Source organism: Vicia villosa, linkage group LG2, assembly GCF_029867415.1.
Source record: "Vicia villosa cultivar HV-30 ecotype Madison, WI linkage group LG2, Vvil1.0, whole genome shotgun sequence".
Classification (NCBI taxonomy): Eukaryota; Viridiplantae; Streptophyta; class Magnoliopsida; order Fabales; family Fabaceae; genus Vicia; species Vicia villosa.
The window spans coordinates 1,466,549-1,538,637 of record NC_081181.1 but is presented as its reverse complement, the minus strand read 5'-3'; the positions used below and the strand labels follow the sequence as shown (position 1 = coordinate 1,538,637).

The following is a 72,089-nucleotide window of genomic DNA, read 5'->3' as shown; positions in this document are numbered from 1 at the left end:
ACCCTGGACCCTTGGGACAACCACGCGCGCGCTCACCATCTCAACCAACACACAATTCTGTTTTTTGTTTGCTTTAAGAAAATAATATATGAAACACAAACCCTGGGCTAACACGCGCGCGAAAATTCAAACTAACGAACCAGACGATGCCAGCTCATCGTCTTCAACCCCCAGACCTGTAAAATTCTGGACATTTAGCTACGATTTAGCTACGAGTTTTCTTCGTAGCCAACAAACCTGAAAAATAACGAAATAGGGCATACACTCATATAAACTTTTCGCGACCCCTTCAATCTTCTCGTCTAAACCCTGCGAACCCAATCCTGCATTCGTTTTGACCTAATTCTACCCCTAACATAAATCCCCAATTTGAACCCTAAAACCTTGCTCGGCCTTTAATGGCCGATCATATATATAATGCCCAGAAACCCAATTAATATTCCAGATTCGTTCACAGCAATTGCACAAAGTATGATATATAAACCAATTAACATATAAATGCGTGAATCATGCTAATCGACTCAAAGTTTAGAATCACTTACCTCGGCTTATAGGAGAATGTTCTGGGGGTGTTGAAGCAGAGAAACGATCCAGTCACCTTCAGAGACCTTCAAGGAAGCGTTTGCACCTTTTAATTCTTGTTGAAACCTCTTAATTCTCCAAAACCGAGTTTGAGTTTCTTAGTGAATTTTTTGGTTCTTTATGCCTTGCCTCTAATCTCAATGTCCAACCCTTATTCGTGTGTACCCTTTCCCCCTACTTATAGTGAATGAATTAGGTTTAAAAGAAAGTCCAAAATCTCTTGCATCCAATCTTGAAGTTTTGAGAAAATTGACTTTATTCTTGAATATAATCTTGCTATTTTTGTGCTTATCTTGTATTGATCTTTCTCCAATCAATGTGCACGAAAATTATATTGCATTTGGCCAATAATGTTGATTGGAATCAATCCATATGCACCTCTTTAGCAAAATATTTGATTTTCCCATTAATTAAATCATTTTAAATAAAATAAAAATCATATAAAAATCAAATAAAATGTTTAATTTTCGTGGCACATGGTTTTGATAACACTAATGACTTGTGGACCAAGATTGAATCATAATACCATAGGCCCATTTGCAAAAAATTCCAATTTGAACCTTCTTATTTCACATTTTGCCTCCAAAAATTAACCAACTTTGATCAAGCATATCTCACTCAATTTTTAAGCTATGAGGGAGTTCTAGGACTTTATGGAAACCTCAAGAGGTCCTCTATAAGCCACTTTGGAACATATTTTTCATTTGGGACTTTTATCTTGATCATATCCTCTTTGACAAAAAACTGCTTTTGGAGGATGCTTGAAAATGACCTATAATCTTTTGCATTGTACCTCTCAAATGAATCATTTCTAGCCTTAGCTTGTGAGAGACAAAATTGTAGAGAATCCAATTTCCTTCCAAATAGGCTTTGAGTGGGGAATTTTTTATGTTCCATGTGAAAGTTATGGCCAGTCAAAGTTGAGTTGACTTTCTCCTAGAGAAACCCTAATTTGAACCTTTTTGTACTTGTTCATCTCTGAGTTTCTACTGATAAATCATGATCAAATTTTGATCAAATGATGGATATACACTTCTATGCCTGATGTTTGATCAATGATCAGAGGTTTGGACCATGCTTTGATTGTGGTTGACTTTTAGGTTTAATCAGTTGACTATGAATCTTGGAGTTTATTTGAGCAGATAACTTTTAGAGTTGGGTCTTGAATTTTATCATAGAGGCATCTTAGATCATCATGGGCCATGGAGAACTTGATTAGGGATCTTGTCTTGTTAATTCCCTCGGGAGAGCACCAAACCCTAGCTTTAGGAGACTCTTGCTCAGGAGAATGACTGGATGAATCTCTTGAACTTTGAATCATTGTGATTGGAATATGGAAGGCAAATTTTGGGGTATGACAATGGGATGCTATTCATATAGGCTCTTTCGACATCAGTACTGGGACACTAATCTATACTTAGCTTGAATTGAGGGTTGTCGGAGTCAAAACTGGCTTCGAATTCGACATACCAAACTTTTCGAGAATCTTTCATAGATATGCCTCTTGAGATAAGCATAACTTTGACTTCTTTCTATCTCTACAAATGTCAATTCAAAGAATCCTGGAAGCAGCTCCCAGATCCTTCATATCGAACTCCTTATTAAGTTCATCCTTCACCCTCATTACATCTTCGACATTGTTGATTGCTATGAGAATATCATCCATATAAAGTAACAAAATAACAAATGAATTACCAGGTCAAAATCGGAAGTACACCCAATGGTTGAACTCACTTGTAATGAAACTTATGTGTGCCATGAACTTGTCGAATTTCCTATTCCACTGTCGAGGAGATTGTTTCAGTCCATATAAAGATCTCTTTAGCTTGCAAACATAATCTTCCTTCCCCTTTTCGAGATACCCTTCAGGTTGCCTCATCAGGATTGTTTCATCTAGATCACCATACAAGAATGCAGTCTTCACATCCATCTGTTCCAGTTCAAGGTCAAACTGTGCCACCATGGCAAGCAACATTCGAATGGACCTATGCTTCACAACAGGAGAAAACAAATCATTGAGGTCGACACCTTCTTTTTGAGTGAAACCCCTTGCGACCAACCTTGCCTTGTATCTTTTCGACGTCACTCATTTGATTCCTTCCTTAACTTTGAAAATCCATTTACAACAGGCTAACCTTGCCCTTAAGTATGATTATCATGAAGAGATTTCATCTCATCATCCATGGCCTTCAGCCACTCACTCTTATTTCGACTCCTCATAACTTCCTTATAATATCTAGGTTCATCATCAAGAACCTCACTGGTAGAGCTTGATGCATAAGCTATAAGATCTGCATACCCAACTCTCTGAGGTGGCTTGATGACTCTTCTCGACCTATCTCTTGCCAATAGGTAGTCATCGACAGTTTCCTTAACTTCCTCAGTATCTTCTACTTCTTCTTCGACTTCATCAGGGATAAGCAATTCAGCATCAACTTGCTTCACCTCAACAGGAATCTCTACCTGTTCCAGCTCTTCTGCACTTCGACCATCATCATCATCATCATCGGTTTTCTTGCAAGTCATCTCAGCTTCAGAATAGTGATACACCTCCTGTGACCTGGCTCTAGGCACCATAGCCTATAAGCTTTGATCCTTCAGGGTATCCCATGAACATGCATTTCAGAGCTCTAGGTTCGACCTTGTCTTGCCTAATGTGAGTATAGGCTACGCAGCCAAATACTCTCAGTCTGTCGAGATCTGATGGATGTCCTGACCAAACTTCTTCAGGTGCCTTTATATCTAACATTGTTGAAGGACATCTATTTATCAGATATGTTATTGTCAAAACAACCTCAGCCCAAAACACCTTCTTTAACCCAGAACTAGTCAACATGCATTTGACTCTCCCCAAAATAGTTCAATTGAACCTTTCAGCCAAACCATTCTGCTGTGGAGTACCTGCAGTAGTTCTGTGCCTTATAATACCATAGGCACCACAAAAACTGTTGAACGCCTCATTGCAAAATTCAAGACCATTATCGGTTCTCAACCTCTTGACCTTCCTGCCAGTCTGATTTTCGACCAGAGTCTTCCAACTTTTGAAATTCTCAAAAGTTCCATCCTTAGTCTTCTGGATGAATACCCATAACTTTATTGAATAATCATCAACTATGGATAGGAAATACCTCGCTCCAGAATGTGATGGACACCTTGCAGGCCCCCAAAAGATCAGCATGGATGTAATCAAGGGATCCATGTGTTCTTTGTTTGCCTTTGTTGAACTTCACTCTGCAAGATTTCCCAAGAACGCAGGGTTCACAACTTCAGCTTTTCGACTTTGTCTCCACCAAGCAGGTTTTGTTTCCCTAATTCGACCAGACCTCTTTCAGTAACATGGCCCAATCTCATGTGCCAGATTTCTGTCTTCGATAAAGGTTTCGTGGATGCAACATTTTTCAAACCACTTACAACTTTAGCCTCAAGGGTATACAAGCCTTGTTTCTTCACGCCTCTCAAGACTTCCTTCGACCCTTTCATGACTCTTAGGATGCTTTTCTCTCCTTGGAAAACATATCCTTTCTTATCGAATTCACCAAGAGAAAGAAAATTTCTCTTAAAACTAGGAACATACCTGACTTCAGTCAACAACATTATTGACTCATCATGAAGCTTGAATCTCACAAATCCAACACCTGCAAGATTTGTTGTTTCCCAGCAGTTCTGATCCACCATCTTGATCACATAATTCCTCGAACAAGTCTTTGTTTGGAGTCATGTCCCAAGTGCAAGCTGAATCCATAAGCCACTCCTTCCTAGAGTCACTGCTCGGAACCACAAGGACATCAGATGATTCGAAATCATCTTGAGCAATGGCTGCATTGCCATTATCCTTACCTCCATGATCTTTCAGGCGTTCAGGGCAAAACTTTCTTGTGTGACCCTCCTTCTTACAATGATAGCATCGAATACCAGATGCTTCGCTACTATAAGACTTCTGCTGACTTTTGCCTTTCTTCTTGTCGAACTTACCATCCTTTCGCAAGAATTTTCCTTTAACGGCCAAACCTTCACCAACAGTCGAGGGTTTATGCTCCTTTCATTCGTTCAGGTCCTTAGAATACAGGGCTGATTGAACTTCTTCAAAGGTCAGGGACTCCCTTCCATACAGAAGATTTTCTTTGAAGTGAGCATATGATCGAGGCAAAGCGCACAATAGTAAAAACGCTTGATCTTCATCATAGATCTTCACATCAATATTTTCAAGATCAAGAATCATCTTGTTGAACATATCCAACTGCTCAGCTAACACTTTGTCTTCAATCATCTTGAATGAGTACAAAGCTTGCTTCAGGTAGAGTTGATTTACCAGTGATTTGGTCATGTACAAACTTTCAAGTTTCGTCCATAACCCTGATATCATCGTCTTCTTTGATACTTGTCTAAGAACCTTATCACCAAGGCTCAACAAAATTGTGCTATGTGCTTTCTCGATCATAGTCGTCTTCTCTACTGTCGTTAATGCAGCGTTCATGGCTGCCTTTCCCTTCAACACTTCCAAGCAATCATGCTGAACCAGTAGGGCTTTCATCTTCAAGAGCACCGCACCAATTTGTTGTGAATTCAATGCCAAGAACAAAGTATAAAATAAGGAAGAAGAAAGAACAAGGAAGAAGAAGAAGAACACACAAATTGGTTAAAACTGCTATTATTTTACTTTCTCTTAGAAAACAAGATTACAAGTTTACAAGAATAACAAATAATCTCTCTCACCCTAAATTAGGATTTGCAGCATGCAATGATGAGAGACTAGTATGCTATTTATAGTAAAACCTAACATACTAACTAATGGGCTTTTTCCACAAGACCCATTAAACAAACTTAATAAACAAGCTAACTTAACAAATTAGGGTTTAAACAGTAAAACCTAATTTAACATGCTAACAACCCTAGCCTCTTCGACACCTGCATGCTAGAACCATCTTCGACTACTGTTAGGTGCCAAAGTGTGTTAATATTTAGTTTAATTAATGGCACCTTTCGACCGTTTTTATCGAATATTCGTACAATTCCCTGAAGTTTTAGATAATTATTTATAATTATTAATTTTAAGCTTTCTTTTAATGATAATATGTGTTTTAGTTGTGATCTTGTAGGTTTTAGCCATTTTTGAGAAGTTTGGAGCTTGTTTTGGCCTTCATTGGAGAGTGCTGGGCAGAAGATAGCGCGCGTCGTGCGGAGATATGGGCGCGTCGCGCCCTGGGCAAGATATTTTGGAGCTTCAAAACCAGAGAGTTGCGCGCGTCGCGCGCATTGGCGGTTTATATTTCTTAAGTGTATTGGCGCGAAGCGCGCTGGAGGGCGCGACGCGCCCTGGACAGAAAACTGTTTTACTATATAAGGAGTAATTCTGATATTTGATCTTCTTCTTGACATTCTTAAGAGCTCTTGGAACCCTAACTACTGTAGCAAGTGAAGAATTGGAGATTCGAAGCTTTGATTGTCGATTAATCGACGTAGATGCTTGTTGATCTTCATCCTTTCCTTCTTGAGCAAGCTACCATTTTCATGGATAGCTAAATCTCTTTTGTATCAAGATAAGATGTAATCTTCCTAGCCTTTGTTATGTTTTTCTTGTGAATATACTATGTATGAACAAGTGATGATCAATATAGATGGTTTAGTTTGTTTATTAAAGCTTTTCTTTGGTATAAGTGTTTGAGACATCAATGTTTGTATCTAGACTTAACTTTATCATCTATCAAACTATAAATTGCAGACATGGATTTAGCGTTTGATGTTTACTTAGTATCGGTTTTAAAAACGTTATTCGTATTGTTTAAACGGTGGAGAAATCGTCGGTTAAACAATACGGTAAATCTATCTATATCGTTGTTATATTGATCGTTACCGAGTTCATATACATATATTTATAAGGAGACATACAAATTTAGGTTGATGAAATCAAATCTTGATACATTTTCTTTAACTTAGAACTTTCATTAATTTACTCTTTGCTACTAAATTGATTGAATGAACTTTTGCAAACTCAAAACTAAAGTAACATTAACTCAAGACAAAATAGGCTATAGAACGGCGGTGATATCGCAATAATCCCTGTGGATACGATATAAACGAAAAGTACACCACAATACTCTTTCAACAAAATGGCGCCGTTGCCGGGGATTGTTGTTTAGATATTGCAAGCATTGCAATAGTTTGTTTTGTATTGAGTCTTATAATTAATATCTTGTTTCTAAATTTATTTTCCTTGTGTTTGTTAATTTGCTTGGTTAGTTTTTCAGATTACAGTTTATGCGAGGACGTATACCTGCAGATCAACTCCTTTTTGATCCTGAGATTGAGAGGACTGCTCGTAGAGAGAATAGCAAAACTCGTAGGAGGAGACAACTAGCTAGGGAAAGAAGACAACAACAAGAAGCATCTTCTTCTTCAATTCTGGTTGAAAACTTGGTTGAGGAAGAAATGGCTGCGGATCCTAATGTTCCAGCTCGAGGGCCTTGTGTTAATAGCCCTCGACTCAATGCACAATTTGCTCGTGATCAAGCCAATGGAAGAAACTCCGAGATGAAAACGGGGTTACTTCAATTACTTTATCAGAATCCTTTCACAGGAGCAGATCACGAGGATCCTTTTACTCATCTAACAAAGTTCTATGAGATCGCCGGAACCATTGGTGCTCCGGAAGCCGAAGAAGAACAGGTGTTCAGGAGACTCTTTCCTCATTCCTTAATTGGAAAATCTAAGGAATGGTACCTTGATCAACCAAATAATGTCATGACAAATTGGAACGAGTTAGAAGAGAAGTTCTTGGATCGGTTCTTTCCTCACAATAGGTTCATGGAAGCGAAAACTTCTATTGCGGTGTTCTCTCAAGGTTCGAATGAATCTCTCAATGAAGCATGGAGAGGTTCAAGTCCATGGTTAGAAAATGCAAAGGTCATGGGTTTGATGAATTGTCTCAAATCCATATCTTTAGGAATGGACTTCAACCTCAACCAAAAACTCTTTTAGATGCTACCGCGGGTGGTTCGTTGATGTCAAAAACAGCTGCTGAAGCAATTGCTATCATTGATAGGATGGCTTTGAATGATCATCAAGGGCAACACAACCGTAGTGCATCGCAAAGAAAACCAGGAGTTCTTGAATTGAATACTAGTGATGCAATACTTGCTCAAAACAAGTTATTGACACAACAAGTAGAATTGCTCACTCAACAAATGTCAAAACTCCCTCAACAAATCAAAGAGATACATGGGATCCCTTCTAAAAATCAACAGGTGATGTGTTGTGAATTGTGTAGGGGTGACCATCAAACTGGTTTTTGTCCTCCACTGGGTGAAGAGGTGAACTATGTTGCAAATCCGAATCAAGGCTATGGTGGGAGACAACAACAACCTTACAACAATAACCAAGGTTACCAACAAAGAGGTAATCAAGGTTATCAAGGATGGAGGCCGGATGCGGGTCCATCGAATCGTCAAAATACTTATCAAGGTGGTTACAATCAACAACCTCAACAAACAAAGCTTTCAATCGAGGACACTCTTAGCCAATTCATGCAATTGCAAATTGCAAGCCAAAAGAGTACGGATGCCGCCATAAAGAACCTTGAAACTCAAGTCGGGCAATTGTCAAAGCAACTTGCCGATCAAAACAATGGTCCTTTTCCGGCTACTACACAAGAAAATCCTCGTGAGCATTGTAAGTCAATTCTAACTCGTAGCGGTAGAAATATTGATATGGGTGTAGGAGAGATAGTTGAGGAAGAAATTGTTGAAAGTGAAAAAAATAGGGAGATTGAAGTAGAAAAAAATGTTGAGGGTGATGTAGTTGAAAATGAGAAAGAGAAAGAATTAGTGGAAAAAGAAACTCTTGAGAAAACTCAATTCATGTGAAGAAATTACCTTACCCTCCCGGTCCGTCAAAGAAAGAGGATGCGAAGCATTATGCTCGGTTCTTGGACATCTTTAGCAAGTTGCAAATCAATGTTCCTTTTTCCGAAGCATTAGAGCAAATGCCGATGTACTCTAAATTTATCAAAGACATCATCACTAAGAAGAGAAGATTCTTGGATCCGGAGGTAGTAACGGTGAGCTCTTGTTGTAATGCGTTAATTCAACGCACTACACCGATTAAATCAAATGATCCTGGGCGGGTAACCTTACCGGTGTCTATTGGAAATGTTCAAATAGGCAAAGGATTGGTGGATACTGGCTCTAGCATTAATTTGATCCCTTTGTCTATGGTGAGAAGGTTAGGAATTAATGACTTGAAGCCGACAAGAATGACACTATCATTAGCAGATAAGTCCACAGCTCATCCTCATGGAGTTGCGGAAGACTTGCTTGTCAAGGTTGACAAATTTTGGTTTCCTGTTGATTTTGTCGTCATAGACATGGAAGAAGATCCTGATATACCTTTGATCTTAGGAAGGCCTTTTATGAAGACGGCCCGAATGATGATAGATATTGATGATGGCTTAATGAAATTAAGGTACCAAGATGAAGAATTATGTCTTGATCTCTTTGAAGCCATCAAGCATCCGAGTGATGATGATGATTGTTTTAGAATCGATGCTACCGAAAGGGCTATTATGAAAGTGGAGAATCAAATGCACTTGTCGAACCCTCTTGAGAAAACTTTAATGGAAGCTCTTGAAGTCCTCACCAAAGATCAAGAGAAAGAAATTGAAGATTGCTTGAGAAATTTAGAGGCTTGTGATGAGATGAATCCATTTGAAACTCAAATTGAAGAGTTGAAAGATGAACCGAAAGTTGAAGAGCAAAAAGTGGAGTTGAATGTGTTACCTTCTCACTTGAAATACGTGTTTCTCGGTGACAATTCTACTAAGCCGGTTATCATTAATAGTGGTTTGTCTAACAAGGAAGAGCATCGATTGAAAGAAGTTTTGATAAAGAATCAAGAAGCAATAGGATGGGTTTTATCCGATTTGAAGGGTATTAGTCCGGCCTATTGTATGCATAAGATTATGTTAGAAGATGATTTTCGGCCCGTGGCACAACCTCAAAGGCGATTAAATCCAACCATGAAAGAAGTTGTTAGAAAAGAGGTTGTGAAGTTATTAGAGGCGGGGATGATTTATCCCATCTCCGATAGCGAATGGGTGAGTCTGGTGCATGTGGTTCCTAAGAAGGGTGGATTGACGGTTGTGAGAAATGAGAAGAACGAGTTGATTCCTTCGAGAGCGGTGACCGGGTGGCGTATGTGTATTGATTATAGGAGGTTGAACCAAGCAACAACAAGAAAAGATCACTTTCCATTACCTTTTATGGATCAAATGCTAGAGAGGTTAGCCGGAAGAAACTTCTATTGTTTCCTGGATGGTTATTCAGGATACAATCAAATATCAGTGAATCCGGCGGACCACGAGAAAACTGCCTTTACATGTCCTTTTGGCGTTTTTGCATACCGAAGAATGCCATTTGGACTATGTAATGCTCCCGCAACATTTCAAAGGTGCATGCAAGCTATCTTCTCAGATTTGATCGAGAAAAGCATCGAGGTGTTCATGGATGATTTTTCTGTGTACGGGTCGTCATTTGACTTGTGCTTGAAAAACCTTGATGTGGTGATGGAAAGATGTATTGAAACAAATTTGGTTCTCAACTGGGAGAAGTGCACTTTCATGGTAACGGATGGGATTGTTCTTGGCCACAAGGTATCTTCAAAGGGGCTTGAGGTCGATCCGGCAAAAATCGAGGTTATTGAAAAGCTTCCCCCACCGGTGAATGTGAAAGGCATAAGGAGCTTTTTGGGACATGCTGGGTTCTATAGAAGATTCATCAAGGATTTCTCCAAGGTCGCAAAGCCTTTGAGTAATTTTCTCAACAAAGGTATGGAATTTAATTTTGATGAATCATGTCTAAAAGCTTTCTTAGAACTCAAAGAGAATTTGACCACCACACCCATAATTGTCGCCCCTAATTGGTCGCTTGAGTTTGAACTCATGTGTGATGCTAGTGACTATGCGGTTGGTGCGGTCTTAGGCCAAAGGAAGAACAAACAATTCCATGCTATACATTATGCGAGCAAAGTTTTAAATGAGGCACAGGTTAACTATGCCACTACCGAAAAAGAATTGCTCGCAATTGTATTTGCATTGGAAAAGTTTCGTTCTTACCTCATTGGTTCTAAAGTGGTGTGTTATACTGATCATGCCGCAATCAAATATCTTCTCACCAAGCCTGATTCAAAACAGAGGCTTATTCGGTGGATTCTTTTGCTTCAAGAATTTGATCTTGAAGTAAGAGATAAGAAAGGTACAGAAAATTTGATTGCGGATCATTTATCTCGGTTAGTGAATACCGAGGTGACAAACAATGAAAAAGAAGTGAGGGAAGAATTCCCTGATGAAAAACTGTACATGGTACAAGAAGTTAGACCCTGGTTCGCAGATATGGCTAATCACAAAGCATCTGGCTGGATACCAGAGGATCTAACTTGGAATCAAAGAAAAAAGTTTTTGAACGATGCCAATTTTTATGTTTGGGATGAGCCTCACTTGTTTAAGTTGAGTAGTGACAATCTTTTGAGAAGATGTGTCGCGGGTGAGGAAACAAAAAGCATTTTATGGCATTGCCACAATTCGCCTTATGGTGGTCATTTCAATGGTTTGCGTACGGCCACAAAAGTCCTTCAATCGGGATTTTGGTGGCCTACTTTATTCAAAGATGCTTACCACCATGTTGCCTCATGCGACAGTTGTCAAAGAACTGGTGGAATTGGGAAAAGAGAGGAAATGCCCCTCCAAAGTATTTTAGAAGTAGAAGTATTTGATTGTTGGGGCATTGACTTTGTTGGACCATTCCCTTCCTCAATGTCAAATGAATACATCTTGGTAGCTGTGGATTATGTGTCTAAGTGGGTGGAAGCGATTGCTTCACCCAAAGCAGATGGTAAGACCGTGATCAAACTTCTGAAGAAAAATATATTTTCGCGGTTTGGCTCGCCAAGAGTGTTAATTAGTGATGGGGGATCTCATTTCTGTAATGCCCCGCTTGAGAAAGTGTTGGAGCAATATGGAGTAAAGCACAAGGTAGCTACTCCATATCACCCACAAACTAATGGGCAAGTTGAGAGGACCAATAGAGAGATTAAGAGAATTCTTGAGAAAACTGTGTCTAGCTCTAGGAAGGATTGGTCAATGAAACTTGATGAAACCTTGTGGGCATATCGGACCGCTTTCAAAGCACCGATCGGTCTTACACCATTCCAAATGGTGTATGGTAAAAGTTGTCACCTTCCCGTAGAATTAGAACATAAGGCATATTGGGCCTTGAAACTCTTAAATTTTGACCAAAAGTTGTGTGGGGAGAGAAGAAAAATCCAACTAAATGAGTTGGAAGAGATGAGATTGCATGCCTATAAGTCTAATTCAATTTACAAGGAAAAGACCAAATTCTATCATGATAGTAAGATTCGAATTAAGGACTTTCAGGTAGGGCAATTAGTTTTACTCTTCAATTCTCGGTTAAGACTTTTTCCGGGAAAGTTGAAGTCAAAATGGTCCGGACCGTTTTTGGTCAAAGATGTGAGAAGCCAAAGGGCTATTGTGATAGAGGACCAAAAATCAAACCAAGAGTGGGTAGTTAATGGTCAGAGGTTGAAGGTTTATCGAGGAAGCGATTTTAATCGTGAAACTTGTGTTTTATCGTTTGGCGATCCTTGATTGCCTTTGACCGTCGAACTGACCGACGTTAAACAAAGCGCTCTTGGGAGGCACCCCAAGTTGTATATATTCACTTGTATTTGTGTTATTTTTGCAGGTGGAATTTTTGAGTTGTCGTCGAGCCAGAAACGATCTACCGGTATTTTTGGGCGTGCTGAAACAATGCAGTTTTTCTGCTGTTTCTGGTGTAGCGCGCGCTAGGTGAATTCAAGAACCCCTTCCTGGCAGAGATGAGGGCGCGTCGCGCCAATTCTGCGCGCGTCGCGCGCTGTACATATTTTTGAAAAAAAAAATGGTTTGGGCCCACCCATGCTGGGCCCGACCCGGTTTCGTTGGCAGAAGAGTTAGTAGGGTTTTTGGAGGTCTTTGCCTCCATTCAAACCCTTTTTCCTCTTTGTGTCAAGAAAGTTCAAACAAAACACCACCTTGTTCTTGCATTATACTGCATTCCCTCACTATTTTCGTTGCTTAATTGTCATCATCATCAAAGGTATGTTCTCTCTTCCCTTCTATTTCCATTAATTTAAGTTTTAGAAGTTTAGGTTTTTAGATTTAGGAATTTTTGATAGATTTTGAAAAACTAGGGTAGAAAACAACCATTTGCTGTATCTTTTGCCTGCTGGAACCCTTAGAAGGGAGGAGAAGCGAGTTCTTCTCTTCTGTTTTGCAGAAAAATGAAGTTTTATTCTGGGTTTCGCAGAGCGCGCGTCGCGCCCTGTTCAGCGCGCGTCGCGCCCTGGGTTCATTTTTGAAATTTTTTTATGTTGTTTGGGGTGTAGATAGGGTCTGTTTGATGATTGATGATGACTGTGGCTTGAATTGTGCTGTTAATTTTGAGCATATGCTAACTTTGTTTCAATTGTTGTGTGTTTTTGTTTGAATTATAATTGTGCAGGAATGGCACCTTTTTTGAAGAGAAAGAAGACTGGTTCTGGTGAGGGATCTTCCTCACAATCTGGCAGGTTTGATCGGACGAAGTTTCAAGGTCCGGAGCAAGAGGCGAGGTACCATGAGCTCGAAAGCCGAGTTGTGTGGAGTGAACGCACTGTGGTTCCTATTGACCACGGCCACTTCCAAAGGGCGTGGACTGCTTTGTCTGAAACATGCTGGGACAAGTTGTTCACTCCACCACAATTCTATCAGGTGGAGATTGTTAGAGAGTTCTATGCAAATGCCTTGCCTCCGAGCAGTTGGGTAGGTACTGAAGCTTACCCGTTTAGAACATGGGTGAGAGGTAAGGCCATTGACTTTAGCAAAGAGGCAATTTTTGATTTTCTGGATAACCCTCTTGCTTTGGTAGAAGAGTGTGAGTACCATCCCAGGTTGAATAGAGGAAACTGGGATGTGGAGAGTATTAGGGAAAAGATTTGCAGGCCAGGTTTCACCTATACTCTGACGAAGGCTGGGCTACCTAAGACTTTTACCCGTAGTCAGTTGACGGATGAGGCTCAGTTGGTGACCTCGGTGGTCCTTTATAACATAAGGCCACGAAGTCACACTTCCTCCATCACCATTGATATTGCAGGTCTGGTTCAGGGTATCTTAAATGGTGATAACATTGATGTGTCTAGGATAGTGGCAAATGAGCTGAAAAGGGTCGCCCTGAATGGGACTCTTCATGGATATGGGGTAAAATGTAGGTTGATTTTTCCTGGTTTAATAATGGGTTTGTGCAGGAAAGCTGGTCTCCGGTTTCCATCTGGGGGTATGATTCCCATGGATGGTGTTATCGATGATGTTTTTGCTAACAAGTACTGTTTGCCTGGAGGTCGTCCTTTTGGTGCTCCTGCTAATGCACCTGACCTTCCCGACGCAGCTCGAGCTGTTCCTGTTGTTGCTGCACCGCCTGCTGGTTCTCAGTATGGTGAGGCAAGTGACTGGAACTATCAGATGCACATGGCGCATCAGAGAGCGTTTATGTTTATGCAGGATTCTATCCGGCAGCTTTCTCTGCAGCAGCCTGTTGGTTCCAGGGAGGATTTGTCTGCATATGCTTCATGGCCTGAGGGAAGGCCAGATCCTGAGGAGGGGATGGCTGATGAGGAGGACACTTCTGATGAGGAGTAGATTTTTATGCTTTCTTGTTTTTATGTTTTATTGTTTTTAGTTTTATGTTAGAACTTGTTAGTTATTTTGTTTTAATTTTGTTCCATCCTTTGGATGAGGTACTTTGAAAGGCTAAGTTTACGCCTTTGGATAGTTAACACCGGTTTGGTGTGGTTTTTTTTATTTTATATAAGTTCAGTTTACTTTATTTATCGCATTTATTTATTTTTTTTAGTATTTATATTTAAGATATAATTAATTTTGATAAGTTGTCCTGATGGTTAATTAGTTGGAACATGAATTTTTGTTGTCACGATGAAGTTGTCCTTTCGTTTCAATGGCCGTGAGATATGACACTTCTTTGTTAACCAAGCCAAGCTACAACCCGAAAGTCCTTAGTGACTCATGCTTATATACTTTTTATTTATTCTGTGCTTAGACGAGTTCATAATTAATTCGGTATGTTTGCGTCATTGTCTGGTGAGTGTTAGGATCCTCCATTTTTGTTCTCTCAATAGAGAAGTACGTAGGTGTGATTCATTCTTGAACTTCTTTTGCTTGTGGAATTTTTGACATAAAATTTGTATATAGGATTAGCATTGTTATCATGGTACTTTGATGGAAAATGGTAAGGATTGATCTTTTTGTACTGTTGGAATTTGAACCACTCAATTGTTCTTGTTTCTGCCTGGTTGTTTCATTTGTGAAATTTTGTGTTCTTGGTAATTTATCATTGTTTTGTTTGAGGACAAACAAGAGTTTAAGTTGGGGAGAGTTGTTAGGTGCCAAATTGTGTTAATATTTAGTTTAATTAATGGCACCTTTCGACCGTTTTTATCGGATATTCGTACAATTCCCTGAAGTTTTAGATAATTATTTATAATTATTAATTTTAAGCTTTCTTTTAATGATAATATGTGTTTTAGTTGTGATCTTGTAGGTTTTAGCCATTTTTGGGAAGTTTGGAGCTTGTTTTGGCCTTCATTGGAGAGTGCTGGGCAGAAGATAGCGCGCGCCGCGCGGAGATATGGGCGCGTCGCGCCCTGGGCAAGATATTTTGGAGCTTCAAAACCAGAGAGTTGCGCGCGTCGCGCGCATTGGCGGTTTATATTTCTTAAGTGTATTGGCGCGAAGCGCGCTGAAGGGCGCGACGCGCCCTGGACAGAAAACTGTTTTATTATATAAGGAGTAATTCTGATATTTGATCTTCTTCTTGACATTCTTAAGAGCTCTTGGAACCCTAACTACTGTAGCAAGTGAAGAATTGGAGATTCGAAGCTTTGATTGTCGATTAATCGACGTAGATGCTTGTTGATCTTCATCCTTTCCTTCTTGAGCAAGCTACCATTTTCATGGATAGCTAAATCTCTTTTGTATCAAGATAAGATGTAATCTTCCTAGCCTTTGTTATGTTTTTCTTGTGAATATACTATGTATGAACAAGTGATGATCAATATAGATGGTTTAGTTTGTTTATTAAAGCTTTTCTTTGGTATAAGTGTTTGAGACATCAATGTTTGTATCTAGACTTAACTTTATCATCTATCAAACTATAAATTGCAGACATGGATTTAGCGTTTGATGTTTACTTAGTATCGGTTTTAAAAACGTTATTCGTATTGTTTAAACTGTGAAGAAATCGTCGGTTAAACAATACGGTAAATCTAACTATATCGTTGCGGACACGGACGATATAGGCGTCGATACGTAATTATATTGATCGTTACTGAGTTCATATACATATATTTATAAGGAGACATACAAATTTAGGTTGATGAAATCAAATCTTGATACATTTTCTTTAACTTAGAACTTTCATTAATTTACTCTTTGCTACTAAATTGATTGAATGAACTTTTGCAAACTCAAAACTAAAGTAACATTAACTCAAGACAAAATAGGCTATAGAACGGCGGTGATATCGCAATAATCCCAATGGATACGATATAAACGAAAAGTACACCACAATACTCTTTCAACAACTACAGCATGCACACTTCGACACCAGTATGTGAACAAACTTTGACTTCATGCTTAACCCTGTCGAACTATCGAACCAAGAAGCTACCCTTCGACCATACTAGAGTTCAATCCAATATCTCACAATGAACATAGAAATTACTTATTAATTATTTCTTGGCTCCAATTTGATTTTTATTCCACTTAAAGTAGGAGGTTCAGTAACAAAACTCTTATCATCCCTATTGATAGAAATAAGATGTGAGTGATCCGCCGATGCGTCAATATACACAATAATAGTTCTTTTATTATTGAACTTTTGAATAGGGAGATCTGATCTCTTTTGCATCTTAGACATGTATCTCTTCTTTGCTTTTCCTCACTTTTGAACTTATAATAACTTGACACCACATGACTATCAAATTTTTTAGATGTATTAACTACTATAAATAACGCATCTAACATCGGACGCGAAATATGTTTTACCTCGACGTTAGAAGAGAGGTAAATAAGGTCGCTATAAATAGTAAAGACTTATCACTATGTGTTTAAAACCTCAAGGTCTAATTTTATTAGCTCATAGGTTTGAACCTCAGCTTCTGCACTTTTATTATTTACAAAACCTAGCGCCTTTTTATCTCGACTTATTAAGAAAATCGAGTGGTTATTAGTTTTTTTAATAAAACTCGTTAAATTGTATACAAAGAACATTAATAAAATAATTTGTTTAAAAACTACAATTTTTATTGAGAATTACACGAAAAAATTAATTCTCCATGAAGAACATATGTTGGATTTTCAATCCTTTGATATTCTGGAGAAGATCAAATGCATGGGAAACTCTTTTCACCAACTAAAAAAAAATGTATTCTCTATGGCTTTTGCTTGCATTTGTTTCTGATATGAAAAAAAGGGTTAGATAAATAAATAATTTTATGCTTAAGAACACAAACCTTAAACCTAAATTTGATGTTGGATCTTCAAATATTTGATAATCTAGGGAATATCAAATGATGGTTGCAAAATATTATCTATGGCTTTTACTTGTGTAACGCCCCGAATTTGATTAATTATTTAATTAAATTGATTAAGGAATTATTTGTTAGAATTAGTTGAAGTCAGATTTATCGGTATTATCCTAAAGGCGTAATTGGATTAAAATGTCGATTTGAGCAGTTAGGTTGTGGTCGGATTAGTCGAAGAAATACAATTGCGAGTTAGTATTATTTAAGTTATGGATAGATGGTAGATGTGGAATAATATTTGAAATAATATTCGGTTATGTTGTATGATTACTTATTTATGTGTGTTATTTGACTTAATTGAGCAATTAGTGGAATATTATGACTTGGGCCTAAGTGAAAGGAATATAACACAAGAGATTGGATTATGGGTTAAGCCCAATTAAGAAAAGAAGAATAGTAAGAATTAGGGTTTTAGAGGTTTGACCTCATAACTCACTGTGTGAGAAAGAAGAGAAAGAAGGGAAGGAATAGGAAAGCTAGGGCATGAAGAGGAAAGACTCCATTGGTAAAGATTTTGATAAGGTAAGGGTGGGGTTCTTACTCTCTAAGGGTTGGCATGATGATGTTTATGGTGGGTTAGATTATATGTTATTCTCTACGGATGTGTAATTCTAAAATTGTTAGGTTTGAGTTAAATCAATTGGGTAATGTTGTATGTATAGATGGAAATGATATGTTATAATGCTTCTTATCATGATTCTATGTGTGGGTTTTGAATTATAGTATGTTTGGTGGAAAGAATGTGAAAAACTAACTTTTGGGATTTGGGTGAAATTTATAGATTTGGATGATTAATGAGGTTTTGATGAATATAGTGGTCCTTATGTGTGGTATATATTATATGCATGTGAATTTCGTGGGCAATTTTGAGCTAGAACATGGATTTGGGTGTTGGGATGAGAAGGGGGTTATGTTGAGCTCGTGCAGGGGGATGTTTCTGCATTACGTTCGCGGCGCGAACATAGGGTGGCGGCGCGAACTGAGTATTTTGGAAATGGTAGGCTACTGACTTGTGGTTCGCGGCACGACTGCAGGGTGGCGGCGCAAACTGTAGGCAGATTTAGGAAAATTCAAATATGTGTAACTCTTGATTCGTGACTCCGTTTAATGCGCCGTTTGAAGCGTTGCAAAGCTAACGCAGTGAACTATAACATGATGAAAAAAAATGATCCATAGGATTTAGTTTCCTATTATGTTTATTAGGATTAAGTGATGAACTATGTTGTGTTAACCTATGAAGTATGCTCGTCGCGATGAATTGACATAAGTATGTTGAAGTATGACCTGATGTATGATTTTCTTATAATGATACAATTTTATTGAGATGATGATATTTGCCTTGCTTATGATGAGATAAAGATGTATGTGATGACATGCATAATTGATAAAGATGTTGTATGCTATATGCGATTAATTGTGCGTATTTGATATGTATGAGTCGACTATGATGCCATGTGATGAATTAACAATATATATGTCTTTATTAGGAAGTCGAATATAACGTGTTATGATGATTACTTGAATTACAGAATACGATGGATATATTGATGTTTTTGGTAACATGATGAATTGTTGGTTTTGTAACATGTTGATGTTTGTTGTTGTTGTTGTTACAATATGTTGAATTGTTGTTGCTGCTATAACCTGATGAATTTGTCGTTTTGTTGTTGTAGACCCTATGGTCTTGTTGATAAGTTGTGTTGTAATGTGCTGTGAATTGGATTAATGTTTTATGATGATATGACATACCGACGTGATTGTGAAGTGATGCATTCTGATGAATGATGATGATTTTGTTGTTGTTGAAGTTCGACATTATATTCATAATGTTCGATGGTGATTTAGATGATGTTGTGACATATTGCTTATGTGTTTTGTGGATGTGTGTCATTGTGTCGCATCCATTGCATAAGCGTCCTTTAGCCTGAAAGATGGCAACGACTAGTAGCCTGAAAGATGGCAACGACTATTAGCCTGAAAATGGCAACGACTATGGCCCAATGGCAATGTTTAAGTTGGGGGTTTACTCCAAATGGTACCACATGCATACGCATAACATGAAGTCGCATATTGAGTTGCATTTTGAATGTTTGTGATTATGATGATGAGATGTTTGTTGTGATATGTTGGAATCTTACTTGTGAACTGCATATATTGTCATGGTTGATTGTTGATATTTTTGTCATTTCATAAGCTGATTATGTGATTTGAATTGTTGAGACGATGATATGTTTTTTTGTGACGTGATGATAGTATAAATGTGAAAATTGTTGCAGTTTTTGAAAGTTGTATTATATTGATAAGTGTTTTGTGATGAAAATTGTTGTAAGATGGTATGTGATGCGAAGTGGTGAAATTTTGTATGATCTATATCTCCTATATTAGTTATCATGCATTCCTTTATATTGTAAGATATCTCACCCCTTTGCTGATATTTGCCCTACCATGGGAAATGGGCAGGTACTCAAGTTTAGTCGTGGATGTTCGAGGTTATTGATGTGAAGTCTTTATGTTGCTTTATGGCAAGTCGGGTTGGTGTCCATTGCTCTGATACGTAGCACTCGGGGGATTAGTCGTTATTATTTAATTGTTGTACTCCATGATGACATTTGTTTTAAGTTGAATTGAAAGATGTTTATAAGATGAAATTGGAAGTTGTTGGATAAAGTTTTGTTTTCCGTATGCTATGTATCTTTGTTAAATGCAATATAAGTATGTTTGTAAGGTTAAGTCGAATTGTGACAACCCATCGTTTGATGAATATTTTTAAATGCACTCTGATTTTCGCTTATAATTGCGGGGTAGAGTTAGGGTGTTACAATAGTGGTATCAGAGCAGGTTGGTCTATCCGGTCAATGTTGTTTAATGTTGTTTATTCCCGTGTACGCGACGAGTGTGTGAAACACTGTTGGTGCTTGTTGTTCTTCTGATCGTTTGTCTGCAGGAGTTGGTTTGAAGCTAAGTGGGGGAGAAGCTATGCTTCTCGGATATGTTGTAAGGTGTTAGTATATTGCTGCTGTCGGCGACAATGCAAGTGTCGAGGGAGTTTGTTGTTTCCTGAATTGAAGGTGACTTGGATTTAAGATTTTGGTTTCTAGTTAAGTTGGAATCTCTTGAGGAAGAGGATGATCAGAAATTGTTGTTGTTTACTTCTTGAAGGATGAGGAGCAATGTAGAGATTGGTGATATGAAAGTATGGTGCAAACTCCTGATGTTTCTGAAGGTAACTGTTAAGTAACAAGAATAAATCCTAGAAGATGGAATTTAGAAATTGTGATGTTCCAGTGCTACTGATGGACTGTGAAGTCTTTGGTTGAGTAGCCTTATGTAGGATGTCGATGTTGGATCAATGATTTAGTGAAGTATTACGGTAGACCTTGCTTTAGGATTATTGTAAGTGATTGATACAGTGGTAGAAGCTATTGAAGTTGTCGAAACATTTTGAAGCGCGAGTAAGAATTGGAAATGCGGAGAGATGAGCATGATTTCAATAATAAGAAGTTTTGATAATGGCGTACATAAATTTTGTTCTGATGTATCGTCAGAGGTGTTTAAGGAAGTAGATGCAAGACGTCGGTGTTAGTTTTTCGGATGATTTTGGAATGGATTATGGAATTATAGTACTTCTGGCAATATGAGTACAAGTTGGAGAAGAACATTATTAATGTTGGTAATGATGGTTTATACTCCATTATGGTTGTCGGCTATCTATTGACAAATTGAGGACTTGATCACCCTTAATCTCTTGTTGATAGTAGACGAAATCGTGATTGGATGACATAGACGTATCTTGCTAGCTTGATAGTGCATAAAGGGATGAATGTTATGTCGTGAAGATAGTTGCTCTCTGGTTGGTGTGAATTAGCGGAAAAGTATCCATGAATAGTTGTGAAGTAATGAACAGGTTGGAGAAGCTGGTTTATAGGCGAGATAACGTCACAAAGAGAAGGATTGAGAATGTCGAGTGAACAACAATTTTGTGATGGATGTTTAAGGAAGTCTGAACTAGATTAAGACTTGTGAACCATGTAATTGACAGAAAGATTTAACGTGGACAGTGACTTAAAATGGATTATCAGAGTTGCACAGCGGATGTGTAAGATGGCGCAGTTGCTATGCATGTGTGTCTGTTAGAGGTGAAGAACGAGGTATCGGAAATATGGTATTTTTTCCGAGTTTATATGGAGGATATAAGGGTTGCTAGTTTATGGTGAAGTTGGGTGTATTCATCGAATAATCTTGTTAAGTTGATGTTATAAGTGATCTGGTTTCTGTTATCGTGATATTGTTGTTGGATACTGTAAGTAAGAGTGATATGACGAGGCAGAGATAGAGTTGTTGGTATTTGTTGAAGATTGGTATGCATAATTATGGGAATGAAAGTACGTATGTGTTCTGATGTTGAGAATGTTGCTAATACAATAATGGTATGGCGTTGAACATCCAAGTATATGAGGGTTGTGATTGTTACTACCTTAAGAATCATATGTCAAGGTGTTGTTGAGCAATGATGATTCGGTTGCTAAGTTAATGAAGTAAGATTGCATCTCCATATTTAAGCGTGTTATTGTTGTTGCTACCTTAAGTATTGACAAGCCGAGGGATTCCTGAGGTGGTTGGTAAGTGTCATACCCCAAAATTTGCCCTCACATAATCGCAAATATAATTTTATGTCGATTAAGTGACATGACGCAATTGGTAAGGAGGTAAGGCTGGCAGATATACAGTCTAGTGTTCGAGGCCCATTATTGACGTTTTTCTATTTGTTGCTAACTCTATTTCTTGTATTTTTCGTTTTACTCAAAAAGTCCCAAAATATCAAAAATTGTATTTTTTTTATAATTTTATATTTAATTTTCGTTTTCTTATTTTAGGCTTTTTTAAAATAATAATTTTTAATTTATTTTATGCATATTTTATTAAAAAGAGTCCAAAAATCCCAAAAAAAAAAAAATAAATATTTTCTATTTTTGTCATAGTTGTTTTCTATTGGTCATATGGTGTCATGTTAGCCTTTAATTGGTCCAAATAATTTCAGCTTGCTCACTAAGAAAATAATGCCATTATTTGATTGATTGACCGGTTAATATTAATTTTATTTTTTCCTTTTATGTTAACCTAATTGTTGTATATAAATAGGACAAATCCTCATCCTCTCGGGGGGACGAAAACTTTTTTTACACTGCACATATTTTCCACAACTAACTCACCCATTCACTCTTGCACAGTTGAAAATTTTTCTAGAGATTTTACTATCACGTCCATATTCTTGTTCATAAAAATATCCACTTGGTATATACTTTCTAACACACAAGAAAGAAGAGAAGTTTCAGATCGAAACAAATCGCAAAACAACTTACTCTATCAACGCAAGGTTCACAGCTCAGCACCGATCCGACAACACGCCGCGAACGGCACCGACAACCGCACCGGCCACCCTCAGACGCGTCACCGCAATTCACCTTCTCGCCGGATCCACACACCAGTACTTTTCTTTTTTTGTTCTTCCAATTTTCAGATCTTGATTCATGAAGGTGTGGTTATAATTTTGAAATGTCTTGTTTTGTTATGGTTGAAAATAATTTATTTTTGGCTTTGATTGTGTTTGATTTTGAAAAATAGAGAAGAAAGGAATGGTTTGTTTTCTGATACTACTACCTTATCTTATGTTACCTCCATCTTCATTTTAATTTTAATTTTTTCACATTATTATATACCATGTGTCGCACTATGATTGGTGTTCCTTAAGAACTTTGAAAAGTCAAAATTTTTTGTTCTAGAAAAATCTTGATACAGCATAGCAACTTTCAGCGCCTCCCACTCTTTGTAAGTGTTTCTTTCTTCTTTTATTAATTTTTTTGTTATTTGTGAAAGATTGAAATTAGTTTTTTTTTTTTGTTTTATTTCTATTATAATTTAAAATCAGTAATTTTTCTATCACAAAAAATACAAAAATATTAGAAATAGATTTTATTTTCATAATAATATAAAACACATAAAAATAGTTAAAAACCTAAGTTTTAATCAATTAGTTTATTTCTCTTTTCACATCTAACCTTTTTTTTTATTAATTTAATAATTAGGATTAGTTAATTTTAATAATTAGGACTAAAATTATAATATTTAGGTCAAACAATTAGATTAATATTAGATTTAATAATTTAAAGCAATTTTAGGTTCTTTTAATAACATTAATTTTAGGTTTGATAATTTTAAATTAATTTTAGGTTAATTTAACCTTGGTTTTTAACTGTTATCCACTAACATAGTTTTTAAGTCTTATAAACCTTTTGGATCATAATAAGTTTTCTTAAATAAACTTCATAGGTTTATGATTAGGGTTTGAAGGTTTTTTTTTTTATCTTTATCATTTTTGCCCTTTGTATTTGTTTTCTCTTTTCCTAACTTTCAGGGTTATCAACAGGGTTTTCTTCGACCACGCGCCACGCCTTTTACGAAGCTAAGTCCCGACTCTATTTTATTATTTATTATTTATTCCTTATTTACATTATGAATTTGTTATTAGGGCTAAAACCTCAAAACTCAATGGACTCTTTTGCACTCACATATTTTGCCTATTTTTGCCAAAATTTCAGGGTTAGCAACAAGCCTACCTCCGACCGCCAATCATATCAGATCAAATTAAAGCTAAGTGCTATTTTCTGTTTTAAACATTTATTTATTTAAGGTTATTTTTATTTATTAAATTAGGGTTAACCCTAATTGACCCTGAACTGATAATACACTCACTCTGTTGTGCTTGCCATTTTTCCCACCTTTCAGGGTTTGCCAATTGCCAAAGCTACGAGTATTGGTAACCCTAAACCCTAAACTATAACTATTTTCTGCTTTTAATTATATCCCCTGTTTCAATTCCCCTCTCCTCCGCTGGTTATAATTTCCCTTCCCCGTATTTGTTATGTTATTGCGTGGTTAGTAATCCTAGGGAGTGCAAGTCTTAACTGAATTAGATAATTAATTACAAGATAAAGTATTGAATTAACCACGTGATTGTTGCACCCACGCACACTTTTGGGGTAACCTCTCTGTTGCCTTGTTGCCTGTTGCCTGTTGCCTTGTTGCCTGTTGCCTTGTGTTTTTTGCAGAATAGCCATGTCCCTCGAATACGAGGATACCTCAACCATGCTGCCTCGATAAATAAAGGTCATACTGAAGGATAGAAAAACACTTAGAAAGGGGGGGTTTGAATAAGTGTAGCTTTAAAAACTTGACAGATAAAAATAAATTGCACAGTTATTTTTATCCTGGTTCGTTGTTAACTAAACTACTCCAGTCCACCCCCGCAGAGATGATTTACCTCAACTGAGGATTTAATCCACTAATCGCACGGATTACAATGGTTCTCCACTTAGTCAGCAACTAAGTCTTCCAGAGTCTTCTGATCACACACTGATCACTCCAGGAACAACTGCTTAGATACCCTCTAAGACTTTCTAGAGTATTCTGATCCACACGATCACTCTAGTTACAACCTGCTTAGATAACCTCTAAGACTTCCTAGAGTATTCTGATCCACACGATCACTCTAGTTCCTTACAACTTAATGTAATCAATTCTAAGAGTATTACAATTGCTTCTTAAAAGCTATAATCACAAACTGTGATATTTCTCTTAACGTTTAAGCTTAATCTCACTAATATATTACAACAGCAATGTAGTGAGCTTTGATGAAGATGAAGATTCTGAGCTTTGAATAGAACAGAGTTTCAGCAAGTTAATATGAGTTGTTTTGTGCAGAATCGTTAACCTTGCTTCTCATCAGAACTTCATATTTATAGGCGTTGGAGAAGATGACCGTTGAGTGCATTTAATGCTTTGCGTGTTCCGTACAGCATCGCATTTAATGTTATGCGCTTTTGTTAACTACCTCGAGCCTTGTTCACGCTGTGTCTACTGACGTTGCCTATAATAGCTTTTAACGTTCCTTTTGTCAGTCAGCGTAGCTTGCCACTTGTACTTCCTTCTGATCTGATGTTTGTGAATACAACGTTTGAATATCATCAGAGTCAAACAGCTTAGTGCAAAGCATCTTCTGATCTTCTGACCTTGAAGTGCTTCTGTGCGTGATACCATCAGAACTTCAGTGCTTCTGATCTCATGTTCTTCTGATGCTTCCATAGACCCATGTTCTGATTCTGCTTCGACCATCTTCTGATGTCTTGCCAGACCATGTTCTGATGTTGCATGCTGAACCCTTTGAGACAAAGCTTCTGAGCGCTGAATTATGCATACTCTTTATATATTTCCTGAAAAGGAAATTGCATTGGATTAGAGTACCATATTATCTTAAGCAAAATTCATATTATTGTTATCATCAAAACTAAGATAATTGATCAGAACAAATCTTGTTCTAACAATCTCCCCCTTTTTGATGATGACAAAAACATATATAAATGATATGAATTTGCGATCAGAAAGAGCAGACGGCAAAAGACAAATTACACAGCTATAGCGTAAGCATATGAATATGTCTCCCCCTGAGATTAACAATCTCCCCCTGAGATAAATAATCTCCCCCTGAAATAAATACTCGAAGAACTTTAATAAAAGACTTCCCTGATTATTTCGGTAGAGACGATCACATAAGCTTCTGTCTTCAGAGAATTCATAGCTTCTGACTTCTGCTTCCATTGGACAGCTTCAGAACTAGAATTTCTTTAGATCCCTAGAACACTCACAGCTTCTGATTCCTGCTTCCATCTAGGACAGCTTCAGAACTTGAATTTCTTTGATCTTCAGAACATTCACAGCTTCTGATTTCTGCTTCCATTTAGGACAGCTTCAGAACTTGAATTTCTTTGATCTTCTGAACATTCACAGCTTCTGATTTCTGCTTCCATCTAGGACAGCTTCAGAACTTGAATTTCTTTGATCTTCAGAACATTCACAGCTTCTGATTTCTGCTTCCCTCGGATAGCTTCAGAGCTTTGAATTTCTACCAACATCACTTCATGCTAGATTTGTATCAGAACATTGTTGAATGTACCAGAGCATCATCAGAGCATCTCTACATCCTGAAATGTTACAGAACAAAAACTAAACGACAAAAGTCAGCATGAACGAGTCAGAACATAAAATGTATATTCGAACACATTATATGTATCAGAGCCATATAGGCTAAAATAATGTATCAGAGCAAATAGAATTTTGTCAGAGCAAATAGACAAATATGGATCAAATTCTATTATCAGTGCTTCTGATTCATTCTTCTTTCTTGCTTCTGATTTCTGAAGCTTGACAGCACTCAGCTTGCTTCAGTTTCCATGAGTTTATTCTTTTTACAGAATAACACTTCTTATGGTTTTGCTTCTTGTGTTTGCTTTGAAGATTCTCTTCACTTCTTTATACCTGCAAAACACTTAAACCATATAGAACTTGCAGTTCTTGTTAGAAAATGTGTGGGAGCTTTACCCAGCAACTGATAGATTAATCAAATCATTTATCATTTATCTTCTCCCCCTTTTTGTCATAACATCAAAAAGAATATTTCAGAAGATTCAGATGCATAAAACGACAAATAAAATCACTGGAGTGTAAAACAAAGAAACTTTTCATTGATAATAAAAAAAAAATTACAAGAGAAGATGTTTAACAAGCAGATGCAACAAGGAAAGAAAACTACTAAGACCAAAGACTAAGATCCTAGCCTACGCAAAATCCGCGCCAAAACATCATGAATCCCGTCAGTGCTTGTAGCTTGCCTTGCCATGAAGGAGCGAAACTCAGCATTGGCTACTTCTTGCGCGTCCAAGCGAGAAGCCAGCATAGCTTGATTCTGATGAAGAGCTTCCAAGGTCTCCATCAGAGTCGAGGTTTCACCAGAAGAAGAGGCACCTGAATTTCTGCCAAAAGGGACAGCAATCTCAGCAGGGTGATCTTCTGGTAGATCTTCAGCTTGTGCATCTTCCATTTCCTCATCTGAGTCTGACTCAGAAGTAGCCTTAGCATATTCTGGTTCAGGCAGTTCAGAAGTTCCAACTTCCAACGCTTGAAGAATAGCTGCTAGGTTTGTTGGAGGAGTAGGACCAGCAACTTCAGCAGGATAAACCACTACTAGAAAGACCATGTGAGGTGCTTTTTCAGAAGGGTTCATTCTGAACCAGTTGAACAGCCACTGAAAATCTCCAGTCAGCACAGGAAACCATGGTCTCCACACCACGATGTCTCTGCAGAGATTTTCTTCTTCCAACTCATCTGCTGGTATCTTCTCCTCAAGAACACTTCTGTTCCTGATGAGATGGTGATAGCTGCTTTCACCAACTTCCAACCGAAGACCACGAACACCAGGAGCTTCAGACATAATCCTTCTCTGAATGTCTGTAGCCTTAGCCAAAAAATCCTGACGAAAGGTATCCCAAAGGTTGCTCGTAGCATACTCATCCAGATGGTTAAGGTGAGCAGCACCCAGAATCTCCAACCAGCCATTTACATCAGAATGTAAAAGCTCCAGAAATGATTGAGTGGTAGGGGTTGGAGGGTTGACAGTGAATCTGGAGTCGGGAAAAACAACACTATAGGGATTAGGTGTTCTGGTGGGAAAAGGGTGTGAGAGAGATGAAGAAATATCTGATGGATGGGTTGAAGGAGAGGAGATATCAGATGGTGAAGAAGGTGGTTCCGAGAGGATGAATGAGGAGGAAGGGGTGGTGGAGGTCTGTGAAGAGGGAGGTGATTGAGGGGTACCGTCAAGGGGTTGATACACACGTCTAGAGTAATTTCCAGACATCATAGCTTCAAACGGGTTCACTTTGAGAGGGTCATAGGTGATCCTTACTCTTTTTGGTTTGGTTTCTGGTTCAGCAGTTGCCTTTCTCTTTTGTTTCCGATCATTATCTTGATTTCCAGAGCTTGACGATGGATTCATGATGAAGTTGCAGATATTGGAAACTGCTAGGGTTTATGATATGAATGCAAAGATAGAGAACGAAAAAGAAACTGAATGCAAAGTGAGAGAAATATAAGGGGGAAAAGAAACGTTTGAAGAATATAAAAAGAAAACTGAAAGAGAGTAAATGATGAAGAGCATTTAATGTTACGTGACGTGAGGAGAGATAATAATGACAAAAGACGTGATTTGCACAGTTACCTAAGTAGACGTCCCCTCAACTGCACGCACGCTTGTCCAGGAATAGTGAACACGTGTTTACCATCTGGATAGCCAGTTACAGCCTTTTTGCTTTTAAAGAGATTCTGAATCAACTTAGACAATGAAACGTTAGTAATAACTGAATCACAATTTCTAATTGATTTCAATCAGAACTTCTTATAAAAGAAATTTCATTTCAGAAGATACTCATACATAAGAACTTCTCATCTTCTCATTCTGGGCTTGTTTCTGAAGACCCATTTTGTACCTATTATATTGAATCCATCTGGTCTAGGAACAAGATCCCAAACATCATTTCTTGTAAACTGATTTAGTTCTTCTTGCATAGCAATTATCCAGTCTGGATCTTCTAGAGCATGATCAACAGAAGTTGGCTCGATCAAAGATACAAGACCTAATTGACAATCTGCATTGTTCTTAAGGAATGCTCTTGTTCTGATTGGATCATCCTTCTTTCCAAGAATGACATCTTCTGAATGACCAGAGATGAGTCTGGATGATCTTCTGACAGATGGTTCTTCAGAAATGCTTAGATTCTCCAGAGAAGCTGATACTTGATCTTCAGATTCTTTGCTTCTGAGAAGCTCTGCTTCTGATGCGTTGCTTCTTGGCTCAACAACTTCTGATATATCAATATCACAATCTGCAAAATTATCAAACTGCTTTGGTTTTTCAGAACCAAGCTTATCATCAAACCTGATATTGATTGATTCTTCTACAATCAATGTTTCAGTATTGTATACTCTGTAGCCTTTTGAGCGTTCAGAATATCCAAGAAGGAAACATTTTTGTGCTTTGGAATCAAACTTACCAAGATGATCTTTAGTGTTCAGAATAAAGCATACACATCCAAAAGGATGGAAATATGAAATGTTGGGCTTTTTATTCTTCCACAATTCATAAGGAGTCTTATTTAGAATAGGTCTGATAGAGATTCTATTCTGAATATAGCATGCAGTGTTTATTGCTTCTGCCCAGAAATGCTTAGCCATATTGGTTTCATTGATCATGGTTCTGGCCATTTCTTGCAGAGTCCTATTCTTTCGTTCTACAACTCCATTTTGCTGTGGAGTTCTAGGACAAGAGAAATCATGGGCAATACCATTTTCTTTGAAGAATTCTTCAAAGGATCTGTTCTCAAATTCACCACCATGATCACTTCTAACCTTTATGATTTTACACTCTTTTTCAGATTGAATCTGAATGCAGAAATCAAAGAACACTGAATGAGACTCATCCTTGTGTTTCAAGAATTTTACCCATGTCCAGCGGCTATAATCATCTACGATGACTAATCCATATTTCTTCCCTCTGACAGATGCTGTTTTGACTGGGCCAAACAGATCAATGTGCAAGAGTTCTAATGGCCTTGAGGTAGAAACAACATTCTTGGACTCGAATGCAGGTTTGGAGAACTTGCCCTTCAGACATGCTTCACAAAGAGCATCTGATTTGAATTTTAGATTAGGGAGTCCTCTGACAAGATCCAGTTTGTTAATCTGAGAAATCTTTCTCAAACTAGCATGACCTAATCTTCTGTGCCAGACCCACTGCTCTTCAGAACCAGACATAAGACAAGTCACCTTCTGACTCATAAGATCTTGCAGATCTGTCTTATAAATGTTGTTCTTCCTCTTGCCTGTAAATAGGATTGAGCCATCCTTCTGATTTACAGCCTTGCAAGACTTTTGATTGAAGATTATATCATAACCATTGTCACTCAATTGACTGATAGATAAGAGGTTATGTGTTAATCCTTCTACAAGAAGTACATTAGAAATGGAAGGAGAGTTACCAGACTTTATAGTTCCAGAGCCAATTATCTTGCCCTTCTGATCTCCTCCAAACTTGACTTCTCCTCCAGACTTAAGCACCAGGTCTTGGAACATAGACCTTCTTCCTGTCATGTGTCGTGAGCATCCAGAGTCCAGGTACCACGACATGTTGTGCTTTGTCCTTTTTGCAGCCAAGGATATCTGCAATAGGAATAATCTTATCCTTAGGTACCCACATCTTCTTGGGTCCTTTCTTGTTAGATTTTCTCAAGTTCTGATTGAACTTGGGTTTAACATTGTAAGCAGAAGGAGGAACAGCATGATAATTCTTAATGTGAGTTTCATGATATTTCCTAGGTTGTGTCACATGCTTTTTGGTGTGTGTTATGTGAAAACTTTGAGCATGTGAAGTGTGCCTAATATCATGGGAGTGGCCATACTTGAACTGATCATACAATGGCTTGTATGTGAATTTCATTTCATCAACAGGTTCAAGTTTGTATGGGGTTTCACCCTCAAAACCAATGCCGACTCTTTTGTTTCCAGACACAGCATATATCATAGAAGCTAGCTGACTTCTGCCAATACTTCTAGATAAGAACTTCCTGAAACTCAAATCATATTCTTTCAGAATATGGTTTAGACTAGGAGTGGATTTTTCTAAATCAGAAGGAGATCCAACATTATTGGATAATTTTAAAAGTTTTTCTTTCAATTCAGAATTCTCCAACTCAAGCTTCTTTGTTTCAAATTCAAATAGCTTTTTCAGCTTTTTGTATTTGAGACTAATCTGAGACTTGAATTCCAGAAGTTCTGTTAGACCGGAAACTAACTCATCTCTAGTAAGTTCAGAAAATACCTCTTCAGAATCTGATTCTGATGAAGATTCTGATCCGTCATCTTCTGTCGCCATCAGCGCACAGTTAGCCTGCTCATCTTCAGAGTCTGAATCATCTTCTGACTCATCCCAGGTTGCCATAAGACCTTTCTTCTTATGAAACTTCTTCTTGGGATTTTCCTTCTGAAGTTTTGGACATTCATTCTTGAAGTGTCCAGGCTCATTGCATTCATAGCACATGACCTTCTTTTTGTCAAATCTTCTGTCATCAGAAGATTCTCCACGTTCAAATTTCTTTGAACTTCTGACGCCTCTGAACTTCCTTTGCTTGTTCTTCCAGAGTTGATTTAGCCTTCTGGAGATCAAGGACAGTTCATCTTCTTCTTCAGATTCTGATTCTTCAGGATCTTCTTCTCTAGCCTGAAAAGCGTTAGTGCATTTCTTGATATTGGATTTTAATGCAATAGACTTACCTTCTTTTGAGGCTCATTTGCGTCCAGCTCTATTTCATGGCTTCTCAAGGCACTGATAAGCTCTTCCAGAGAAACTTCATTCAGATTCTTTGCAATCTTGAATGCAGTCACCATAGGACCCCATCTTCTGGGTAAGCTTCTGATGATCTTCTTTACGTGATCGGCCTTGGTGTATCCCTTGTCAAGAACTCTCAATCCAGCAGTAAGAGTTTGAAATCTTGAAAACATCTTTTCAATGTCTTCATCATCCTCCATCTTGAAGGCTTCATACTTCTGGATTAAAGCGAGAGCTTTAGTCTCCTTGACTTGAGCATTTCCTTCATGAGTCATTTTCAAGGACTCATATATGTCATAGGCCGTTTCCCTGTTAGATATCTTCTCATACTCAGCATGAGAGATAGCATTCAGCAAAACAGTTCTGCATTTATGATGATTCCTGAAAAGCTTCTTCTGATCATCATTCATTTCTTGCCTTGTCAGCTTTACGCCACTAGCATTTACTGGATGTTTGTAACCATCCATCAGAAGATCCCATAGATCACCATCTAGACCAAGAAAGTAACTTTCCAGTTTATCTTTCCAGTATTCAAAGTTTTCACCATCAAATACCGGCGGTCTAGTATAACCATTGTTACCGTTGTGTTGCTCAGCAGAGCCAGATGTAGATGCAGGTGTAGACTTTGCAGTTTCATCAGCCATCTTTTACTGAAGCGTTTTTCTCTTCCTGAATCTTTTCTAAACACGGTTAAGTGCTTGCACCTTAGAACCGGCGCTCTGATACCAATTGAAGGATAGAAAAACACTTAGAAAGGGGGGGTTTGAATAAGTGTAGCTTTAAAAACTTGACAGATAAAAATAAATTGCACAGTTATTTTTATCCTGGTTCGTTGTTAACTAAACTACTCCAGTCCACCCCCGCAGAGATGATTTACCTCAACTGAGGATTTAATCCACTAATCGCACGGATTACAATGGTTCTCCAGTTAGTCAGCAACTAAGTCTTCCAGAGTCTTCTGATCACACACTGATCACTCCAGGAACAACTGCTTAGATACCCTCTAAGACTTTCTAGAGTATTCTGATCCACACGATCACTCTAGTTACAACCTGCTTAGATAACCTCTAAGACTTCCTAGAGTATTCTGATCCACACGATCACTCTAGTTCCTTACAACTTAATGTAATCAATTCTAAGAGTATTACAATTGCTTCTTAAAAGCTATAATCACAAACTGTGATATTTCTCTTAACGTTTAAGCTTAATCTCACTAATATATTACAACAGCAATGTAGTGAGCTTTGATGAAGATGAAGATTCTGAGCTTTGAATAGAACAGAGTTTCAGCAAGTTAATATGAGTTGTTTTGTGCAGAATCGTTAACCTTGCTTCTCATCAGAACTTCATATTTATAGGCGTTGGAGAAGATGACCGTTGAGTGCATTTAATGCTTTGCGTGTTCCGTACAGCATCGCATTTAATGTTATGCGCTTTTGTTAACTACCTCGAGCCTTGTTCACGCTGTGTCTACTGACGTTGCCTATAATAGCTTTTAACGTTCCTTTTGTCAGTCAGCGTAGCTTGCCACTTGTACTTCCTTCTGATCTGATGTTTGTGAATACAACGTTTGAATATCATCAGAGTCAAACAGCTTGGTGCAAAGCATCTTCTGATCTTCTGACCTTGAAGTGCTTCTGTGCGTGATACCATTAGAACTTCAGTGCTTCTGATCTCATGTTCTTCTGATGCTTCCATAGACCCATGTTCTGATTCTGCTTCGACCATCTTCTGATGTCTTGCCAGACCATGTTCTGATGTTGCATGCTGAACCCTTTGAGACAAAGCTTCTGAGCGCTGAATTATGCATACTCTTTATATATTTCCTGAAAAGGAAATTGCATTGGATTAGAGTACCATATTATCTTAAGCAAAATTCATATTATTGTTATCATCAAAACTAAGATAATTGATCAGAACAAATCTTGTTCTAACACATACGACCCTAATGATGCTGCCTTCGATACACTAATATGACCTTGACCCTCGGAAGTTGCCTACGAAAGGCTGAGGTATCCTCTGGCTGCCTACGAAAAGGCTATTCTGATCCTTCCCTTTAGACTACCTGCCTCTCTATGGCAGGGGACAGTTTTAAGGCGAACGATATCTCGACGACCCTTCAATCTCCAAATGAAAGGCTTCCTGCCCTCTTATGGCAAGGATAGACCCTTTCACCCTAAAAGGCTAAAAGAACCTCTTTTTCAAAACTATAAGGTAATTTCCCTTAATTGCTTTGCCTTGCTCTAAAATTTTTTCTATATTCTTTCTCATAACTCTTCAAAAATGGCTACGCTCATTTACGAGCTAAAGTCCACTTTTCTTCTTCTTCTACATTTCTTTTCAAAACGAGCAAAGCAATTAAGAGCCCATGGAAAACCATGGATGCAAAGGGTGCCTTACACCTTCCCTTTGCATAATTACCCCCCGAACTCGTTTTCTTTAAAAAGGTTTTTTCTGTTCTTTTAGCCTTTCCTAATATTTGGATAAAATAAAAGTCGGTGGCGACTCTTGCTATCCGCGACATTATTGATTATAAAAAGTCAGTTCACCGTGTTACAGTAAGTTGTTAACAAGTATGTCGTAGAGATTTCGAATAATTGACGCTGGATTTAAGTAGGATTGAGTTGTTTTGGTAGTCGAAGTGTTGTCAAACGCAACTAAGAATCAGAGAGTTGGAAGCGAAGTTGAGGATGGTTATGTCGGATAGATTTTCGAGAACGAAAATATTCTAAGTGGGGGAGAGTTGTAACGCCCCGAATTTGATTAATTATTTAATTAAATTGATCAAGGAATTATTTGTTAGAATTAGTTGAAGTCAGATTTATCGGTATTATCCTAAAGGCGTAATTGGATTAAAATGTCGATTTGAGCAGTTAGGTTGTGGTCGGATTAGTCGAAGAAATACAATTGCGAGTTAGTATTATTTAAGTTATGGATAGATGGTAGATGTGGAATAATATTTGAAATAATATTCGGTTATGTTGTGTGATTACTTATTTATGTGTGTTATTTGACTTAATTGAGCAATTAGTGGAATGTTATGACTTGGGCCTAAGTGAAAGGAATATAACACAAGAGATTGGATTATGGGTTAAGCCCAATTAAGAAAAGAAGAATAGTAAGAATTAGGGTTTTAGAGGTTTGACCTCATAACTCACTGTGTGAGAAAGAAGAGAAAGAAGGGAAGGAATAGGAAAGCTAGGGCATGAAGAGGAAAGACTCCATTGGTAAAGATTTTGATAAGGTAAGGGTGGGGTTCTTACTCTCTAAGGGTTGGCATGATGATGTTTATGGTGGGTTAGACTATATGTTATTCTCTACGGATGTGTAATTCTAAAATTGTTAGGTTTGAGTTAAATCAATTGGGTAATGTTGTATGTATAGATGGAAATGATATGTTATAATGCTTCTTATCATGATTCTATGTGTGGGTTTTGAATTATAGTATGTTTGGTGGAAAGAATGTGAAAAACTAACTTTTGGGATTTGGGTAAAATTTATAGATTTGGATGATTAATGAGGTTTTGATGAATATAGTGGTCCTTATGTGTGGTATATATTATATGCATGTGAATTTCGTGGGCAATTTTGAGCTAGAACATGGATTTGGGTGTTGGGATGAGAAGGGGGTTATGTTGAGCTCGTGCAGGGGGATGTTTCTGCATTACGTTCGCGGCGCGAACATAGGGTGGACGCGCGAACTGAGTATTTTGGAAATGGTAGGCTACTGACTTGTGGTTCGCGGCACGACTGCAGGGTGGCGGCGCAAACTGTAGGCAGATTTAGGAAAATTCAAATATGTGTAACTCTTGATTCGTGACTCCGTTTAATGCGCCGTTTGAAGCGTTGCAAAGCTAACGCAGTGAACTATAACATGATGAAAAAAAATGATCCATAGGATTTAGTTTCCTATTATGTTTATTAGGATTAAGTGATGAACTATGTTGTGTTAACCTATGAAGTATGCTCGTCGCGATGAATTGACATAAGTATGTTGAAGTATGACCTGATGTATGATTTTCTTATAATGATACAATTTTATTGAGATGATGATATTTGCCTTGCTTATGATGAGATAAAGATGTATGTGATGACATGCATAATTGATAAAGATGTTGTATGCTATATGCGATTAATTGTGCGTATTTGATATGTATGAGTCGACTATGATGCCATGTGATGAATTAACAATATATATGTCTTTATTAGGAAGTCGAATATAACGTGTTATGATGATTACTTGAATTACAGAATACGATGGATATATTGATGTTTTTGGTAACATGATGAATTGTTGGTTTTGTAACATGTTGATGTTTGTTGTTGTTGTTGTTACAATATGTTGAATTGTTGTTGCTGCTATAACCTGATGAATTTGTCGTTTTGTTGTTGTAGACCCTATGGTCTTGTTGATAAGTTGTGTTGTAATGTGTTGTGAATTGGATTAATGTTTTATGATGATATGACATACCGACGTGATTGTGAAGTGATGCATTCTTATTAATGATGATGATTTTGTTGTTGTTGAAGTTCGACATTATATTCATAATGTTCGATGGTGATTTAGATGATGTTGTGACATATTGCTTATGTGTTTTGTGGATGTGTGTCATTGTGTCGCATCCATTGCATAAGCGTCCTTTAGCCTGAAAGATGGCAACGACTAGTAGCCTGAAAGATGGCAACGACTATTAGCCTGAAAATGGCAACGACTATGGCCCAATGGCAATGTTTAAGTTGGGGGTTTACTCCAAATGGTACCACATGCATACGCATAACATGAAGTCGCATATTGAGTTGCATTTTGAATGTTTGTGATTATGATGATGAGATGTTTGTTGTGATATGTTGGAATCTTACTTGTGAACTGCATATATTGTCATGGTTGATTGTTGATATTTTTGTCATTTCATAAGCTGATTATGTGATTTGAATTGTTGAGACGATGATATGTTTTTTTGTGACGTGATGATAGTATAAATGTGAAAATTGTTGCAGTTTTTGAAAGTTGTATTATATTGATAAGTGTTTTGTGATGAAAATTGTTGTAAGATGGTATGTGATGCAAAGTGGTGAAATTTTGTATGATCTATATCTCCTATATTAGTTATCATGCATTCCTTTATATTGTAAGATATCTCACCCCTTTGCTGATATTTGCCCTACCATGGGAAATGGGCAGGTACTCAAGTTTAGTCGTGGATGTTCGAGGTTATTGATGTGAAGTCTTTATGTTGCTTTATGGCAAGTCGGGTTGGTGTCCATTGCTCTGATACGTAGCACTCGGGGGATTAGTCGTTATTATTTAATTGTTGTACTCCATGATGACATTTGTTTTAAGTTGAATTGAAAGATGTTTATAAGATGAAATTGGAAGTTGTTGGATAAAGTTTTGTTTTCCGTATGCTATGTATCTTTGTTAAATGCAATATAAGTATGTTTGTAAGGTTAAGTCGAATTGTGACAACCCATCGTTTGATGAATATTTTTAAATGCACTCTGATTTTCGCTTATAATTGCGGGGTAGAGTTAGGGTGTTACAATAGTGGTATCAGAGCAGGTTGGTCTATCCGGTCAATGTTGTTTAATGTTGTTTATTCCCGTGTACGCGACGAGTGTGTGAAACACTGTTGGTGCTTGTTGTTCTTCTGATCGTTTGTCTGCAGGAGTTGGTTTGAAGCTAAGTGGGGGAGAAGCTATGCTTCTCGGATATGTTGTAAGGTGTTAGTATATTGCTGCTGTCGGCGACAATGCAAGTGTCGAGGGAGTTTGTTGTTTCCTGAATTGAAGGTGACTTGGATTTAAGATTTTGGTTTCTAGTTAAGTTGGAATCTCTTGAGGAAGAGGATGATCAGAAATTGTTGTTGTTTACTTCTTGAAGGATGAGGAGCAATGTAGAGATTGGTGATATGAAAGTATGGTGCAAACTCCTGATGTTTCTGAAGGTAACTGTTAAGTAACAAGAATAAATCCTAGAAGATGGAATTTAGAAATTGTGATGTTCCAGCGCTACTGATGGACTGTGAAGTCTTTGGTTGAGTAGCCTTATGTAGGATGTCGATGTTGGATCAATGATTTAGTGAAGTATTACGGTAGACCTTGCTTTAGGATTATTGTAAGTGATTGATACAGTGGTAGAAGCTATTGAAGTTGTCGAAACATTTTGAAGCGCGAGTAAGAATTGGAAATGCGGAGAGATGAGCATGATTTCAATAATAAGAAGTTTTGATAATGGCGTACATAAATTTTGTTCTGATGTATCGTCAGAGGTGTTTAAGGAAGTAGATGCAAGACGTCGGTGTTAGTTTTTCGGATGATTTTGGAATGGATTATGGAATTATAGTACTTCTGGTAATATGAGTACAAGTTGGAGAAGAACATTATTAATGTTGGTAATGATGGTTTATACTCCATTATGGTTGTCGGCTATCTATTGACAAATTGAGGACTTGATCACCCTTAATCTCTTGTTGATAGTAGACGAAATCGTGAATGGATGACATAGACGTATCTTGCTAGCTTGATAGTGCATAAAGGGATGAATGTTATGTCGTGAAGATAGTTGCTCTCTGGTTGGTGTGAATTAGCGGAAAAGTATCCATGAATAGTTGTGAAGTAATGAACAGGTTGGAGAAGCTGGTTTATAGGCGAGATAACGTCACAAAGAGAAGGATTGAGAATGTCGAGTGAACAACAATTTTGTGATGGATGTTTAAGGAAGTCTGAACTAGATTAAGACTTGTGAACCATGTAATTGACAGAAAGATTTAACGTGGACAGTGACTTAAAATGGATTATCAGAGTTGCACAGCGGATGTGTAAGATGGCGCAGTTGCTATACATGTGTGTCTGTTAGAGGTGAAGAACGAGGTATCGGAAATATGGTATTTTTTCCGAGTTTATATGGAGGATATAAGGGTTGCTAGTTTATGGTGAAGTTGGGTGTATTCATCGAGTAATCTTGTTAAGTTGATGTTATAAGTGATCTGGTTTCTGTTATCGTGATATTGTTGTTGGATACTGTAAGTAAGAGTGATATGACGAGGCAGAGATAGAGTTGTTGGTATTTGTTGAAGATTGGTATGCATAATTATGGGAATGAAAGTACGTATGTGTTCTGATGTTGAGAATGTTGCTAATACAATAATGGTATGGCGTTGAACATCCAAGTATATGAGGGTTGTGATTGTTACTACCTTAAGAATCATATGTCAAGGTGTTGTTGAGCAATGATGATTCGGTTGCTAAGTTAATGAAGTAAGATTGCATCTCCATATTTAAGCGTGTTATTGTTGTTGCTACCTTAAGTATTGACAAGCCGAGGGATTCCTGAGGTGGTTGCTAAGTTGTTAACAAGTATGTCGTAGAGATTTCGAATAATTGACGCTGGATTTAAGTAGGATTGAGTTGTTTTGGTAGTCGAAGTGTTGTCAAACGCAACTAAGAATCAGAGAGTTGGAAGCGAAGTTGAGGATGGTTATGTCGGATAGATTTTCGAGAACGAAAATATTCTAAGTGGGGGAGAGTTGTAACGCCCCGAATTTGATTAATTATTTAACTAAATTGATCAAGGAATTATTTGTTAGAATTAGTTGAAGTCAGATTTATCGGTATTATCCTAAAGGCGTAATTGGATTAAAATGTCGATTTGAGCAGTTAGGTTGTGGTCGGATTAGTCGAAGAAATACAATTGCGAGTTAGTATTATTTAAGTTATGGATAGATGGTAGATGTGGAATAATATTTGAAATAATATTCGGTTATGTTGTGTGATTACTTATTTATGTGTGTTATTTGACTTAATTGAGCAATTAGTGGAATATTATGACTTGGGCCTAAGTGAAAGGAATATAACACAAGAGATTGGATTATGGGTTAAGCCCAATTAAGAAAAGAGGAATAGTAAGAATTAGGGTTTTAGAGGTTTGACCTCATAACTCACTGTGTGAGAAAGAAGAGAAAGAAGGGAAGGAATAGGAAAGCTAGGGCATGAAGAGGAAAGACTCCATTGGTAAAGATTTTGATAAGGTAAGGGTGGGGTTCTTACTCTCTAAGGGTTGGCATGATGATGTTTATGGTGGGTTAGACTATATGTTATTCTCTACGGATGTGTAATTCTAAAATTGTTAGGTTTGAGTTAAATCAATTGGGTAATGTTGTATGTATAGATGGAAATGATATGTTATAATGCTTCTTATCATGATTCTATGTGTGGGTTTTGAATTATAGTATGTTTGGTGGAAAGAATGTGAAAAACTAACTTTTGGGATTTGGGTGAAATTTATAGATTTGGATGATTAATGAGGTTTTGATGAATATAGTGGTCCTTATGTGTGGTATATATTATATGCATGTGAATTTCGTGGGCAATTTTGAGCTAGAACATGGATTTGGGTGTTGGGATGAGAAGGGGGTTATGTTGAGCTCGTGCAGGGGGATGTTTCTGCATTACGTTCGCGGCGCGAACATAGGGTGGCGGCGCGAACTGAGTATTTTGGAAATGGTAGGCTACTGACTTGTGGTTCGCGGCACGACTGCAGGGTGGCGGCGCAAACTGTAGGCAGATTTAGGAAAATTCAAATATGTGTAACTCTTGATTCGTGACTCCGTTTAATGCGCCGTTTGAAGCGTTGCAAAGCTAACGCAGTGAACTATAACATGATGAAAAAAAATGATCCATAGGATTTAGTTTCCTATTATGTTTATTAGGATTAAGTGATGAACTATGTTGTGTTAACCTATGAAGTATGCTCGTCGCGATGAATTGACATAAGTATGTTGAAGTATGACCTGATGTATGATTTTCTTATAATGATACAATTTTATTGAGATGATGATATTTGCCTTGCTTATGATGAGATAAAGATGTATGTGATGACATGCATAATTGATAAAGATGTTGTATGCTATATGCGATTAATTGTGCGTATTTGATATGTATGAGTCGACTATGATGCCATGTGATGAATTAACAATATATATGTCTTTATTAGGAAGTCGAATATAACGTGTTATGATGATTACTTGAATTACAGAATACGATGGATATATTGATGTTTTTGGTAACATGATGAATTGTTGGTTTTGTAACATGTTGATGTTTGTTGTTGTTGTTGTTACAATATGTTGAATTGTTGTTGCTGCTATAACCTGATGAATTTGTCGTTTTGTTGTTGTAGACCCTATGGTCTTGTTGATAAGTTGTGTTGTAATGTGTTGTGAATTGGATTAATGTTTTATGATGATATGACATACCGACGTGATTGTGAAGTGATGCATTCTTATTAATGATGATGATTTTGTTGTTGTTGAAGTTCGACATTATATTCATAATGTTCGATGGTGATTTAGATGATGTTGTGACATATTGCTTATGTGTTTTGTGGATGTGTGTCATTGTGTCGCATCCATTGCATAAGCGTCCTTTAGCCTGAAAGATGGCAACGACTAGTAGCCTGAAAGATGGCAACGACTATTAGCCTGAAAATGGCAACGACTATGGCCTATTGGCAATGTTTAAGTTGGGGGTTTACTCCAAATGGTACCACATGCATACGCATAACATGAAGTCGTATATTGAGTTGCATTTTGAATGTTTGTGATTATGATGATGAGATGTTTGTTGTGATATGTTGGAATCTTACTTGTGAACTGCATATATTGTCATGGTTGATTGTTGATATTTTTGTCATTTCATAAGCTGATTATGTGATTTGAATTGTTGAGACGATGATATGTTTTTTTGTGACGTGATGATAGTATAAATGTGAAAATTGTTGCAGTTTTTGAAAGTTGTATTATATTGATAAGTGTTTTGTGATGAAAATTGTTGTAAGATGGTATGTGATGCAAAGTGGTGAAATTTTGTATGATCTATATCTCCTATATTAGTTATCATGCATTCCTTTATATTGTAAGATATCTCACCCCTTTGCTGATATTTGCCCTACCATGGGAAATGGGCAGGTACTCAAGTTTAGTCGTGGATGTTCGAGGTTATTGATGTGAAGTCTTTATGTTGCTTTATGGCAAGTCGGGTTGGTGTCCATTGCTCTGATACGTAGCACTCGGGGGATTAGTTGTTATTATTTAATTGTTGTACTCCATGATGACATTTGTTTTAAGTTGAATTGAAAGATGTTTATAAGATGAAATTGGAAGTTGTTGGATAAAGTTTTGTTTTCCGTATGCTATGTATCTTTGTTAAATGCAATATAAGTATGTTTGTAAGGTTAAGTCGAATTGTGACAACCCATCGTTTGATGAATATTTTTAAATGCACTCTGATTTTCGCTTATAATTGCGGGGTACAGTTAGGGTGTTACAATAGTGGTATCAGAGCAGGTTGGTCTATCCGGTCAATGTTGTTTAATGTTGTTTATTCCCGTGTACGCGACGAGTGTGTGAAACACTGTTGGTGCTTGTTGTTCTTCTGATCGTTTGTCTGCAGGAGTTGGTTTGAAGCTAAGTGGGGGAGAAGCTATGCTTCTCGGATATGTTGTAAGGTGTTAGTATATTGCTGCTGTCGGCGACAATGCAAGTGTCGAGGGAGTTTGTTGTTTCCTGAATTGAAGGTGACTTGGATTTAAGATTTTGGTTTCTAGTTAAGTTGGAATCTCTTGAGGAAGAGGATGATCAGAAATTGTTGTTGTTTACTTCTTGAAGGATGAGGAGCAATGTAGAGATTGGTGATATGAAAGTATGGTGCAAACTCCTGATGTTTCTGAAGGTAACTGTTAAGTAACAAGAATAAATCCTAGAAGATGGAATTTAGAAATTGTGATGTTCCAGCGCTACTGATGGACTGTGAAGTCTTTGGTTGAGTAGCCTTATGTAGGATGTCGATGTTGGATCAATGATTTAGTGAAGTATTACGGTAGACCTTGCTTTAGGATTATTGTAAGTGATTGATACAGTGGTAGAAGCTATTGAAGTTGTCAAAACATTTTGAAGCGCGAGTAAGAATTGGAAATGCGGAGAGATGAGCATGATTTCAATAATAAGAAGTTTTGATAATGGCGTACATAAATTTTGTTCTGATGTATCGTCAGAGGTGTTTAAGGAAGTAGATGCAAGACGTCGGTGTTAGTTTTTCGGATGATTTTGGAATGGATTATGGAATTATAGTACTTCTGGTAATATGAGTACAAGTTGGAGAAGAACATTATTAATGTTGGTAATGATGGTTTATACTCCATTATGGTTGTCGGCTATCTATTGACAAATTGAGGACTTGATCACCCTTAATCTCTTGTTGATAGTAGACGAAATCGTGATTGGATGACATAGACGTATCTTGCTAGCTTGATAGTGCATAAAGGGATGAATGTTATGTCGTGAAGATAGTCGCTCTCTGGTTGGTGTGAATTAGCGGAAAAGTATCCATGAATAGTTGTGAAGTAATGAACAGGTTGGAGAAGCTGGTTTATAGGCGAGATAACGTCACAAAGAGAAGGATTGAGAATGTCGAGTGAACAACAATTTTGTGATGGATGTTTAAGGAAGTCTGAACTAGATTAAGACTTGTGAACCATGTAATTGACAGAAAGATTTAACGTGAACCCTTTGAGACAAAGCTTCTGAGCGCTGAATTATGCATACTCTTTATATATTTCCTGAAAAGGAAATTGCATTGGATTAGAGTACCATATTATCTTAAGCAAAATTCATATTATTGTTATCATCAAAACTAAGATAATTGATCAGAACAAATCTTGTTCTAACACATACGACCCTAATGATGCTGCCTTCGATACACTAATATGACCTTGACCCTCGGAAGTTGCCTACGAAAGGCTGAGGTATCCTCTGGCTGCCTACGAAAAGGCTATTCTGATCCTTCCCTTTAGACTACCTGCCTCTCTATGGCAGGGGACAGTTTTAAGGCGAACGATATCTCGACGACCCTTCAATCTCCAAATGAAAGGCTTCCTGCCCTCTTATGGCAAGGATAGACCCTTTCACCCTAAAAGGCTAAAAGAACCTCTTTTTCAAAACTATAAGGTAATTGCCCTTAATTGCTTTGCCTTGCTCTAAAATTTTTTCTATATTCTTTCTCATAACTCTTCAAAAATGGCTACGCTCATTTACGAGCTAAAGTCCACTTTTCTTCTTCTTCTACATTTCTTTTCAAAACGAGCAAAGCAATTAAGAGCCCATGGAAAACCATGGATGCAAAGGGTGCCTTACACCTTCCCTTTGCATAATTACCCCCCGAACTCGTTTTCTTTAAAAAGGTTTTTTCTGTTCTTTTAGCCTTTCCTAATATTTGGATAAAATAAAAGTCGGTGGCGACTCTTGCTATCCGCGACATTATTGATTATAAAAAGTCAGTTCACCGTGTTACAGTAAGTTGTTAACAAGTATGTCGTAGAGATTTCGAATAATTGACGCTGGATTTAAGTAGGATTGAGTTGTTTTGGTAGTCGAAGTGTTGTCAAACGCAACTAAGAATCAGAGAGTTGGAAGCGAAGTTGAGGATGGTTATGTCGGATAGATTTTCGAGAACGAAAATATTCTAAGTGGGGGAGAGTTGTAACGCCCCAAATTTGATTAATTATTTAATTAAATTGATTAAGGATTTTTTTTGTTGGAAATAGTTGAAGTCGGGATTTATCGGTATTATCTTAAAGGCGTAATTGGATTAAAATGTCGATTTGAGCAGTTAGGTTGTGGTCGGATTAGTTGAAGAAATACAATTGCGAGTTAGTATTATTTAAGTTATGGATCGAAGTTAGATGTGGAATATTATTGGAAATAATATTCGGTTATGTTGTGTGATTACTTATTTATGTGTGTTATTTGACTTAATTGAGCAATTAGTGGAATATTATGACTTGGGCCTAAGTGAAAGGAATATAACACAAGAGATTGGATTATGGGTTAAGCCCAATTAAGAAAAGAAGAATAGTAAGAATTAGGGTTTTAGAGGTTTGACCTCATAACTCACTGTGTGAGAAAGAAGAGAAAGAAGAGAAAGAAGGGAAGGAATAAGAAAGCTATGGCATGAAGAGGAAAGACTCCATTGGTAAAGCTTTTGATAAGGTAAGGGTGGTGTTCTTACTCTCTAAGGGTTGGCATAATGATGTTTATTGTGGGTTGGATTATATGTTATTCTCCATGGATGTGTGAGTCTGAAATTGTTAGGTTTGAGTGAAATCAATTGGGTAATGTTGTATGTATTGATGGAAATGATATGTTATAATGCTTCTTACCATGATTCTATGTGTGGGTTTTGAATTATAGCATGTTTGGTGGAAAGAATGTGAAAACCTAACTTTTGGGATTTGGGTGAAATTCATAGATTTGCATGATTAATGAGGTTTTGATGAATATAGTGGTCCTTATGTGTGGTATATATGATATGTATGTGAATTTCGTGTGCAATTTTGAGCTAGAACATGGATTTGGGTGTTGGGATGAGAAGGGGGTTATGCTGAGCTCGTGTAGGGGAATGTTTCTGCACTGCGTTCGCGGCGCGAACATAGGGTGGCGACGCGAACTGAGTAGTTTGAAATGGTAGGCTACTGACTTGTGGTTCGCGGCGCGACTGTAGGGTGGCGGCGCGAACTGTATGCAGATTTAGGAAAATTCAAATATGTGTAACTTTTGATTCGTAACTCCGTTTAATGCGTCGTTTGAAGCGTTGCAAAGCTAACACAATGAACTATAACATGATGCAATAAAATGATCCATAGGATTTAGTCTCCTATTATGTTTATTAGGATTAAGTGATGAACTATGTTGTGTTAACCTATGAAGTATGCTCGTCGCGATGAATTGACATAAGTATGTTGAAGTATGACCTGATGTATGATTTTCTTATGACGATACAATACTATTGAGATGATGATATGTGCCTTCCTTATGATGAGATAATTATGCATGTGATGACATGCATAATTGATAAAGATGTTGTATGCTATATGCGATTAATTGTGCATATTTGATATGTATGAGTCGACGACGATGCCATGTGATGAATTAAAAATATACATGTCTTTATTAGGAAGTCGAATATAACGTGTTATGATGATTACTTGAATTAGAGAATACGATGGATGTGTTGAAGTTTTTGGTAACATGATGAACTGTTGTTGTTGTTGTAACATGTTGATGTTTGTTGTTGTTGTTACAATATGTTGAATTGTTGCTGCTGCTATAGCCTGATGAATTTGTCGTTGTTGTTGTTGTAGAACCTATGGTCTTGTTGATAAGTTGTGTTGTGATGTGTTGTGAAGTGGATTAATGTTGTATGATGATATAACATAGCAATGTGATTGTGAAGTGATTCATTCTTATGAATGATGATGATTTTGTTGTTGTTGAAGTTCGACATTATATTCATAGTGTTTGATGGTGATTTAGACGATGTTGTGACGTATTGTTTATGTGTTTTGTGGATGTGTTTCATTGTGTCGCATCCATTGCATAAGAGTCCTTTAGCCTGAAATATGGCAACGACTATTAGCCTGAATGATGGCAACGCCTATTAGCCTGAAAATGGCAACGACTATGGCCCAATGGCAATGTTTAAGTTGGGAGTTTACTCCAAATGGAAACACATGCATACGCATAATATGAAATCGCATATTGAGTTGCATTTTGAATGTTTGTGATTATGATGATGAGATTTTTGTTGTGATGTGTTGGAATCTTACTTGTGAACTATATGTATTGTCATGGTTGATTGTTGATATTTTTGTCATTTCATAAGCTGATTATGTGATTTGAATTGTTGACGACGGTATGTTTTTTTGTGACGTGATGATAGTATAAATGTGAAATCGAATATGTCGTCTTAATTGATTAATGACATTGTTGCAGTTTTTGAAAGTTGTATTATATTGATAAGTGTTTTGTGATAAAAATTGTTGTAAGATGGTATGTGATGCGAAGTGGTGAAATTATGTATGATCTATATCTCCTATATTAGTTATCATGCATTCCTTTATGTTGTAAGATATCTCACCCCTTTGATGATATTTCCCCTACCCTGGGAAATGGACAGGTACTCAAGTTTAGTCGTGGATGTTCGAGGTTATTGATGTGAAGTCTTTATGTTGCTTTATGGCAAGTCGAGTTGGTGTCCATTGCTCTGATACGTAGCACTCGGGGGATTAGTCGTTATTACTTAATTGTTGTACTCCATAATGACATTTGTTTTAAGTTGAATTGAAAGATGTTTATGAGATGAAATTGGAAGTTGTTGGATAAAGTTTTGTTTTCCGAATGCTATGTATCTTTGCTAAATGCCTTATAAGTATGTTTGTTTGGTTAAGTCGAATTATGACATCCCATCGTTTGATGAATATTTTTAAATGCACTCTGATTTTCGCTTATAATTGCGGGGTAGAATTGGGGTGTTACAACTTGCATTTGTTTTTGATATGAGCAAAAAAAGGGTTTGATAAATAAATTGTGAGGGGTTTTTGCCACAAGTGAGGAGTTAAGCCTTTGGAAAATTGGCTTTTTTCTTGTAGTGGTACCGACCGCATTCATAAGGACAATATCTCGGTCAGTCACAATGACATTAGGATTATTGTTTGGATCAACCAATAAAGTCTTGCATATTCCCAAAGCCCATGTAACATTATCTTCTTTCTCATATTCCAAAAAAGCGAATTCAATCGAAAATCCAGGAAAAAGAAAGAGATCAAAGCTTCTCAGTGGGAGAAGTATGAACAAACCCTAGTAGAACTAGGAAAGAGAAATGCAAAAAAAACTCCTATTCTGTTGATATACAAAGTTTTCTTAAATCTCTTTGAGTAATCATCAAAGGCAATAGATATTCACAATCTCTCAAATAATGCAGAATAACACAAGGTTAAAACACAAATAGAAAGAAAATATATAATAAAGTCCACCATTGAAAGTGTCAAACAAAACTAATCATTATAAGATCAAATCATATACTTTCATTATATTCAATTACATAAGAAAAGACACTCTTTGATAGTAAATTCATCAGTAGACATTCTTCCACCAATTCAAGTCTCAACTCCATCATACTTTCATGCAAATAACCCGTATATAGTTTCACACAAACAAGATTAACACACATTCAAAAGATTAAAATTTATAATCATCAAAATCTAAAACTTATATATATCTCTTGTCACCAAATCACATGACACTAGAATATAATTCATTCTCTTTCAACATAAACATCCATGGCGAATGATTTCATCAACATCATGATTGGTTCGGGACTCATTCAAATCGAAGTTACAAACAATTCTAGGCCCTAATTATGTTTCAACGTCATTCATCGGGAGCTCGTTCAAATCAAAATTTCTAATAACTCTTGACACCTCTATTTCACCTAATTCCCTCGGATTCTTCTTCTCTTTCACCACCGTTTCATCAATCGGAGAAGAAATTGTTCTTATTTATATAAGAAAAATCAACATAAATTAAAATAAATTATTTGAAAAATTGAAGAAATGACTTTGATGATTAGGAATTGGGAGAAGAGAGATTAGATTTAAGGGTTTGCATTGAGAAATCAAATGAAGCGACTATTTATTGAGATACCAAAATGAATGTGAAACGGCCGAATTTTTGTTTGTTTTCAAGGCATAAGTTAATTAATTATAACTAATGAATAATGAATTTTAAACAATAATAAAAAGAGTAGTTAGAAATGAATTAATTAATTAAATAAAATTTTAAAACATGATTAAAGACAGTTAAGGAAATTTTTTTTATTAATAGAAAACATAAAAAAATAGTAAGGATTTTAATATTTTGACAAATAGTAAAGTTGCCAAAATACTTCTTTTGCTTTATTATAATGATTTTCCTTTTCTTATATAAAATTGATTTGAATCATTTCTTTAAAAAAGATATTTTCAAAGAAAAATTGACTAGACTCTTTGAATACAATGTATTACTCAATTGAAATATAGAAATAAATTATAATCATTATGGAAGTTACCTAAATGAAATATTTTATAGATATAATCTATTTTTGAGAATAAAATAATAAAGTGCTATAAATTGATGGACGACACCATCAAATTAGCTCGCCCTAGTTATGTCATCCATGAACAGTGGCTACACCACCAACACATACTCTTATAATCTTTTATTGAAAGATTCTTCGTCAATAGCTATTGATAGTCATGGTAGTCATGTTCCTGGTATCAGAAAAGCAATGAAAATTCTTGAATAACAATTTTCTCATTCAAATGCATCATCATCACCATCAGTTCATAATAATAATGATGTCGTCAGCATTTACAACAACAACATGAACATGGATGTTTATAATGAAGTTTATCATCCCAATCTTTTTCTCGCAGGTTCATCACATGAACCACAATCCGATCAAACAGTTGTTGATTCTGATGTTCGTGCTGTTTCGGTCGGGGTTCATTTCAAGAAGAAGAATGTTGATGATGGTAGAACCCACAGCCTACCGCACAAGAAATACGGACCATACACGTGTCCAAAGTGCTACCAAGTGTTGGTCACGTCACAGAAGTTTGCTTCTCATATGACTTCAAAGCACTACAAGTTTGATAGTCCGGAGGAGAGAAAAAAGAGATATATGTCTAGGGTCAATAAGAAAGCAAATCTCCAGAACCATAAGCTCGATAACGGACAAACTACGTTTGCTCTTGTTGTTCCATCTACTGATCATCAACGTGTTGCTTCTCTAGTCAATAATGAAGATCAAAGTCAATCTCCTTCTGGGCAACGTTTAATTGAGTTTAAATAAATATGCTCAATTTATAATGTTGAAATACTTTCTTTATAGTCAAGCTAATAAGTGCTCTGTTAAATTTTTTTAAGCTTTATTTAAGTTTTTTATTGTTTCATTTTATTTGGTCTTTAATTTTGTGTCTACTTTGTCTTGTTCTGGTGTGTGAATTTAATTACATGAATAGTAAATTTTTTCGATCTTGATATTAATTTATATATCTTGTAGATTATTTATATGATTCACTTCATAAGCGTTTTGCATTAGATTATATGTGATATATTAGGATAATTATACAAGACAAGCACTGTTAAATGAATCGTTAATAAATTCAGTTTTCAATTTCGTTTCAGGTTCATGATTTTAATATCTTTTTGGAAATAATTACTTGAAAAATTCACAGATAAAACACAAAATGCAAACTTCTCTTTTTATCTGCTACATTCTTGATAATTATGATTAAAATCATCGCAGGTACGCATAATTTAAATGTTATCAATTACATATCAATGATTGTGAGATGTTTTATCACTATGTTTTCTGAGTAAGGATCCTCTCCATTTTTTAAAAGAAATGGAGGTGTCCATTACTATAGTTTTAGTGTAAATAAAAGATATAATTACACGTAATTTTAAAAATTGTGACATTAATTACACCTTTAAACATTAAAACTATAATAATGAATATCTCTATTTTTTTAAGAAATGGAGAGGATCTTTACTCATGTTTTCTTTTTTTAAATAAGCAATTGGTATTAAAGGGAGCAAAAGAGATGCTCCACCCCAATACAAAGAGGAAAGCTCCTACCTCACAAAACAATCAAGAGGTCGAATATTCCAAAAATAAAAATTACAAATATTCTCCTTCTTATGAAAAGAAGAAATCCACCTCCAAGAGTTGAAGATAATCTCCGACATACACTCGGTAAAGCTAAACGACTCCTCTCTAAAGATCACCGCATTACGCTTTGACCAAATAGACCAAACCGTAGCAAGCCATACATTGGCCACTATCATTCTCTTGTTTAAACAAGGAATCTTCTCATAGTTGTAAAAAAAGTCCCCAAACTCCTCGAGTGTCAAATAGTCAGATAAATCAAGCCACATAAACACCCTTCTCCAAATGCGAGTAGTGATTTCACACGAGAAGAAAAGGTGAGATAGAGATTCCTCCTTCTACAAGCATAAAGCACATAAAGAATCCATTCCTTCCGCCAAAATGCCCCTTCTCACCAGTTGATCCCCAGTGGCTATACGATTGTGGATAAATCTCCAACCAAAAACTAGATTTTTCGAGGGAACTTTGCACTTCCAAAGATAGATTAAAGCCAAAACCTTCTTGCTATCCAAAGGAGGATCGGAAAGAGAGGCCATAAAAAGATCATAGAAAAACTTAACGGAGAAGCATCCATTAGTAGTCAAGGCCCACGAGAAGCTATCCTCACAATGCTCCCTAACCGGAACACGACCAAGAGCTTCCAACAATTGCTGCAAAATGTCCGCGAGCTGCTGCCCGGAAGCAAGGACAGCACCAGTTCTACTGTTAGGCCCAGCCGTAGCATTATCAGCTGCAACAGAAGCAGACCCACGGTGCTGCCGGCCAAAAGAATGAAATGCCTCAGCCGCAACGCTGGTATTTGCAGCAGGAACAGTCCCATGGTGCTGCCAGCCAAAGTATTGAATTGCCTCAGCCGCATTAGCAGCAACAGACCCCTCACCGAACCAACTTGAGAAGATCCAATGCCACACTCCTTCAACAAAAACCCCTGCAAGATTAATAGGATCCATATAATTTTCAGACAAGGAAAAGAGCTCGGGGAAAGATTCCATCAATGATTTTTGACCCGCCCAAGACGCATATCACAAAGGAGAATATGCTCCATTACCAATTTTATACTTTATTGCACTCGTTAAATGGTCAAAAAGAAGCCTCTCGTAATTATCCGACATAATTAAATCTCTCCACCAATGAGAATCCTTTTTGTTCAAAATCGAGATATCCCCTATCAACACTTTTAGCTTCGGATTACCATATCTAGCTTTTAACAAATCTTGCCACACCGCCTCCTTATCTGTTAGAATACGCCACTTCCATTTACTTAGCAACGCTACATTCATTATCTCCACATTTTTCACACCCAATCCTCCTTCCTTTCTCGATTTACAAACCATATCCCAACCAACCCAATGAATAGTCTTGTTACTATCAACTCTGCCCCAAAGAAACTTACTTTGGATAGATCTAATTTCTTAACCCCGACATCATTTAAAAACCTCTTAGAATAGCTTTCACATAGAAGCCGCTTCTAAAAACCTCCTAGGACTTTCTCCCACTCTTACTCCAGGAAATTTGAAAGGTAGAGATCCCACTTTGCAAGATAAAAAGGACGAAGCCGCTTCTAAATACCAAGCTCCCACATTAATCCCATAAAGATTACTCTTGTGAAAATTAATCCTTAACCCCGACATCATTTCAAAACCTCTTAGAATAGCTTTCAAACTCCATAAATTCGCGGTATCTCCTTCGGCCAAAACTATAGTATCATCCGCAAATTGTAACAAATCCACCTTCTTGTCCTCTTTGTATTTAAAACCACGAAACTCCCCCGATCTCCTTAGATCTCTTCATTAAAGCCGTAAGGACCTCCATGACTAAAATGAACACAAACGGAGACAAGGGGTCACCTTGCCTAAGACCTTTCTCCACTCTAAAATCTTTGGTCGCACTTCCATTTACAAGAACGGACAAAGAGTTAGTAAAAATGCAACACTCCATCCACCTCATCCACCGAACTCCAAACCCCATCCTCTTAAAAATATATCTAACAAAATTCCAACTCACTCTATCGTAGGCCTTCTCAAAATCGACTTTCAATACCACGCAACTCCTCTTATCTCTTTTAGCTAAATCCAACACCTCATTCACAACAAGGACACCATCCGCTATGTTTTTTCCTCCTATGAAAGCCGATTGGTTATTTGAAACAAGTTTTCCGATAACCCTCTTTAGCCTATTTGCTAACAACTTTGCCAAAATCTTGTAAAAACTACCCACCAAACAAATAGGTCGAAATTCATTCAAAGTTTGAGGATTATTGACTTTAGGCACAAGCGTAACAAAAGAAGAAGTACAAGCTTTAGTGAGTTTTGCCTTCTCATAAAAGTCCTTAACAAATAAGAAAACATCCTCCTTTAATACCTCCCAATTTCTTTTAAAGAATTCTAAAGTAAATCCATCAGGGTCGGGACTTTTATTCCCATCACACGACCAAACCGCCTCTTTAATTTCTTCTTCTGAAAACCTTCTCTCCAACCAAGACACATCATCCTCCTCAATGGCATTGAAAACAAGACCCTCCGGAATCGGTCTCTCCCTATCCTCCTCCTTATATAACTCAAAAAAATGTCTTTTTACCTCCTCCTTAATATTATCAACTCCCTCTAAACGCCCATTAGAGACTTCCAAAGAAGTTATCGCTTTACGCCTATTTCTCTCCTTCAAAGAGTTGTGAAAAAATTTTGTATTCTTATCACCATCCATCAACCAAAGATTTCGAGACTTTAACCTAAGCATACTTTCTTTAAAATTTAAGTAATTCCATAAATCTTTAGTTGCCTTCCTTCTATCCTCAACCTCCTCCTCTATATCACCCCCATGTTCAACTCGATATCCTTATCAAGAACATTAATCTTTGCCGACGCATCCTCCACCCTCAAATCAATCCAACCAAACACCTCCTCATTCCACTCCCGTAGACGCTCCTTAAACTTTTTTAATTTCTCATAAAGCACAAAATCCCCCCTTCCTCTAATCTCCAATCTCTTCCACTCATTAACCATAAAGGCATTAAAATCTTCATGCTTGAGCCAAGAATTATTAAAGCAAAAAAGTTTAGGACCCCAATCTAGTTTTCCCACATAAAGGCGAATCGGGGCATGATCCGAGATGTCTCTTTTTTCAATTATTTGATCAACCACCTCCCACATCTCAATCAACTTCTTAGAAAGCAAGAATCTATCTAATCTTCTCATAGATTTGCCATTGTCTTTGAACCATGTGAACTTCCCTCCAACACAATTAATATCAATTAATTCCATTTCCTCCACGAAGCTTCGAAAATCCTCCATACCTCTCCAATCCCGATGACTTCCCACCCCAATATGCTCTTCTTTTCTCAAGACTTCATTAAAATCTCCCGCCACACACCATTCCTCATTAATCCTACTATTTTTTATCCTAATCAAAGAATCCCAAGTGTGCTGCCTCTCTACCCTATTACAAGACGCATTGACATTCACGAGATTATAAACTATTCCTTTCCACTTAACGTTGATGCCAACATAACCTTTGTCTAAGAAACTATAATTAACCATAATACTTCCTTTCCTCCATAAGATAACCATTCCTCCCGAGGCCCTTATGGAATGACTCGCCGTCCACCCAACATCTTTATTGCCCCAGAAAGCGCCAACAAGAACATCGTTAAAAGACGATAATTTTGTCTCTTGGACGAAACAAACATCTATGTTGTTTGACTATATTAAAAAACTGACTCTTTTTCTTTTAGAAAAAGAACCACCCCCTCTAATGTTGCATGAGAGCAGATTCATCGACCACTGTTTTTCAACTCCTTCAAACTCCTCATCCCCTCTTTATCTCTTAACTCCATAACACTAATCAGGCTCTCATTTATAACATCATTCTTACGACTCTCCACACCCAAGTTTGTAATTGACTTCCACACCTTCAACCCCACATCAGATTCCCGCCTTTGGATCAAACCCCGCACTGTCGACTCTATTGTTACCAACCTCTCCACCTCTTTCAGATCTGGGAGCTATACAAGCAAAGTAGGAAGTGGTGATAGGAACTTTACTTCCCAATTCCACTACGATACTTTTCTTTTTAGACTTCTATTTTTCCTTGACACTGGATCTGAAGGATTGATCACGGGCAAGTCCCCTTGGCACACACTCCTACACGCCCCGTCAAAGGATAGCGGTCCACGATTCCGATCCATAGCACTTCCAGGCCCAAAAACTTGGTCCAAAGAAAAACCTGGCCCACTAACAATATTACCGTTTTTTCTTAAAGCTGAGTCAGCATAACCTAATGACTCTTCTGTATCCTCCAAACCCTTTGATTCCCCCATACAGCTAATGGAACAATTATCCACGTTAACATTTAATGCACCCTTCTTTTTTTCCTCGAAAGACTCCTTCTTTCCTAGAGCAGATGAGTCAAGAAACACGTTTTCATCATTATTCTAACTTTTCCCCCCTTTTTGATAAAGTTGCAGGCTATTCCTTATAGACTCTTCCTCGTTGGCTTTCTTCCCATCATTCGTCCCATCAACATCACCCTGCGCCGTCTCTGCTTCCTCCGTGAACAGCCCACAAGCACCTCCCTCTTCATCAGACAAACCTAGCCCCAACGAAGATGAAATCTCAGATTCAGATTCATCCCGGTCACACCCGTTCTTTGGGGATAAAGAGAATCCATCAAAATCCTCAATCATTCTTATGTCAAAAAAATGCCCTTTGATGGAAAGTCTAACCGTCTCGTCTATCCTCTCCATTGACTTAGTTTTGATACATATCTTTGCTTCATCCATCCTGTGTTTCAGAGAGGTTCCTTCATCGCATTTTACAAACATACCTCTATCTTCTACCAAGAGAGTAAAGCATCTCTCTCCCCAAGCATGACATGGAACACCCAAGATTCTTAACCAAGCAAACCTCTCTGCATCAGTGTCCTCTGGTTCCCATGGTTTTATCGTACAAAACCACTGATCCCACCAAGATTTCCTCTCCTCTATGAAGCATTCAACATCTCCTCCTATCAAGTCCTCCAAAAGGCAAAGATTAGGATCCAAGCTAGTGACCCTAATATTAAAGATACCTTCTTCATGAAATAACTTTTTAAAATCAACCATCTTTCCTGGTTCTTTTATTCTCCCTGTGAAAGCTTTGATGTACTGGATGGAATCTTCAGGGCTAGGTTGAAAAACCAAAGTTTTAGTAGCCTGAGTGCCAATACAAGCGTTAATGACACCACTTCTGTTTTGGATAACATCCGCATAGGATCTGTCTTTCACGGTTGCTCCATTACGATTACAACCATAACCCTTCAGAGCATTGACAACATAATCTTGCTTCATCGCCGCTTTACCTGATCCCCTTTCCCGAGCAACTTTAGCTCTACTGAAACGTGGTAGGTTCGCGTAAATCTTCCTCCCTTCTAAAACAATATTATCCAGCTTGGTGGCCATAAGCTCCTCATCTTTGACATTCAAAAACCGAACAAAGCCAAAGCGTCTACCATACTTATCTTTTCTAGGTGGAATGACCACTTCCTCTATATCTCCCAATTCCTTGAACTCGATATACAAATCTCTAGCCCTCCATCTTGCTCCGAATTCTGTAACAAAAAAGGATGAAGAAGCAACATTTCCGTTGTACTTCCTTTGGCCTTCTCTCGCAATATCCCACTTCGACTCCCTTCTGCCGCCTCCCCTAACCTTTTGCCATTGACCTGCTCTAATATCCCTCATCTTTCTCTAAACAGAAGGACTATCTAAGAAGAAGAAAAACCAGACAAAAGCACGAGAAGAAAAGAAACCAACCAAGCACCAGAAGAACAAAAGAGCTTGCAAGGAAAACCAGTGAAACCAATCCCCAAGACCAAGGCCCCTAACCCTAAGGTTAGGAGTTTAAGCCGAAAATCTTAGAAATCAATCTCCCATTGTTTCATGCTCAGCAAAACCCTTGTCCATAACTTACAAATCTTAGAAATCAATCTCCCATTCATTTTTTGGTATTCTTGGACAATTACTAATCGCTAGGTAATATAATCAAAAATGTTTTTTTATAATTTTTCTAAAACCCTAACTATATTATGTTTTACTCATGTTTTCTAACCCCTCTCACTTGTGGCTGCACATATACAAGTGCTCGTACACACATTCTTTTTTTAACTATTATGCAAACTTACATCTACTGTCCGAAGAGCCATATTTGAAAAAGATAAACAAGAGAATTAATGTATATAGTTTTAAGTTATTTGTATCACTTTATTAAATTTATGTAGATAGTTTTTGATATATATTATGCATTTTTATATAGTTACGATAAAACAGTGTATTACTTTGTTGTGAAAATCCGGAAGCTGCAGGGGTTTCAAGCAGCAGAATATTAAACTAAAATGCAGTATGCATGAGAATGGATCCCCTCCAATTTTTCTCATCCAGTTTCCATCATCTCTAAATCTAATGGCTAGTAATTAAGAAAAATATAATAATATAAAATATAGATAAGCAAAGAATATAATCCAAGGGTCAAAATTGCAGCTGAATAAGGAGCAGTAGAGAAAAAATTGGAGAGAATCCAAATCCTGCATGCATGCTTAGTTTAGTGGAGGAATTTTGGAATATTTATATTTGAATTTTTGTCGGTTAATAAAATTCCTAAACAAAAGGGGTATCTATATTAAGTCCTATTATTTAGCATAACGGGCTGGAAAATAGCAGTTTCAGTTTTATGTAAAACTATTTATACAGCCTCAATTTTCTATTTTATTCATCGAGCAAAATTTGCAATATCAATAAAGTTTGTGTTTATTGTGTTCTAACCTTGATCAACACTTGCTATCAGAGTCTCATCAAAGAGGTTTGATTAGAGAAAGATAGAGAATTTAAAGAAATTTATTAGAATGACATATAGTAGTTGTAGCAGCAAATTTATGCAACAAACAATTCCCAAATTTGATGGCTTCTATGAGCATTAGGCGAAGTTGATGGAGAACTTTCTCCGATTTAAAGAAATGTGGAATTTGGTCTAAGACGGAGTGGTTGTTGGTCCACAAAGGTGAAAAAATTGAAGGAAATAAAGGTGAAGAATAATCTCTATCAAGCCATTGATAGAGAAATCCTAGAGACAATACTTAATGATACTTAATGATGACACCACAAAAAAAATATGAGAGCTCAACTTTAAAGTTTGAAGACTAAGTTCGAGGTACTGGAGTTGAAAGAGGTAGAATCCTATAAATAATTTCTATTGTCATATAAAACTTATTAAAATATAATTTATGACACATAATCTAGTCCTCTATTGAATGATGTATACAATGTTTTCCGTTGGTCAAGGTAGATAATGTATAATTTGTCTCAAATATAGTATTAAATCAAATAAATAATGTAAATATATTTTTCTAAATATGTTATTAAATATAATAATATAAATTGAGAATGAATTTTTTTACTCAAAATATTGAGAATGAATTAATGGTAAATAAATATAATAATGATAAATTGAGTTCAAACAGGTCACCACACCATCAAACTAGCGCCCCTATGGTTAAGGGAATTTTTTAATGCACTCATATGTTAGAACATAGTTTGGTTCTAATCATATCTTAGAGTTATGATGATAACAATTAAATAAATTTTGTATAAGTATTTCTGGTACTCTAATTCTATGTTTCTTATTTCGGAAGAAGTTCTAACTCAAGTACCATCAGAACATGATCTTTGTGTAACACTGAAACAAAGAAAGAAAAGTCACGCTGAAGTTCAAGAAGTTCTAATGTATGAAGTAATTTCTGAATGCACCAACCGTTGTAGACAAATTCTGATAGAAGTTTATTCACAAAGTTAGACAGAAGTTATGAAGAAAAGGAAAGAAAAAATGCAAAGTTCTGATACATGATAAAATACCGTTAGAGACAAAATGATTAAAAGACGGCTGAAGGAGTTTTGAGGAACAAATATTAAGAAGCGTGGAAACCTCAATTAACCAAGATGACACGCAACATTTATTACATAACAACTTACGAGGATGCAACGTACAATATTTCCAAAGGCTATAAATAGAAGACCGATTTGAAAAAGAAAGCTAATGCTCACGTGAACTCTTACGCTGAAAGAAAATACTTCGTTCATATTATTTACTGAGTTCATACCCATGGTACTAAAACTTAGTGAAAAATTACAGTTGTGATACAACTTAGATTAAGAAGCATTAAGTTCACTTGTTAGAAGTTATTGTTATATTGTTCCTTGAGTAACTAAGTTGTGATTAAAATTCTCAAGAAGACGTTGGCAGTTACCTTCGTGAACCCATTGTAATTAAGTTTTGATTCGTGGATTAAGTCCCCGACGGAGAGAGGCAAAATCACCTTGGCGGGTGTACTAGAGTAGTTGGAGTTCAAACGAACCAGGATAAAAATAATGTGTGAACTTTTATTCCCCATAGAAAACCCCTTATTCAACCCCCCCTTCTAAGGGTTTTCATACCCTTCAATTGGCATCAGAGCTCTTGGTTTTGGGTGCAAACACTTAACAGTGTCAGTAAAAGATCCAGAAGGAAAACACTATGGCAAATGAGCAAAACAACAATGGTTTTATGAGACCCCTTGTGTTTGGTGGAGAAAATTTTGAGTACTGGAAAGATAGACTGGAAAGTTTCTTTCTAAGACAAGATGATGACCTATGGGACGTTGTGGTAGATGGTTACACACATCCTGTAGATGCTGGTAAAAAGATTGATAGGAAAAACATGAGTGAGAAACAAAAGAAAGAATTCAAAAATCTCCACAAGGCTAGAACTATCCTGCTGAATGCTATCTCACATGCAGAATATGAAAAAATCGCCAACAGAGATACTGCACATGATATGTTTGAGTCTCTCAAAATGACTCATGAAGGAAATGCTCAAGTTAAAGAGACGAAATTTTTGGCCCTCATCCAGAAGTAAGAGGCATTTAGAATGGAAGAAGATGAGACCATTGAAACCATGTTCTCAAGATTTCATACTTTGACTGCTGGCTTGAGAGTTTTGAACAAAGGATACACTAGAGCAGATCTTGTCAAGAAGATAATCAGAAGTTTATCCAGAAGATGGGGACTGTAACATCCCAAAAATTCTTATTTAATTAATTTAATCAAGTTTTAAATTAATTATGGGGAATTAACATTTTGTTGAATTATGTGGAAAAATAATGAAATGTTAAGTTATTGGGCCATGCGGTGGAATTAGTAAAGTGGGGGTGTAATTGTGTAAGAGCCCATTTCTAATTTTATGTTTTTCATAAAATAAAGGAAAACAAGAAGAGAAGGGAAAAATTAGAACGTGAAAACCAGAAGCTGTGAGAAGAAGAACTGAAGAACGTGAAGGAGAACCAAAGAGGAAGAGAAACCAATTCAAGAATTTGGCTAAGGTAAGGGGGGATTCTTCTCATTAACTTCTATTATGGGTTGTATGAATGATTCAATGGAATTTGTATGTTAGGATTTCGAATTGGATTATATGTCGGGTTTGGGGTTTTGGGGTTTATAGAACTTTGATTCAATTTAGGTTGTGAATGATGATTGGTGTTGAATAATGATGTTAAACATGATTAGAAGTATGTGTAAGCGTGCAAATTATGTTGTATGTATGGTTTATTTTTCTGAAATTCGTACTGGTATGATTTGAGAGCAATTGGGAGGTATAGAATGCTGTTTTCTGCAGGTTGGGGTTTCTGAAATCACCGGTTCGTGCCGCGTGCACAGGGTTGGCGCCGCGAACAGGTGGGCAGAATGCCAGGATATTGTGATACGCACAGGTCGCGCCGCGTACCTGTGTTGGCGCCGCGAAGGCGTAACTTTTTCTCGTTTCGCGCCGCGTACAGGTGTTTGCGCCGCGAACAGCTTGGCAGAGAACCAAGGATTTTTGGATCGCTCAGTTCGCGCCGCGAACCAAGCTTGGCGCCGCGTGCTGTTGCTGTTTGGGATTTTTGTTAAAGTTTAACGATATATAACTTTTTAACTGTTAGTCCGTTTGATGTGCCGTTTCGAGCACAGTGAAGCTAATTAAGTGATTTATGCAATAAAATAGTGTTGAGTTGTGACTCGAATTTAATTTAAACACTTGATTTAATTGGTTGTGGTGGTTTATATTGTTATTGCATCGGTTGATGATTATGATTGTTCAGTTGTTTGGTGTTGATGATTAGCATGCGGTATGTGATGCATGCATTTCATAATCATATTGTGGGCTGTATCCCTTATGGTGGTGGGACAGCGGTAGCTAATTCCCATTGTGTGGAATTGGTGAGAGAAGTAGCCGAATCTTTATGGTGGTGGATCGGTGAGATGGGTTATCCCATGTTTGGTACCACATGCATTTAGTTGCATTGCATTAGGTTGTTGTGTATAATTGTAACATGAATGGAAGTTGTCCAATGTTATAATTTGTGTGTATTTTGGTATGAATGACTGTAATTGACGAATGTTGCTACATTATCTGAATATAATTGATTTGGGTGAATAATGTATAGATGAAGTTGTATTGTTTATATTCCTATAACATTTGTTAATGCGAATGAAACTCACCCTTACTGTTGTTATTTTTCAGATTGAGGAGTAGCTTGTGTACTTGGTGAGGATTAGCTCGTTAAGTAGTTCGTTAGAGTCAATTGGGTCTGTGTCATGCTCTGGTCGTGTAACACCGGGAACGTCATTTTAGAATTGGCTGATAGACTTCTGTTTTGTTTATGGTTTATGGTTGAATTATGAGTCTTCGACTCTAGATGTTTGATTATTCAGTTGTTAAGAATATTCCGCTGTGTTAACATGTTACCTGAATAATTTTTGGTTTATCGTTCCTTTATGGCATGACATGAATATTTGTTTATTTTGTTGGCGTTGTAATACTCTTCTTCATGTTTTTATCAGAGCATAGTCGGTCGTTGAGTCAGAGTCTTAGTGTCGGTTAATCCTTCGTATACGATTAGTGTAAAGTTGACACTGTCGATACTTCTTGTTCTAATGAATATTGTCTGATATTTAGCAGAACAATGGCAGGAAGAGGAGGAAGAAATGACGACGCGATTGCTGAGGCTCTGGGCATGATTCCTGGTGTATTAGGAGGGAATGCCAATGGAGCTGGTATTGGTGCTGACAGGCAGCTGAACAGTTTTCAGAGGAACAACCCTCTGTTGTTCAAAGGCACTCACGATCCCGAAGGTGCTCAGAGGTGGCTGAAGGAAATCGAAAGGATCTTCAGGGTGATCGATTGTGCTGAAAATCTGAAGGTGAGATATGGTACTCACATGCTGTCTGAAGAAGCTGATGATTGGTGGATGGCTAGTAGAGATGAACTTGAATCTGCAGGTGTAGAGATCACTTGGGCTGTATTCAGGCGAGAATTCCTGAGGAGGTACTTTCTTGAGGATGTTCGGGGCAGGAAAGAAGTTGAGTTTTTGGAGCTGACACAAGGTAACATGACGGTGCCGGAGTATGCTTCAAAGTTTGTTGAGCTGGCCAAGTACTATGTCCACTATAACAATGATGAAGCGAGCGAATTTTCGAAATGTGTTAAGTTCGAGAATGGTCTCCGTGATGAAATTAAGCAGGGAATCAGGTACTAGAGGATTCGTCGGTTTACAGATTTGGTGGACTGTAGTAGGATCTATGAAGAGGATAACCTCAAGCTGAAGTCGTCTCACTCTCGCGAGTTAGTCGACAAGAAAGGGAAGAAGCCTATGGACCGTGGTAAACCATATGGTAGAGGTAATTATAAAGCTGGGAGTTGGAAGAAGCCTAGTGGGGGAGACTCTAGTGCTCCTGCTAAGTGCTTTAAGTGTGGGGAACCTGGACATCGTGTTCACGAGTGCAAAAGCGAAGAGAAGAAGTGCTACAGGTGTGGTAAAGCAGGCCACATTGCTGTTGACTGCAAGGGAAGGACTGTGACTTGTTATAACTGTGGTGAAGAAGGTCACATTAGTCCACAGTATCCTAAGCCAAAGAAGAATCAAGCTGGGGGTAAAGTTTTCGCTTTATCAGGTTCAGAGACTACTCCAGAGGATCGATTGATTAAAGGTACGTGTTTTATCCATGGCACTCCTTTAATTGCAATAATAGATACTGGAGCAACTCACTCGTTTATTTCGTTGGATTGTGCTAAACGTCTGAACTTGGAAATATCTGATATTCATGGAAGTATGATCATTGACACTCCTGCGTCGGGTTCAGTGACTACTTCGTTTGCTTGTTTGAACTGTCCCATTGATATTTTTGGTAGAGAGTTCGGAATGGACTTAGTGTGCCTTCCGTTGGAACAACTTGATGTCATCCTGGGTATGAATTGGTTGCAATTTAATCGGATTCATATCAATTGTTTCACGAAGACAGTTATTTTTCCGGAAGATGTCGGTGTTGAGAGTGTAGCAGTGACTGCTAGACAAGTGGATGAAGCAATGAAGGACGGGGCTGCCGTGTTTATGTTTATTGCATCCATGGAAGTGAAGAAGAAAGTGGTGAGTAGTGACTTACCGGTAGTATGTGAATTTCCAGAAGTCTTTCCAGAAGATGTAAGAGAGTTACCGCCAGAGAGGGAGGTAGAATTTGCTATTGAGTTAGTTCCTGGAACTAGTCCGGTGTCGATGGCGCCGTATCGTATGTCGGCATCTGAACTAGCAGAGTTGAAGAGTCAGCTAGAAGAGTTACTGGAAAAAGAATTCATTCGTCCTAGTGTGTCGCCGTAGGGTGTGCCGGTGTTGTTGGTAAAGAAGAAAGAAGGTTCTATGAGATTGTGTGTGGATTATAGACAGCTGAATAAAGTTACTATCAAGAATCGGTATCCATTACCGAGGATTGATGATTTGATGGATCAATTGGTTGGTGCGAGTGTGTTCAGCAAAATTGACTTGAGGTCGGGATATCATCAGATTCGGGTGAAGACAGACGATATTCAGAAAACGGCATTTAGAACAAGGTATGGCCATTACGAATATACAGTGATGCCATTTGGAGTAACTAATGCACCGGGAGTTTTCATGGAATATATGAATAGGATCTTCCATCCTTACCTGTATCAGTTTGTGGTGGTATTTATCGACGATATTCTAATATATTCTAAGAGTGAAGAAGAACATGCAGAGCATCTAAGGGTGGTATTAGAATTACTGAAGGAAAAGAAACTTTATGCGAAACTGTCAAAGTGTGAGTTCTGGCTAAGTGAAGTAAGCTTTCTTGGGCATGTAATTTCTAAAGATGGTATTGCCGTTGACCCAACGAAAGTAGAAGCAGTGTCTCAATGGGAAGCTCCGAAGTCAGTTTCCGAAATCCGTAGTTTCCTTGGTCTTGCGGGTTACTATAGAAAGTTCATTGAAGGTTTTTCAAAGTTAGCGTTGCTGTTAACTAAGTTGACTAGGAAGGGTCAAGCATTCATCTGGGATTCGAAATGTGAAGAAGGATTCCAAGAGTTGAAGAAGAGGTTGACTAGTGCGCCGATCTTGATTTTTCCGAATCCGGCGGAATCTTTTGTTGTATATTGTGATGCTTCGTTGTTGGGATTAGGAGGTGTACTAATGCAGAATCAACAGGTAGTCGCTTATGCGTCGAGACAACTCAAAGTGCATGAGAGAAACTATCCGACTCATGACTTAGAATTGGCAGCAGTGGTATTTGTGTTGAAGTTGTGGAGACATTATCTGTATGGTTCGAGGTTTGAAGTGTTTAGTGATCACAAGAGTCTGAAGTATCTCTTTGATCAAAAAGAGCTGAATATGAGGCAAAGAAGGTGGTCAGAGTTCCTTAAGGATTATGATTTTGGGCTGAATTACCATCCGGGTAAAGCAAACGTGGTTGCCGATGCTTTGAGTAGGAAGTCCTTGCATATGTCTATGCTGATGGTAAGAGAATTGGATTTAATTGAACAATTTAGAGATTTGAGTTAAGTATGTGAAGACACTCCTGTCAGTGTTAAGTTGGGAATGCTGAAGCTGACTAGTGGTATTTTGGAAGAGATTCGAGAGGGCCAGAAAGCTGATGTAGAGTTGGTGGATAAGTTGACTTTGATTAACCAAGGCAAGAGCAGTGAATTCAGAGTTGACGAGAATGGTATACTGAGGTTTGGTAATCGTGTTTGTGTTCCTGATGTTGCCGAATTGAGGAGAAGCATTCTTGAGGAAGGACACCGTAGTGGATTAAGTATTCATCCTGGTGCTACCAAGATGTATCATGACTTGAAAAAGCTGTTTTGGTGGCCTGGAATGAAGAAAGAAATTGCTGAGTTTGTGTATTCTTGTCTGACTTGTCAAAAGTCAAAGGTTGAACATCAGAAGCCATCTGGATTTATGCAACCGATGTTTATTCCTGAGTGGAAATGGGATAGCATATCAATGGATTTTGTTTCGGGTTTGCCGAGAACTGTTAAGAATTATGAAGCTATCTGGGTCGTGGTAGACAGATTGACGAAGTCTGCACATTTTACACCAATAAGAATGGATTATCCGATGGAAAAGCTGGCTCAATTGTATATTGAGAAGATAGTTAGTCTACATGGTATTCCTTCGAGTATCGTGTCAGACAGAGATCCAAGGTTTACATCCAAATTTTGGGAAGATTTGCAGAAGGCTCTGGGTACTAAGCTGAGACAAAGTTCTGCTTATCATCCGCAGACGGATGGACAGACTGAGAGGACAATTCAGTCGTTAGAAGACTTGTTACGTGCTTGTGTGTTAGAAAAAGGAGGTGCTTGGGATAGTTATCTGCCTTTGATTGAATTTACCTACAACAACAGTTTTCATTCGAGTATAGGTATGGCTCCGTTTGAGGCATTGTATGGTAGGAGATGCAGAACTCCATTGTGTTGGTACGAAGCTGGTGAGAGTGCTGTGATTGGACCAGAAATTGTACAACAGACTACGGAAGAGATTAAGATGAATCAAGAGAAGATGAAAGCTTCTCAGAGTCGTCAAAAGAGTTATTATGATAAAAGGAGGAAGACACTTGAGTTTCAAGAGGGAGATCATGTGTTTATGAAGGTTACTCCTATGACGGGTATTGGTCGAGCTTTGAAGTCAAAGAAGTTGACTCCGTGTTTTATTGGACCATTCCAAATTTCGGAAAGAGTGGGAAAAGTGGCATATCGTATTGCGTTACTGCCAATGCTTGCCAACTTGCATGATGTATTTCATGTGTCTCAATTGAGGAAATACATTTCGGATCCGTCCCACGTGATCCAAGTGGATGATGTGCAGGTTAAAGACAACTTAACGGTTGAAACGTTACTTATGAGGATTGAAGATAGAAGACTGAAGCAATTGCGGGGCAAGGAAATAGCTTTAGTCAGAGTAGCTTGGGGAGGACCAGCTGATGGAAACGTCACCTGGGAGTTAGAAAGCCAGATGAAAGATTCTTATCCGGAACTATTTGCTTGAGGTATGTTTTCGAGGACGAAAACTCTTTAGTGGGGGAGAGTTGTAACATCCCGAAAATTCTTATTTAATTAATTTAATCAAGTTTTAAATTAATTATGGGGAATTAACATTTTGTTGAATTATGTGGAAAAATAATGAAATGTTAAGTTATTGGGCCATGCGGTGGAATTAGTAAAGTGGGGGTGTAATTGTGTAAGAGCCCATTTCTAATTTTATGTTTTTCATAAAATAAAGGAAAACAAGAAGAGAAGGGAAAAATTAGAACGTGAAAACCAGAAGCTGTGAGAAGAGGAACTGAAGAACGTGAAGGAGAACCAAAGAGGAAGAGGAACCAATTCAAGAGTTTGGCTAAGGTAAGGGGGGATTCTTCTCATTAACTTCTATTATGGGTTGTATGAATGATTCAATGGAATTTGTATGTTAGGATTTCGAATTGGATTATATGTCGGGTTTGGGGTTTTGGGGTTTATAGAACTTTGATTCAAATTAGGTTGTGAATGATGATTGGTGTTGAATAATGATGTTAAACATGATTAGAAGTATGTGTAAGCGTGCAAATTATGTTGTATGTATGGTTTATTTTTCTGAAATTCGTACTGGTATGATTTGAGAGCAATTGGGAGGTATAGAATGCTGTTTTCTGCAGGTTGGAGTTTCTGAAATCATCGGTTCGCGCCGCGTGCATAGGGTTGGCGCCGCGAACAGGTGGGCAGAATGTCAGGATGTTGTGATACGCACAGGTTGCGCCGCGTACCTGTATTGGCGCCGCGAAGGCGTAACTTTTTCTCGTTTCGCGCCGCGTACAGGTGTTTGCGCCGCGAACAGCTTGGCAGAGAGCCAAGGATTTTTGGTTTGCTCAGTTCGCGCCGCGAACCAAGCTTGGCGCCGCGTGCTGTTGCTGTTTGGGATTTTTGTTAAAGTTTAACGATATATAACTTTTTAACTGTTAGTCCGTTTAATGTGCCGTTTCGAGAACAGTGAAGCTAATTAAGTGATTTATGCAATAAAATAGTGTTGAGTTGTGACTCGAATTTAATTTAAACACTTGATTTAATTGGTTGTGGTGGTTTATATTGTTATTGCATCGGTTGATGATTATGATTGTTCAGTTGTTTGGTGTTGATGATTAGCATGCGGTATGTGATACATGCATTTCATAATCATATTGTGGGCTGTATCCCTTATGGTGGTGGGACAGCGGTAGCTAATTTCCATTGTGTGGAATTGGTGAGAGAAGTAGCCGAATCTTTATGGTGGTGGATCGGTGAGATGGGTTATCCCATGTTTGGTACCACATGCATTTAGTTGCATTGCATTAGGTTGTTGTGTATAATTGTAACATGAATGGAAGTTGTCCAATGTTATAATTTGTGTGTATTTTGGTATGAATGACTGTCATTGACGAATGTTGCTACATTATCTGAATATAATTGATTTGGGTGAATAATGTATAGATGAAGTTGTATTGTTTATATTCCTATAACATTTCTTAATGCGAATGAAACTCACCCTTACTGTTGTTATTTTTCAGATTGAGGAGTAGCTTGTGTACTTGGTGAGGATTAGCTCGTCAAGTAGTTCGTTAGAGTCAGTTGGGTCTGTGTCATGCTCTGGTCGTGTAACACCGGGAACGTCATTTTAGAATTGGCTGATAGACTTCTGTTTTGTTTATGGTTTATGGTTGAATTATGAGTCTTCGACTCCAGATGTTTGATATTCAGTTGTTAAGAATATTCCGCTGTGTTAACATGTTACCTGAATAATTTTTGGTTTATCGTTCCTTTATGGCATGACATGAATATTTGTTTATTTTGTTGGCGTTGTAATACTCTTCTTCATGTTTTACTATGATTTTAATGTTAATTTTCCGCGAGGTTTAGAAGGGTGTTACAGGGACCATTGGTTACTAAATTCAAAGATGAAAAGAATCTGGATGATGTATCTCTTTAAGAACTTATCAGTGCATTGAGAAGCCACGAGATTGAACTTGATGAAAATGAACCTCAGAAGAAAGGTAAGTTTATTTCCCTTAAATCAATTAGAAATTTTGAAACTAACGCTTTTCAGGATAAAGAGGAAAGCTCTGGTGACTCTGCATCAGAAGAAGAAGATGAGTTATCTCTTCTCTCCAGAAGAGTAAACCAATTATAGAAGCAAAGACCAGAAAATAAAGCAGAATCTTCTAGACATAAGAAGCCTAGCAGAAAGAACATTGTCTGCTATGAATGTAAAGAACCAGGACTTTTTAAGAGTGACTGTCACAAGCTACAGAGAGAAAGGCCAAAGAAAAAATTTGAAAAGAAGAAAATTCTAATGGCCACATGGGATGATTCAGAATCTTCTAAAGTTGAATCTGACTCAGAAGATGAACATGCCAGCTTAGCATTTATGGCTACCATAGGAGATGACTCTGGCTTTGAATCAGAAACTGATGAGGTATTCTCTGAACTTACTAGAGATGAGCTTGTAGAAAGATTATCAGAACTTCTTGAAAACCATAGTAAACACAAAATCAAATACAAGAAACTTAAAAATAGTCTTGTAGTTGAAATTGAGAAACTTATAGCATATAAAGAAAATAATCTTAAACTCACAGAGGAATTAGAAAGAATTCAAAAAATCACTAATCAGATGCTGCTTCAAGTTCGAAAGATATTCTAAAAGAATATGACTCTGGTTTCTAAATATTTCCTGCTAGAAGTATAGACATAAGCAAAATGGCTTCAATGATATATGGTGTTAGCAGAAACAACAGAAAAGGAATTGGTTATGAAACATCCAAAGGGAAAGAACCATATCAAATCAAACCTGTTGATGATATGGTTATTACATATACACTTTTACACACCCAATTTGAATTTGGTCACACACATGACATAAAATACATTTCTTATTCTGAAAACCTTCATGCTAAACCTAAGTTCAAACAGAACTTTAGGCACACTGTAACAGCCCGGGCCCCTCACAAGGCACTCCCGACACTGCCACCTCACGAACTTCTCTACCCCCTCACTAGTAGAGTTTTTTCCTTACAAGGGAATCTAACCATGTACCCTAGGGTTCAAGTACATGTTCAATCCATTCCCACTACCAATTGAGCTAGTAGCTTAATTCGTAGTGGGAATAGAATGAACATGTACTTGAACCCCAGGGTACAGGATTCGATTCGCACGAAAGGAAAAACTCTACTAGTGAGGGGGATAGAGAAGATCGTGAGGTGAAAGTGCCGGGAACACTGAAGGCTCGGGCTCTTACATAAAAATGCGCCTTTTTTGTAATAGCCCGGGTCCCTCGCAAGGCGCTCCCGACACTATTACCTCATGATCTTCTTTACTCCCTCTCTAGTAAAGTTTTTGCCTTCTTTGGGAATTGAACCCCAGGGTACATGGTTCGATTCCCATGGAAGGCAAAAACTTTACTAGAGAGGGGAGTAAAGAAGATTGTGAGGTAATAGTGCCGGGAGCGCCTTACGAGGGGCCCGGGCTATTACTCACACTAACACCAAAGGACCCAAAAAGATGTGGGTACCTAAGTGTCATACCCCAATTTTTGACCCTAAGATCATACATCATTTGCATTTCAATCATCAATCAAGATCACAATCTTGAGGTATCATTTTGTCTTTGAGGGGAACCACCAAACATTTATATTTTTCTAATTTGTTTTATAATAACCAAAATCCAAAAATATGTATTTTGTTTCTTTTAGTTGTGTTTTACAGGTAAAAGATCGGGCAAAAATCAAAACAGTGCAAGAAAATGTATTTTTGAAAATTTCACTATGGAAATCGATTTACCCATATAGGAAATCGATTTCCCTGGACGAAATTTGAAAAAAAGAGGGAAGCATGACATCATTTTGGCACCAAACACTTTTTTCTTTGATCATTTTTGTCATTTTACCAATTTTCCACCTCATCAAAAATAATTCCCTTCATTAACCCCATTTTAACCTCATTTTACCATTTAAACACCAATTAAGCACAAATTAATTACCAACTGCAAAATGACCAAATTGCCACTACTCTTGCTCCAATCCTATAAATAGAGGTCTTTACTCCCTCATTTCACAAGCTTAGAAAGCCAACAAAACCCTTGCAATCTCTCTCTTCATTCCTACCAAATTCACCAAAGCTTTTTTTCTTTCATAAAGTTTGTGAGTCACACCTTGAACCTCACAAACTTTGAGCTAAACCACCATCCATTTCACTCCTTTTTCTTCAATTGTTGAGAGATCAAGATTTGTGTCGGTGATTCTTGAAGTGGGTCTAAGTTTTGTTCAAGATTTGGTAATTTTCTTCATCCTTTTTCATCTATCATAATGTGATTCTTTTGTGCTTGTGTGTGATGCATCATTGATTCTAAATTGGTCCTATTTGATGGTGAATTGATGGAAATTTCGTGCTCCAATTGATATGTGATCATAAGGTGTTTGTATGTTTGCTTAAATCAAGTTTTATGCCTCCTAATGCTGTTTTTTTGAAAGCTGCGCGCAGGAAATCGATTTCCCTCTGTAGGAAATCGATTTCCAACTGGTTTTTATGGCAATTTTGAACTTTGCACTCAAGAAATCGATTTCCTACAGAGGTAAATCGATTTCCAGTGAGGCAGAATGCTTTTTTTGCCTTTTTTATGCTTGTTTTGCCTTCCTTCTTCCTCCACTTCATTAATATCATTGGATCTAGGATGTTGATAGGTTTGAAATGACCAAATCCATAATATTAGATGAATGATATTAATGATAGTGTGAGTTGATTTTACTTTATGCATTTTTATTCTTCTCCTTCTCTTTTTTCTTTTGATCAATGAAAGTCTTAATACCTTGAGAATTCTTATGGATTCTTGGTAAAGACTAGATCGCTACCTATTTTCTTTTCGTGCGGTATTGCTTTCGGAGAGTGATCTACATATCGCTTCTCTCGCATGCATTAGCACATAAATTTTTGATCGGCCTCGTTGTAGGATGATTTCTACATAAATCACTTGGCGATCTGCTTAACATAGCGCAATATTTCGTGTCCCAAATCAAAAAGATCAAATACGGAAGAGAATTGTATGCGGTTGATTTAAGACTTATGGAGGTTTATCGTGTAGTCGCTATGATTTTATCAAGCTTCTGATAAATGTCCATTGAATTTAAATCCGAGAACATCCTTCACTCACCATCGATCTTTATTACTAACTTTGATAACATACTTGACAAGTTTCAAGATGGTTATCTTTAACATCTAACAATTGACTTTAATTTCCACATTTTATTATATCGCTCTTTATTTTTCGCTTTATTTCTTTATTTTATCATTTCATCATGTTTATGTTTCCGCTATTTTCTTTTTGTCCATTTGGACGTTTATATTCCGCTATTTTCTCTTTGTCCATTTGGACGCTATGTTTATGTTTCTGCTATTTTCTTTTTGTCCACTTGGACCATACTTTACTTTTGTGCTAAAATACTAATAAACAACAAAATTCTAAAAAACGCTTAAGGTTCTCTCTTGGACTATTGGTTACTATCCCGAGCATTTTGGAGATGTGGACTTTTAGACTTAGTACCTCTGGACCCTTATTCTGTTATTACCCTGTGGTTATTCTGTCTGGCTGGCATTGGATTGTTGTCTGTTTGTGTATGCAGGTATTTCCTTGAAATTCCTTGATGGTTAATTCCAAGGCATTGATATAAGGATTTTGTCAGAATTTTAATGTGCTTAATGCAAAGTGGTGCTAAAGATAATAAGTTCATCTGGATCCCCAAGTGATAATGTGTTGGTTTAGTGTCGATATTCCAAAGGATGGGAAATCTACCTTGACTCTTAATGTCAAGTGTTGGCTTCTTATTTCGGTTAGACCGTTTCTTTCCTTAGCTTTTATTTTACGCACTAGGGTAGCCTCTTCGTATCTTGCCCCATTCTTAGATTTTCAAAATCTTCTCCCTTAGGTTTGAGTCATTTTTTATTGTGGCTTGAGATGTAGATGAAAATACATTATTTGTAGAGTTTTTGGAGGAATATGGACCCAAGAAATCTTATCTGACCCTCAGTGGAGGTTTCGGATATGCATATCCGAAATATGCTCTGAAGCTTAAAAATTTCAGATATGCATTTCCGAATTATGCTGAAACAGAATTACACCAGTTTGTTTTGTGCAGATTCAACATCAAACCAATCAAAATGTCTAAACTGGTATGAATAAACGTTAACTACATTAAATATAGATATATTATATATGTATTGAATCGTTTTGGTTTTACATTTGTCACGATAATACATACAAAAAATGACACACACTCGGTCAATACATACAAAATTGATCCGGTAAAATCTAAAACGTGTCGAACGAATCATCACCGCTTAATTCTAAAACTGGTAAATTCTTTAACTTCTCCCTATTTTCTTCCCTCTCTTGCTTCCTCATTTCTTCGTACTCAAACATTCTTTCAAAAAAAGGATCCGACCAAGTGTCTGCCTCTTTGTATGATGCGTCGTCCACTCACACGATGTAGCCACAATAGGACAACCCGGTTTCAAAAAAACTTAAACAAAGTGGCGTGATCTTAGATACCTGATACAAATGATGCGGTCGAATGCGTCTAAAGGTGGGCGACTATGAAGTGGAAAAAATGTCTCTGAAAATCCAAATCTCGTCAA

The 72,089-nt window shown here is 37.3% G+C and overlaps 2 protein-coding genes across 2 annotated transcripts; both read right to left on the bottom strand.

Moving 5' to 3' along the window:
• Nucleotides 1–50,415: 50,415 nt before the first annotated feature.
• LOC131647368 (uncharacterized) lies at nucleotides 50,416–52,780 on the bottom strand. Its single transcript, XM_058917267.1, has 4 exons — nucleotides 51,925–52,780; nucleotides 51,554–51,773; nucleotides 51,126–51,451; nucleotides 50,416–51,005 (listed from the first exon to the last, which is right to left on the bottom strand). The coding sequence occupies exons 1-4, from the start codon at nucleotides 52,778–52,780 to the stop codon at nucleotides 50,416–50,418; spliced, it is 1,992 nt and encodes a 663-aa protein (XP_058773250.1).
• A 101-nt stretch (nucleotides 52,781–52,881) lies between these two features.
• Nucleotides 52,882–53,613, bottom strand: LOC131647348 (uncharacterized). Its single transcript, XM_058917247.1, has one exon. The coding sequence runs from the start codon at nucleotides 53,611–53,613 to the stop codon at nucleotides 52,882–52,884; it is 732 nt and encodes a 243-aa protein (XP_058773230.1).
• Between the last annotated feature and the right edge of the window lie 18,476 nt (nucleotides 53,614–72,089).

Bases quoted from the DNA above. Each gene is read 5' to 3' on its own strand.
- LOC131647368 (XM_058917267.1), bottom strand. From the start codon at position 52,780: ATGGATGGTGATAAGAATACAAAATTTTTTCACAACTCTTTGAAGGAG. The intron at 51,774-51,924 runs GTGACCCCTTGT...ATGATACTATAG, and splicing joins GGAGAAAGGTCTTAGGCAAG to TTTTGGCCGAAGGAGATACC. The intron at 51,452-51,553 runs GTTTTTAGAAGC...TCTTTGGGGCAG, and splicing joins GTGGGAGAAAGTCCTAGGAG to AGTTGATAGTAACAAGACTA.
- LOC131647348 (XM_058917247.1), bottom strand. From the start codon at position 53,613: ATGGTTAATTATAGTTTCTTAGACAAAGGTTATGTTGGCATCAACGTT.